The 63,041-nt window shown below is 32.2% G+C and overlaps 2 protein-coding genes across 6 annotated transcripts; both read left to right on the top strand.

Moving 5' to 3' along the window:
* The first annotated feature begins 6,485 nt into the window (after nt 1-6,485).
* G6PD1 (glucose-6-phosphate dehydrogenase 1) lies at nt 6,486-11,096 on the top strand. 5 transcript variants are annotated; one of them, XM_021419015.2, is made up of 11 exons: nt 6,486-6,620; nt 6,748-6,868; nt 7,452-7,639; nt 7,769-7,863; nt 7,956-8,070; nt 8,842-9,047; nt 9,136-9,285; nt 9,377-9,497; nt 9,638-9,867; nt 9,970-10,170; nt 10,596-11,096. In XM_021419015.2, the coding sequence occupies exons 2-11, from the start codon at nt 6,859-6,861 to the stop codon at nt 10,852-10,854; spliced, it is 1,575 nt and encodes a 524-aa protein (XP_021274690.1). In that variant the 5' UTR covers nt 6,486-6,620; nt 6,748-6,858; the 3' UTR covers nt 10,855-11,096. The 5 variants fall into 5 exon arrangements, with proteins under 5 accessions (XP_021274690.1, XP_021274688.1, XP_021274689.1 ...); XM_021419013.2 differs by having other exon boundaries at nt 7,437-7,639; XM_021419011.2 differs by having other exon boundaries at nt 6,517-6,868; nt 7,437-7,639.
* Nucleotides 11,097-15,334: 4,238 nt separating this feature from the next.
* Nucleotides 15,335-18,820, top strand: LOC110429194 (receptor-like protein 6). Its single transcript, XM_089785762.1, is given in 6 exon segments — nt 15,335-15,800; nt 15,868-17,090; nt 17,093-17,369; nt 17,372-18,067; nt 18,168-18,387; nt 18,466-18,820. Coding segments are annotated over 5 exon segments (2,868 nt in total). The 3' UTR covers nt 18,374-18,387; nt 18,466-18,820.
* Nucleotides 18,821-63,041: the final 44,221 nt, after the last annotated feature.

The raw sequence follows: 63,041 nt of genomic DNA, 5'->3' as shown, positions 1-63,041 counted from the left end.
ATTAAAATCCTAAAAAAAAAAAGAAAAACAACAATTCAAACCATCTGTCTAAGAAAGATCTTCCACCATTACAAATCCACATATAACCTTTCCAATCTCTTTTGCATTTGCCCTTATCATAATCTCAAGAGGCAGATTATGTACTTGAACTTAGAATGAGATCTTTGAAAGATCCACCTTTGCCATTGTCATATTTAACTTTCATCTTTATAGCACTTTGTGGTATGGTATATATTTTTTCACTTTATGTTTCCATAAGAGATTTATTTGGAGTTTACCTTAAAAAATAAACCCATTATTGACCCTAGGCCATTTTCCAGAGCTCGCTTCTTTACCTGTTCAAAATTTAAAGAGATACCTAAAAGAGTAAATCCTAATTCTTGAATCATAAGAACAAATTCTTCAAACCACATCTTCCTCAACGCACCCATAATCCCTTTCCTGCTTGAAGGTTGGTTCCAATAATCTTTCCAAACAATATACATTTAGTGGCATGGCCTCTTCCACTACCATTATCACACCATCCGCCTAAAATTCTACCTTTTCACCCATTAGGATCTCCAATTCCACTTTTACTTTTTTTTACAAGAAACCAATAGCAAGATCTAGACTAAAACAATATGGAACCAGAAAAGAAGATAATTAGTCAAGCAGAAAAAAGAAAATATAACAAGAAAAGATAAAGGAAAAAAACCCTATTTGGATTACTCCAATCCATTAACAACACAAATTTATTATAAAAAAATACCTCAAGACATTGTGAAGACACCGATTCTGACAAGATTAAAAGCCTACTAAAGTGAATACCAATCTTAGAGAAGATAAAAAACTCCTATTAAGATGAATAACGGTCAAAATCCCACTTCGGTTGGCCAAACCAAAGCTATTACAACCTTTTACTCTTTTAAAAAGAGCCTAGAGAAAATAAACACTCCTACTTATTAAGAAAATATTCTTTATTAATCTCAACTTGAAAGTGCTTAACAATTAACCCAAGAGGGCTTTACATAACTATTCCTAAGGAAGATAACCTTTTTACTTTTTTATGTGGGATTATTACAATTACTAAATAAAAATAAATAAGGAAGTAACCTAACTTAAACTTCCTTTGAGTACAAGTAAAGTAAAAGATAATTTAACCTAATCTAACTAATATGTAAGTAACCTAATAACGCATTCTTGTATCATTCTCCCCAGATTGGAGAAAAATCACCTTCAAGATCTATGTTTTCTTCATTTTTTCCATAGTAAGGAGAAAGATCAGCTATGTTAAAGGTAGAAGAAATTTTATAATTTCTAAGAAGTTCAATCTTGTAAGCATTCTTATTAATACTTTTTAAGAATCAAAATGGTCCATCAACTTAATGAGGTAATTTGACACGAGACTTAGGAAAGTGTTCTTTCCTTAAGTGAAACCACACTAAGTCTCATTTTTGAAACTAGTTGGCTTTTTATGCTTGTTGGCTTGTTTTTGGTATTTGGCAATTTAACAAATAATCTTCTCTTGGACTTTTGCATGAAGCTTCTTGATTTGCTTAGCACGCTTGTCAACATCGACATTAAATTCATGAGTAATTGCTAAAACAGAAAAGTCTAAAGGACCAAGAAGGCATTTTTCATACATTACTTTGAATAGACATCTTCTAGTGGCTTGGCTCACAAAATTATTATAAGATAATTTTGCTTGTACTAACGCAAGATCTCATTGGCGATTGTATTTACCCACAAAGCTTTACAATAAGTTTTTCAAACTTTTGTTGACCGTTTTTGTTTAACCATCCGTTTAAGGGTGACTTGTTGAACTAAATTGCAAGTGAGTTCTCATTTTCCACCATAGAGTTCATCAGAAATGACTCATGAACTTCACATATTGATTTGAAGTGATGGTTTTGGAAATTCTATGAGGACGTACAATTTTTTTGAAATACAAATTAGCTACATGAAAAGCATCATTTGTATTGTGGCATGACATAAAATGAGCCTTTTTGAAAAATTTGTCAATGACTACTATTACATAATCCTTTTGCCTTTAAGTTATTGGCAAACCCATAACAAAATTCATACTCACATCTACTCAAGGAGCATTAGGAATGTGTAATGGCTTATACGTACTAGTGTTTTGATTTCCAAGCTTGGCAGTGTGGCAAGTATGACACCTTTGAATATGTCAAATGACATCTCGTTCTAGCTTGGGCCAATAAAATTTGTCTTTCACAAGAGCCAATATTTTTTCTTTCTCAAAATGTCTAGCTAATCCTCCATTATGAGTTTCCCAAATAATAGATTAATGTAGAGAACATTGATGGCTGCACAGTTAGTTACCTTTGAAAATATACCGTTCTTGTTGGTGAAATTGTCGATAAGGATATTAAGAATTAGACTTTCATCTATCACCAAATTCAAAATCTTTCTCATACAATTCTTTTGCAACTTCAAACTAATAACCTTTAATTGTAAGGAAGAGGGAAGAGTAAGACAATGACTTAAAGCATCAGTTACCTTGTTTGCACACCTAACTTGTGCTTAAAGAGAATTGGAAAGGCTTGAAGAAACTCACTCTAAGTTGCATGTAGGCAATTAAACTTGTGTTGGGAGTTGAGATGTTTGAAGGCTTTATCGTTAGAATACAAGACGAATTTTTTTGGTAACAAATAGTGGTTCCAATGGTCCAAGGCTTGAATAATGGCATAAAGCACTTTATCATGCGTTAAGTATTTCAACTTTGCATTATTGAGTTTCTCACTAAAGAAGGTAATTGATTGTCTTTCTTGAGATAAAACAGCACCAATACCTACACTGGAGGCATCACTATCAACTTCAAAAACCAAATTAAAATTTAAAAGTGCAAGCATAATAGCCTTAGTATCCTCTCTTTTAATTCCTCAAAGTTATGTTATGCCTTGATACTCCATGTACAACTATCTCACTTGAGGCATTCAATAAGTGTAGTAGCAATAGAACTAAAATTTTGATGAAATGCTAGTAAAAGAGGTCAATCTATGAAAGCTTTGAATGCCATAAAGTGACTTCGTAACTAGTCAATTGATAATAGCATCAACTTTGTTTTGGTTCATTTCAATTCCTTAGCCTGACACAACATATCTTAAGAAGATAACTTTCATTGTCATAAATTCGCACTTCTTTAAGTTAGAAAAAAGCTTTAGCCCTCAAAGTATTTCAAAGATCTACCATGAATGTTCCAAATGCTCATTCTGACTTTTACTATACACCAAAATATCATCAAAATAAACCAAAACAAACTTCCCAATGCAAAGAAAGAATACTTGGTTTATTAAGTGCATAAACATTATGGGTGCATTAAAGAGGCCAAATGGCATAATTGTCCATTCATATAACCTATCAAATGTTTTAAACGCAGTTTTCCATTCATCTCCATGTCGTGTTCGAATTTAGTGATAACCACCACGTAGATCGATCTTGGAGAAAATAATAAAACCATGCAATTGATTTAACAAATCATCAAGTCTAGGAATGGGAAAATAATATATGATTGTGATTTTGTTCATGACATGATTATCAATGCACATATGCCATGTTCCATTTTTTTTAGATCTAATAAAGCAGGAATAACATGGGGGTTAACACTTTTTTTAATAAGCCATTCTCCAAAAGTTATTTGACTTGATGTTGTAACTCCTTATGCTCTTATGGACTCATGCGATGAGCAAGCTTGTTTGAAATCATAAAACCAAGGATGAAATTGATGGCATGTCGAATATCTCGCATTGAGGGTAGTTCGGGGGGTATCTCATTAGGTACAACATCACATAACTCTTTAATTGTGGGCTTGACATCCTTAGGTAAGGATGAATATACTTCGTTTTCCTCACAAACTAATAAGAGGTATAAGAAGCTTGACTCACTATAAGCTTTGTTTAGGCCCAACATAATGATGAGTGCTTTATCTTTCTCTTGTTTCTTATGGCTTTAATGGAGTTAACATAATTTTCACTCCATCCTTGATGAAGGAACAAGTGTTTTTGTGTTCATCATGGTGAGCTCAATGATCATATTGCCATGAGCATCCCAACAATAGATGGCTTGTGTCCATTGGGATAACATCACACCAGACTTCATTTTGATACTTATTTCTACTAGAGAATTGAACATAGCAATGTTTTGTTACCTTAATTTCATTTCTTTTTCTCAGCCATTGTAGCTTATAAGGATAAAGATGTGCTTTAGTTGGAAGTTTCAACTTTTTCACCATGTAGTTGGCAATAACGTTCTTACGACTTCCACTATCAATAATGATATTGCAAACTTTCCCTTGGGATGTGCACCTTGCATAAAAAATGTTGTGGCGAAGCCAACTTTCATCTTCAATCATCATAGTTGTGTTGAGGTTACTACAAATAGTAAGAGCATCTCCATGGTTGGCAAAAACTTGTTCTATCTCATATTCATCGAATATTTTTAGCTCAAATTCTACTTCTTCTATGATAGGTTTTGCCATAACTATTTCTTCTACTAAGGAGATAATTTTTTTATTTGGACAATTAGAAGCAATATGTCCAAATCCTTAGCATTTGAAGCAGTTTTTGTTGACATTAGAAGTACAAGTAGAAGTAGGTTCTTTATCATTATTATTTGTAGTTTTGAAAAGAGTTTTCTTTTGAAGGTGAAATGGTTACTGAACTTTGTCTCCAACAGTTTAAAGTAGAATCTTTTTGTCTAAATGAACTCATTGAGCTTTTCCACGATCATTGTTTCTCAACCTTAACGCTATTCTGATAACATTATTTAAGTTTCAATATGGTTGTAGTTGAACAACATCTTTAATTTCAACATTGAGGCTTCCAAGATAATAAGCTATAGTTTGCTCTTCAAGTTCATGGCATCGCACTTCATGTGAAGTTGTTCAAACTTCAATGTATATTGCTCCACCGATGTTATTTTTTGCTTCAAGTTATGAAATTTAATACAAATTTCTTGTCGATAGTGCTCAGGAAGGAACTTACGTTTGAGTTCTTAACACATCTTATCTCATGTTTTAATCTTATTACGGCCTTCTCTTTCTCGTTACCATTTGAGATTTTCCCACCAAGTAGAGGAGTGCTTTTTTAATTTATTACAACAAGCTTCACATATTTTTCATCATGAACATCTTTGAGCTCGAAAACTCTTTCTATTATGTAGAGCCAGTAAAAAAAATTATTAGGGTGAAGCCTTCTTTTAAATTTAGGAATGTCTACCTTGATTCTCAAATCTTTATTAACAACAGTTCTTAGACGACATATAGGTACTTTTTCATCAAAAAATGATTCTTGATAGAAAAGATTGGTATCATCCTCTTCATCACTAAAACAACTATTGTTGATTTGAGCAGCATCATGTCTTGTGAGTTGCTCTTGTAATTCTTGAACTTAATGGTGTAATTCCTTAATCTATATCTCGTCAATAATTCTTTGATGATTTTGGCGTCTAGGTGGCATTATGGTGATGGCGATGTGGTGATATAGAAAAAAGATGATGATATAATTATAAAACAACAAAAGAAATAGAATTATTTGAATAAGGAGAGTCGAAACCTGATAGTGAACAATGATCTTCTTGTTTTAATACCAAACTAAAGCTTGGGGTTTGTGAAGACACAAATTTTGGCAAGTTTAGAAACCTCACTAAGGTGAACAGTAATTTTGACGAGATTAGAAAATCTCGTTAAGGTGAACAATGACCACAATCTCACATTGGTTATACTAAAACCTCTTACAATTTTAAAAAGAGCTTAGAGAAAATAAACACTCTTGCTTATTAAAAAAATATTTTTTATTAATTCTCAACTTAAATGTATTTAACAATTAACCCAAGAGCATTTTATATAACAATTTCTAAGGAAGAAAGTCTTCTTACTTTTCCTATATAAGATTATTACAATTCCTAAATAAAAAAAAATAAAAAAATAACTTAACTTAAACTTACTTGGAATACAAATAAAGTAAAAGATAACTTAATTTAACTTAATATGTAAGTAACATAATAACGTATTCATGTATCAAAAAACAACTCAAAATTTAATTTTAACGTTTGAATTTTCTTCTTATATATAAAAAACCCAATCAATAAATTGAAAAGTGAAAAATTGAAGTTGAATATAGGATATCTAACTCTGTTGAGTGATGAGGAAGGAATTCTTTTATTTAGTCATTTATTTATCTTGCTACAATGTTGAGGAAGAAATTATAACTTGATACTTGGTCATGGTATATATTTTTCCACTTTATTCTTTCACTGTTTTAGTTAAATTTATGAGTCCTATAAAAACGAAGGATAGGTTTCTAAGTTGTAGGACTTGTACTTTATACTCTTAACCCAACCCAAGGAAGGAATAAATCAACAAGATGTTTAACGGCCATGACGATGAAATCGGCGCTTTTACCGCCATTTACATATGCAAAACAAATATATAATAAAACCTGATAAGTTTATAAAGAAAATTTTAAAAAAACCCTGACCTCACGTAGCAGATTTGTTTTGCATTTGCAAAACTCTCAATTTTGCTCAACTTTTCAACAACTCAAAGGGGCACCCTGCACATATATTTCTAATCCACATATCTGCATATAAGTAAATCCAGTATAAACCTTGTACGATCCAAGGTTAGTCGACATTTCTTTAGCTTTCGCTTGATCATCATTCTAATATTGCATGGCTACACACTTTAGTCCTTGTTCTTCATCTTCCTCTTCTTCACTTACCTTCTCTTCTGAATTCACTGTTTGTAAGCCGAGAAGATATTGTTTCTCCAAATGGGTTTCCCAAGTTCGTCCAAGGATCCATGCGAGAAACCATTTCCGGATCAAATCCTCAAATGGGCATCCACTAAATGCAGTTTCTATGCAGGAAGGTCAGCCTCTTTATTTCATTACTTTTCTTTCTTATTCTGTTTGATTATTGTTGTCTTTGTGAATTAAACTAGCTTTTACTCTAGTTAATTGATTTTCTGTTAGTAATGTGATCTGTTCATTGCCAGCATTCTTTTGGAATAGGGTATTTTGTGGAATGAAATACGCTGCTTTGACTCTCAAGATTGGATATATAGATATACTTGACTTCATCTTTTTAAAATGTTAATGTATGACTTCTTGAAAATCTTAACACTGTGTGCTAACATGTGTTTGGTGAATAATTATTAATTTGTCACATAAAAGGAATTCTAGCATTTGTCCAAAAATTTGGATTGTTTCAAATGGATTACTAGTTTCTTTTACAATGTCTGATACTAATGAGATGCAGTTACGAATATTTGGACATGTAAGTAAAATTGCCATTTCAAAGCACGATACAGATTCTGCAAATCATGTGCTTTGGCCTTCCAACCTGCCTTTTTCCTCATCTAGGAACTCCTTTTAGTTCTGCCATCTTTTGTTCATCAGCTTTTTCTTGTTTAGTTTCTCATTTTTGGAACCCTCAAGGGCTCTTTGGATTAGGTATGGATGGAACCCCTTTGGCCGAGGGAATCAAACCTGAAGAGCAAGAAATTTTCCTTGACTTTTCAGACTCAGAGAAAGTACAGTCTACTCTTAGCATAACTGTTGTTGGAGCTTCGGGGGACCTTGCTAAGAAGAAAATTTTTCCTGCCCTTTTTGCTCTTTACTATGAAGATTGTCTACCTGAGGTAATGCTCTTTCTTTGCTTCAGAGTTTCACTTTCTGAAGATGGTATAGTTTTCTTTAACCAGAGTCAAGATAATGAATATATGTCTAGTTAGTTTGTATCTTTTCTCATGTATTCCCTTGGTATGCAGAACTTTATGGTTTTCGGTTATGCTCGTACTAAACTGACAAATGAAGAGCTCAGGAACATGATTAGTGGAACATTAACTTGTAGAATTGATAAGAGGTACAGTTGATATCATGCTAAAGTAATTTCTATCGTGTCATAATTGAAACTGTTTGCCGATTTGTATATTTATTATGTGGGATGACTTATAGGGCAAATTGTGAAGATAAAATGGAGCAGTTCTTGAAGAGATGCTTTTACCATTCAGGTCAGTATAATTCTGAGGAGCATTTTGCAGAACTAGACAGCAAGCTGAAAGAGAAAGAGGTAACATGTTTATTTGTGTTTTTCCTCAGTTTTCTTGACCGCCATTAGATCTTATTCTATTGTTTTTGTTAAATCTTGCAACTAATTTAAGAATGGTAATGGTAGTTACAAGAGTTGGATAGGTTTTTACAGTGCATACCTCATGGCACTAAGTTTGCTATTGCTTTTGGAATGGGATGAAACAGACTCAAGAATTTGAGAAATATCCTTCAGATTTCTGGAAATTTCTTTTAGAAAAGTTTATTTATTTTGAGCATTCTAATTTTGATGTATTTATCTTATAATGGTCTCTTAAACCTTTTATGTTTGAAAGGAAGTATTAAATTTGAGAGTAAAAACATTTTATCGCAACAAAAACATATTGCATTTTCTAATCTTTTACAATTCACATCCAAATTTTGTGGCCCATGGTTTTCTAACTTTCTAGAAAGGTTTTTCTTGTTCATTCATCTAGGATTTACAAGAAGAATCGGTCTTGGAAAAGATTGATTAAGATCTGATACTTAATAAAGTATAACGCAGAAGGTTAAACTGTTCTTTGAACTTTTGAGTGGTAGAGAAAACCTTATTGAAATAAAGCAAAACATTATCATGGGCTATCACCCATTGGGGAGGTCTTCCTGAACCAAATGATGGATTTCCTTGTTTGCCTACTAAATATGCAATGGATGCAAACTGACATAATCCTTGAACCAGTATCATAAGAAATGGCTAGTTAATTATTCTATCTTTGACTTCTCTGTCTTAACGTTGGAAAATGTTTCTTTACAGGCTGGAAAACTGTCAAATAGGTTATTTTACTTGTCAATACCTCCAAACATATTCGTGGATGTGGTGAGATGTGCCAGCCTCAAAGCTTCTGCAGCAAATGGTTGGACAAGGGTCATCGTTGAAAAGCCATTTGGTCGTGATTCAGAGTCCTCTGCTGAGCTAACAAGATGTCTTAAGCAGTATCTAACTGAGGATCAGATATTCAGGTACATTTTGCTTTATAATTTTGAATAGGAAATCAGTACAAATCAAAAACACTAAAAGAAAAGCTCAATTTTGATTATGCTTTTGTAGGATTGACCATTACTTGGGCAAGGAACTTGTTGAGAATCTCTCAGTGCTTCGCTTCTCAAATCTTGTTTTTGAACCCCTATGGTCAAGGAATTATATCCGGAATGTGCAATTGATATTTTCTGAAGATTTTGGTACTGAAGGACGAGGGGGGTGAGTTGCGTAGTTTTGGTGATGTTTTGTATATAAATACATTATTCTTTTCAAAGACCAAGATCACTTAAGTATTTCTTGTTAATTCCAGTTATTTTGATAATTATGGAATCATACGAGATATAATGCAAAATCATCTCCTGCAAATACTGGCACTGTTTGCAATGGAGACTCCTGTCAGCTTAGAAGCTGAGGACATCAGGAATGAAAAGGTATTGGTCTCCTTTCATATGATTTATATCATTGAGAACGTGCTTTGACTTGTTGTTTGATTGATTTTATATTGTTTTGAACTGTCCTAAAATCTATTTTTAAAATCTGGTATAATATGGTGGGCATGGCCTATTTTCAGGTAAAGGTTCTGAGATCAATGAGACCACTGCAGCTTGAGGATGTCATTGTTGGTCAGTATAAGGGCCACAACAAGGGTGGTAAAATATATCCAGGTTACACTGATGACTCAACTGTACCGAATAACAGTCTTACACCTACATTTGCGGCAGCAGCTCTGTTTATAAATAATGCTAGATGGGATGGTGTCCCTTTTCTCATGAAGGCCGGAAAAGCTCTCCATACAAGGCGGTAGGTGCATTTTGTTTTTTATTGATTGAATCTTGAGGGCCTATGCCTTGTAATCATGCCTATCATTGAATGGACTGAAATGTTGTGGACATGAAAACCCAGGGCAGAGATCAGAGTTCAGTTCAGACATGTTCCAGGTAATTTGTACAAGCAGAATTTTGGAACTGATTTAGACAAGGCAACAAATGAGCTTGTGCTACGTGTGCAACCTGATGAAGCCATTTACCTGAAGGTCAATAATAAAGTTCCTGGTCTTGGAATGAGATTAGATCGCAGTGACCTTAATTTGCTCTATCGAGCAAGGTACAGGGATAATCAACCATTTTATTAACTTTAATATGCTGCTTCAATTCAATGACCTGCAGATAGCAGACATGTGGAGTGTGTCTTCGCTGAGATTGATGTTGAAACTAATATGTTCTGTCTATTAAAATAATCCTTCCTGCCATTTGTGTACCTTTATTAGCATCTTAGACCAGACTCATTAGTAAAAATCATCAAGCTTTTCCTAAAAATCACAGAGATTTTACTACTACCGATTGACAAAACAAAAGATTTCTTGCCAGTAAATGCATTACACCTGATATCTAACAGGCTTCAACTTGAAAAAAAAAGTATACATCATTTTTTTGGATAGCAAGGTCTGAAAACTCATGCAAGTATACGATACCTTGTTTGCTTTAAGGCTTCTTTGATGGCACTGAATTAACTTTGGTTATGATATTAAGGTATCCAAAAGAAATCCCAGATGCATATGAGAGATTGCTCTTAGATGCTATAGCTGGGGAGCGAAGGTTGTTCATTAGAAGTGATGAGCTGGATGCTGCTTGGTCACTGTTTACACCATTGTTGAGGGAACTTGAAGAAAACAAGATTTTTCCAGAGCTCTACCCTTATGGGAGCAGAGGACCAGTTGGAGCACATTATCTTGCTGCTAAGTACAATGTTCGATGGGGTGATCTCAGTGGTGAAGACTCGCAAGAATGAGTAAACAAAAATTTTGACAAATTTTGTTTACTCATAAGCCATAGCAGGGCAGTTGTTTCTTTTCAGTTCATGATGTATTTTTCTGTTCGTTTTACTGATTTGTGAAAGTTCGGTTTAATTAGAATGCATTCAGAAAGTTGAGTGTCGAAGTGTTTCTACATCTGCAGACAAATCATGTACGCGTAACTATTATCAATGAGTAGATTTGTCTTCTGGGACTGATTGACACAATATAAGGCAAACTTCAGCCTTTTTTCTTTGAACAAAAGGACAGAAATTTCATATTACAAACAAAAAGACACAATCAAGTGATATTCAAAAGATTGAAGCCACTTTTATCATTTTGCTCTCTTTTTTCTTCTTTTAGTAACTTTCTTTGTTTTGCTTGTCCCTCACTTTTTTTTTTCTTTTTATCGATGTTTTCCAGTTAGCTTTATTTGTTCTTCACCCTTTATCCTTTTATGGCTTGACTGCGTGTTATGGCAGAACATATTCCTTAGGCAATAGACAAGTTGTCGGCCCATATTTTCAACAAAACTAAATAAATAAATTACATTTATCAGTATGAGCAAGATATGAAGGAATTAACCATTATAAAGCAGAAGTTTAAATGTTAGTTCGATATGATTGATGGGTACTTTTTTTTTTTTTCTTTCTCATGGGTTTTGTCTCACTGAATTTTTCCATGGAAAGGTTTTTAACGAGACTCATCTTCGTGTCATAGGAATGTTACAATGTTATGAGCTATGGTTGTATTTATTTTATATGCCTCATATTGTAACTACTATGATTTTTTATTATGAAATGAAATTCTTGTTTCTCAAAAAAAAAATTCAAAAAATAATTAAAAACCTTAAATTATTCAAAAAATTTAAATATGTTTTTATTCTTTTATTGCATTCAATCGAATCATTATACTTCTATTCTGAGTTAAATAAACTCTTATATTTTTATTTTAAGTTAAATAAACTCTTATAACTAATAATTGACTTAGTCATAAAGTCACTTGCATTATTTGTCACATGATATTAATGTGACATAATAACATATCATAGTAGATTATGATGTAGAATGATAAAATAGTCATATGGCATTTTTCACCTTCCATATTAACACCACATCAATGTCACATGGATATAAAATGATAATTAATTAATCATTAATTATAAAAATTTATTTAATTTAAAAATAAAAATAAAGAGACATGATTAAACGTAATAAAAGAATAAAGTTTATTTAAATTTTTTTAATAATTTAGAGACTTTTTCTAGCATTTAAAATTTTCACTAATAAAGTGAGAGTGTATCTTTATCAAAGTAGTTATTAATATTTGTTATTGGTTAAAGAGTAAGGAGGTTATATGGATTGTGTTTATCGATTAAGAACGTTTATAGGTTGGGTATCTCAACCAATAAGTTTTATACATTATCAAAACCAAGGAAGGAAGTGTTATTTCTACCTATAGTAAGGGTTTGATGAATGTGCAGAGAATTCTTTAGGTAAAGAGTGAAGACGTATTATAATCAGTGAAACGGAATGCATTAGAGATGATAGAAAAGAAAGATAGGAGCAATCCTTGAAGTGCAAGTGCTTTGGTGACAAATGATAAGGAATAAGAAAAGAGAGAGAAAGCAATAAATTATGACAGATGGGAAGGGTTAAGTAAAAAGAATGTTTGGAAGAGTATTGAGAGAGTTTTGAAGATAGTCTCAGCTGAGTTATGATTTTTTCTTATTGCCCTCAATCTCCAAGGTTCTCATATTTATATGGAATAGAATGTTTTCTTAAGAACAATTGGAAGAAGTTCAATTATAAAATAACGTGCTTTTCATGGAAGAGTACATTAAAGAATGGTTTATGAGATATTAAGAGAATGACCATATAGTTGGGTAATGGGTGTAAATTTTTTATGGACTAGTGATGACACTTGATAGTGCAACACGTACACTCTATTGAAAGAAAGAAAAAAAGAGATAAAGCACATGTACTTTAAAAAAATATTAAGAAGAAGTCTTTTTAATTATACTACCAAATCAAGCTTTTTAGAAAATCCTAAATGTGAAGATAACTTATGAATCCTACCACTTGTTTTGAGTTATTTTCATATTTCCATGTGAAATAAAAATTCCACGCTTGTTCTTATTTTGTGGCACAATATTTGAAGAAATAATAGTTAATCAAAGTTGAGCATCTAATATTGATCATAATAAAAAAATAATGATTTATTTAAATTTTCTTAACTAGTTCAAGAACGTTTTCAAACATCATGCTTTCAATTTTTTAATAATAGGTTAACCATTTCACTTTATCAAACCATGTAAATTTTAATGTTTTTCCAATTTGTTTGATTTCTCTAAATTATATTTTTGTTATTTCTTGGATAATTTTCGTAGCTTTATGAGATATATAATAATCCAAAAAATAAATATTTAATAGCATGTTAATATGATATTTCATAGAAGTTGTTGATAGTTGATTTTGGTTACTAACTAACTATTCTCTTTTAAGGATTGTTTTATTATATAATGCTATATAGAGAATAATGAGAACAACTAGGATAAGTGAAACTTTGCTTTATACAGAACAGCTAGAACAAGTTAAGTACTACTTCAAACAAAACAATTAATACTAGTGGAACAACTACTTCACATAAATAATAGTGAAAGTAACTCGGAATAAGTGGTAAGATTCATAGGTTATTTTCATCTTAGGATGTCCTGGAGAGTTTAATTTGTTGGCTCAGATATAGAGGTAATTAAAAAGTCTTCCTCTTAACCTTCTCCTAAAGTATTAATGTTTTTTCATCTCACCTTTTACCTTGTTAATTTTCTTGTACTTGTTTATGTACATCTTTTTATCTTGTCTTGTTTTCTTATACATTTTCATATATATCTTTTTTCTCTTAGGATGTTCTCGTACACTTGTCCACATGTACTTTTTCTTTTTTATCTTTTTCTCGTGTGCTTTTTCATATATATATTTCTTCTCTCTTACCTTTGAATAAGTTCTTACTTTTGATTAGTAGTTATAAAACACTCATTATTTCAACGAACATACTATGAGTTTTCAACGTTACTCAATATATACAATAAAATTACTATTGTAATATCTACATAATGAGTTTAAAAAATTATTATCTATTATGTGCATTAAAACTCTTCTCAATAAATGTTACTTATTATAGGTGCTGTTTCAACTTTCCTCTATATTACATCTCTTTTACTTATTTACAATTTTTCTTCTTTTCACAAAGAACTTTTGTTCAAATTTAATATAATGTTATTTTTTGTTTTAAAGTAAAACAATTTATGATGTATGATAGAAAACAAGATTTGAATTCTCTTTCACGAACAATAAAAACTTTAATAATCCCGTTTTCTGAAAGCACAATTTTACTTTCCGTAAGGAAAAGGTACAAAAATCAAATTATTTCTTTTAAACCGCATTGATAAAATGTGTTCATATACAACAACTAGGTTCATGAAACAAATCAAGAAGTAACACATTTATATCAATACTTAACCTAATAGCTGTTACCCCTCTTCAAGAGAATTGAAATTTAAAGTTCAATTCTATCATATATATATATATATATATATGTATAGGAGCGAGGATACATGTTTACACTCGATAAAATATATTCAAATATAAAACATTAAGGGCATCCTACCAAATTTTGATGTTTAAATGATACAATAAAAATACCTTGAAAATTGACATACGAGAAGAAATTAGGTTAAGATTAAAACCTGTGTAAAAGAGATGAAATATGATCTACTAGTAATTGAACACATGCAGGTTCATGTGAACACTAATATTTAGTATAAAATTAATAAAGTGATATTTTAGAGTATAAAACAAAAAAATTAATATGATGTTTACGGCGAATTTCTTAACAAAATTAGTCTATAATTTTGAAGAAAAAGGTTGGCAACGTGCGATACATGTTTCCCTTATCTCGCCAGTTAGTGGCAAACATAGACGTTTCCTTATTTAGTGGGCCAAAGAGAAAGATGGCCTACAACTCGAGTCTTACCAACACGCCAATCACCGTTCCCCCTTTGTCTTGTCAACGTCTCAGTACCCTACCCCAGTTGATTTAGTGGGAAAACATTTTGCATTTTGCTGCCCAAACAGGAATTAGCACCTCCTTTAACTTTTGCTTTAAGTAGGAATGAGCCGTGGTTAAGTCCTTGAAAACAACCATCACAAGAATAGTTGTCACTTACGTAAAATGAAGTTTGAATTGTGGCTTGTTTCATTTCCACAGCAGCTTTTCTATATATATATATATATATATATATCCAGCATTAACCTAGTGATCTAACAATATTCTATCTTTGCTTTTCTTTGCTCAGAGTAGCGATGAGAAATCTTGGTAATCTGTGGCTTTCATTCCAAATTTCCTTTCTCTTACTGGCCCTTGTCTCTTGTCTCTTCTTCTTTAACACTATTTTCTCTGTTAAAAACCAATACCTGGATGACCAAAGTTCAGCCTTGGTGCAGCTTCGCCGGGATTTTGTTAACCAATCGAATTCTGCCTTTTAACTCCAAAATCGGATCTTGGCATCTGAAAACAGATTGTTGTTCTTCGGCGGGTGTCAAGTGCGATGCTGTTGGTCATGTGGTCAAGCTTGACTTCAGCTACAGCGGGCTTTCAGGTCCTTTCAACTCCATCTTTCGTCTGCGTCATTTACAGCCCCTTAAGCTTGCTGGCAATAACTTTGAAATGATGCCCATCCCACATGATTTTGACAGGCTAGCATATTTGACCCATCTCAACCTTTCACATTCATGCTTCTCTGGTCAACGTGATTATTGTACTGATTCGTATCATCCACTTGAGCTCAAAAGACCAAACTTTGGAACATTTTTCCAAAAATTAAGTTCTCTTTTGGAAGTCTATCTTGATGATGCTGACATCTCTGAACAGGGCATTAGTTGGTGTAAAGCCCTGTCTCGTTCACTTCCTAACCTCCGCATCTTAAGCTTGTCGAAACTGTGACTTATCAGGTCCTGTTTGTTCCTCCTTCTCAGAGCTTCGTTTCCTATCCCACTTGAACCTTGATAACAATAATCTTCATTCTCTACCGCCCAAGTTATTTGCTAATTCCTCTCATTTGGTTTCTCTCAGTCTAGCAAATAGTAGCTTGAGTGCAAGTTTTCCGCATAACATTTTCCAATTGCCAAGACTGCAAAGCCTGGACATTTCTGAAAACCCATTCCTTGCAGGCAGGTTTCTGAAGCTTTCCTCCAACAATACTTTGAATTTCTTCTCGCTGCACCAGACGAACTTTTTCGGGAGGGTACCAGCCTCATTCGGTAACCTTAGGGGCTTGACAATCTTAAGCCTCTATTCTTGCAATTTTCCTAGATCAATCCCATCATCACTTGCAAACCTTACCCTCCTTAGGGAAGTGGATCTTTTCCAAAATAATTTCAGAGGTTCACTCCCTCCATTTCATAGAGGAGTTCCAAATCTCAAAACACTTGGCTTGTCTGCCAGCCAACTCAATGGGGTCGTACCATCCTCTCTATTTACACTTCCGTCACTGCAGTCATGGGATCTCTCGAGAAATCTACTTGTTGGAGAGCTTGAAGAGTTTCACAATTCATCTTCTTCCCCATTGAAGATTTTAATTATTGAAGGCAACAATCTAAAAGGTCCAATTCCAAGATCAATATTTGAACTACCAAGGCTCAACGTTCTTTCACTGGCTTGTAACAATTTCAATGGTTCGTTGAAGCTAGGCATATTCTTGAATCTCAAGAGCTTAAACGTGTTTGACCTTTCCGGGAACAACTTATCTGCTCAAAACGACAAGACAAGCTCGACGTTCCTTCCCCAATTACGGGGGCTACATTTGAGTTACTGCAACATTACTGAGTTCCCAATTTTCCTTGAAACACAAAACAGTTTGGAATTTCAAAGCCTTTACAACAACAGAATTCATGGTGACTTGCCTAGTTGGATATGGAAAGCCAAACTTTCCGTGTTAGAGCTTTCCTATAACATTGTTGATTTCCCAGAGACAACTTTTGTTGGGATCGAAAATAGCAGCACGTCAATCTTCAATGGTGGTAAAAATTCTTCTTTCCCGAAGTTATACGAATTGCATATGCTTTCTTGCTATATAACTAGATTTCCAGATCAGCTCCTAATAAGAAACCAAGAGAACCTGTGGAACCTTGACCTTTCAGACAGCAAGATCAGTGGCCCAATACCTAACTGGATTTGGGGGTAGGATCTATACCACCTGATCTTTCTTACAACCTCCTTGATTCTTTGGAAATACATTCACTGAACCAGTCTCTTTCCATATTTACCCTTGATCTCCAAGCCAACTATTTACAAGTCTTTCCCAAAGCTATATGCAATCTGAGGCATCTCATTCTGCTTGATGTATCCCATAACAACTTTATTGGTCCAATAGCAGACTGTCTTGGCAGTATTATTAATCTCAGCAATTTGAATCTAGAAAGAAATCATTTTGACAGCATGTCACTGAATTTTACTCGAGGGAGCAAACTCACACACTCAAAATCAGCGGCAACAATTTAGAAGGGAAGGTGCCAAGATCATTAGCCAATTGTTCCAGGCTTGAGCTTCTGGACCTTGGCAACAATATGATATGTGATAGGTTCCCGTCCTGGTTGAAGAAATTGCCCACATTGAAAGTTCTTGTATTGAGGAGTAATAAATTCCTTGGTCCAATAATTGATCATTCCGCAGATGGAAAAGCCTTTCCAATGTTGCAGATAGTGGACCTAGCTTCAAAAGAGTTTTCCGGGGAACTATCTACTGAAGTCTTCCTATCTTTGAGGGCAATGATGGTGATTAATGCAAGTGAATCGCAGCCAAAATATATTGGAGATGGCTACTATCAGGATTCGATGGTAATTATTAACAAAGGGACCGAAATGGCAGGAAAAATTCTAAGCATCTTGACTTGTGTTGATCTCTCCAACAACAGCTTCTATGGGGAAATTCCTGAAGGAATCGGAAATCTCAAAGCACTCATAGTGATAAACTTGTCTTAAAACGGATTCACAGGCCGAATCCCATCATCACTTGCAAGCTTGACTGAAGTGGAGTCGCTAGACCTCTCACACAACAAACTGTCTGGCAAGATTCCTACTCAACTGACAAGCCTGAATTGCCTTGAAGCATTGAATCTCTCTTTCAACCAACTTGAGGGAAGCATACCACAAGGTAAACAATTTTAATACATTTTCAGATGATTCTTACAGGGGCAATTTTAGATTCTGCGGGTCACCATTAACTAGAAAATGTAAAATTGTTGACAATGCAGTGCCACCATCGGTGCCCCGTGAAGATGATGATTCTTGGAGAGGCAGTATATATCATTGGAAAGTTGTGATGATAGGATATGGGTTTGGACTGATAATTGGATTTTTAATTGGATATACAACACTGAGCAAGATGGGGGACAACTGGCTAGTGATTTTTAGAAGGAACGGGAGAAGAAAGCTTGGAATAAGACTCATTCAGGGTTGAACGCTTCAAGTCAGGTAATAGCAATGTAGTTTCAGTTTCTTCTTATTTATGGTTGTCGGTCAGAAGATTCACCGGGGTCTTGTTTGTTGTAGGTAATGCTGATGGGTTTGGTTTAAGCATGGTAACGGTTTCAACTGCTATTGACTCTTCAATGTAATGACTCCATAAATCGAAGAGTTTATATTTGATGAAGTAGTTTACAAGTTTATTTACCATTATGGTTGCTCATGCTATTGCTCAGTCTACAAAAGATTCTGTGGTGGACCAATGTCTTTAGAGAGCGGATTCGTTTTTACTTGTAGAAGCTAAGCAGGTGCTGCACAGGGAAAGAATAAATTAGAAAAAACTTAGTAGTATGGTACAAGGGTACTCTTTTTTCTTCTCATAGATTTATCCCTATGGGTATTCTACGAGTAACTTTTTTTAATGAGACTCTTGTCCATACAGTAGGACACGTTCTATACCTTGTTGTTCAAATTGATACTGTCTCTGTTATATCCTTTTTAATATGGAATGAAATTTTTTATTTTCAGTAAAAAATAAATTATAACTCATAGAAATAAAAGATTTTTAAAACCTTTAGAATGAAAGTTAATTCTAATGAGGAAGCAAGATGTGTGATTCTGCATGTTTTTTAAATATTGAAAAAACAAATTGAATAATGTCTCTTTCTTTCGTATATATTTATGTGAAATTTTTTGAAATGTTCGCAATTAAAGGAAGAGTTTTTATAAAAATAAATAAATTTATTTAATTATTTATTTCATAATTTACTTGCAGAAATTCAATAAAATTTCAATTATAAAACAAGAGATATATAACTCATCTTATAAACTCCATTATTTCTTAATAGTTGAATGTAGATTGCATCCGACATTCGTACTTTTTGTGTAATATTTTATTTTCATCCTTGATGTTTAAAATTTAATTTTTGAATCCATGACTTCTTTAATTAATGCATTCTATTAGCCGTCCTTAACTCTAATTGCCAAAATATAAAAGACTTATCAAATATATAAGTTAAAACTTTATAAATTCAAGTACCATTTGAGATAAAAAAAAAAAGGGAATTATTATCTTAGAAGCCCACGTAAAACATGAGAAACAACATCTATATCAAATCAAGGATGAAAGGCTAAGCAAGTAAGAGTTGTACGTAATTCTAGAAACAACTAAAGTACATTCTGAAAAAATAATAGCAAATTAGAAGAGCACCTGCACTAAGTAGCTGGTGTTCAAAATTTTATAGACAATGGTATAAAAAATTAAATCGAAAAATTGAAATTATTGATATTTTTGTAGATTGTTTAAAGAAATTAAAATGAAGTTATTTATTTACAAGGAAGTTAATATTCAATCTACAAAAATGAAATTATTTACAATAATTTAGATTCAATAATAAATTCCTATTGATTTGAAGGAAAAGATTTCATCACCCTTACTTGAATCAAGACAAAACTATCTCCAGTGGCCAAACGAACAAAATAAAAGCAATTAATGCAAATTTCGTATCATTGAAATTTAAGAGAAAGAAGCCTCCAAAGTATAATTTGAAATTTGTGGGAATGTACCAGCTCCATAAGTCATTTTGGTCACAAAAGCAAAACCAATAACTGAAAAAGATGACAATATTTGAAAAATCAAATTGGAAAATTAAAAAAAAAAAACTATGAAGAAGTGTGAACTCATCTTGTAAGTCTGGGTTGATTTCGACCCCTTCGTTTCAAATAGCTAAATAATAAGTTGGGAACATAAAAAATCTTATTCACAAAAGTTAAACCGAAACCTACCTCCTTCAAATAATGAACAAAACATTTAAATGAAAGTATATATATAGGTAAAATGCGACAAGTACTAACTCTCTCCACCTTCATTTACTTTCTCATATCTTATTCTAAATGACAAAAATTAAAAGAAATCAAATATGAACGTAACATTTAAATGAAATTACATAAAGGTTGTTGCCCCATTGTGCATTTTATAAGTTGTACCCTCCTTTTTTTTAGGTTTTCAGTAATAATCTGTTACAAATAACATGGGAAAACTCAACAATTTCATTATATCAATTAAAATATGAATATTTCATCCGCATACAAACACACACATATATAAACCAAATTTATATTTTGCAAAAATATAAAAAATTGAAATTCTTTTAAATTATGAAAAGACAAATTGTAATTACTTGAAAACTTAATCTCTTTTTTATCTGACTTTTTCAATTATGAAGAGTCTACATTCACAAAAAGCGAATAATAAACATAAATAGCTAAGATTACTACTTTTAACTCTAGAAGATAATAACAAAGAAAATTTTAAAGAAAATATGATAATACAAATAAATAATATAGGGAAACCTTATACTGAAAACCAAAGAATAATTAAATGAAAGAATGCTTTCCTAACTACAATTCACAATGTATATTACAATAGTTCAGTGTAATGAAAGAAGAAATACAACACCTAAAAACTAAAAATTTGCAAGCTGTACTACTTGGAGAATCGTTACCCTGTGACAAGGAAGAACATCTCTTTTGGTGAATTGGAATTGAAGTAGAGATTTCCCTACTAGCTTTCTCAATTTGCAAAATGAAAAGAAGAATAAATTATAAGAAACCCAAAGTTATTAGTATTATGATGAGGAATCTATTCTACAATATTTCAATGTAATGGAAGAGCAATATAACACCTATCCCTCAATCTCTAGACCCCTTATACAAAAATTCGGCCCCATCCTTCAACTTAAATTTTGGTGTAAAGTTGACATCGCCCATCTACCTGCATTGCAAAACTCTGCCTGCCAAATTGATTCAAAACCAAAGCAATTGAAACGCAAATTTAAAATATATAAGAATTAAAGAAAAAATAAAAAGAAGACAGAAAGTTAAATTGATAACCTTCGAGTCTCGATGATAGGAAGATGGACAACAATAAGTTTGTGATTTCCTTCCCTAATTTGAGCAAAAACACAGAAAGAGCTTTCTACGCTTGGTCCAGAGGAATAGCTTTATACAAAAAGATTGCTAAGACTAAACAAAAAATAAACAAAACTCCCCAGATACAACAAAAAGCCTGAAAATAGCATTCATAAACAGAACACCGCATTACTAAGTACGAAACACAGGCCAAAAAAACATTAAAGCAAACACAGGCCACCTCTTCACATTGCTTCAACTCCCCCCACCTTCCCAATGAAAATAAAAAGCATCACCCTTTGTATCAACAAGTTCACAATGCAGCCGCTAACATAACAATCACAAGGAGAAAAACACCGTAAAAACCATTAATCCTCCCCATCTCTCTACCTTCCCAATAAGAGGAACTAACATCCTAGCACTTGTCTTTCTCGCTTCAGTTCCCTTATCCTCCATTGACAATAGAGCAACCTAAACAAACCTGACCAAGAATAAGAAGTGACTCAAAAAGAATTAAGTAGTCCCAAAGACAGGCCTACCATGTTGTCTCATGACCAAGAAGCAGTAAAACTAAAATCACAGAGTGCTTTTCAACTCTTTATTTTTTTTCTCTTTTCTTTTTTCTTTTAACTTTTTATCCTTTTTCTATTTTTATATACCTTCTCCTCTTTTTCTTTTTTTTACATTTTCTTTTCTTTTAAAATTTTTTTTTCAATACTAAATCCAATCAAAAGTAGAAACAAAACCTCCACAAAACGAGTCACTAAAGCTAAATACAGAAGACGAGCGTTATACAGAATCTCTACCCATAGACAAAAACATAAAAGATCAAACTCGTAAGGACTCCTTTCACCAAGACCTATTTCATTATCCTTGCACACTCCTTCCCTTAAGATCAAAGGAGGGCCTGAACCCCTAACACAATCCCCCTTTTTAGACTTACCTTTCCCATAGAACCAAAATCGCATACCTTAAGCCCCACAACTTGAAACAATGCACCAAAACCAAACCACCCAAAGTCTCCCTTCTCCCCTTATGCCATTCAATACAAGTCACCAAACTTGCCTCCCTCATCTTTCCCAATTACCTCACCTAGCAACTACAACACATAACAATCAAGAGAAACCCTTGGTTCAATTTCATCATCTTTTTTATCATCATCACTTTTTTTTTCATGTTTTTCTTCCCTTTTTCTTTTCTTTTTTTATTTTTTATTTTTTATTGATGAAAATCACTACCACATACCTTTGTTGACCATTGCGTTAATCATCCCTTAGAAACAACTCAACCCTGTACATCAAACAAAAGAAAAACTTTTTTTTTTTGAAAGTTAGAGTTCATTCATAAATAAAGGAAGTTCATATACAAACAGATGAAGGTCAAAAATTGAAAAAAGCACTTATCTTAACCCTCCGATGACAAACTGGTAAACAGAAATATCAGACAAAGAAACCTTGCACTTTAAACCATTCATCTTAGCATTTACATGTAACCCTTTAGCCAACACATCCCACCAGCCCAAAATATAAAACCAAAGAAAAAGTCGGTAAGACGAGGAAACGTAACTAGCATGCCTGTTTCCTTTTCTTGCTGCACCAAGCAAAAATCAAGAATAACAAAATTCAAAACTCCCAATATCACCATGGGCAAGGCTGAACTAAGACCACATTAAACCCCTGTACACACAAATCATGAATCTTGAAGCATAAAGGAGTCATCAAACCCCGTGAGGAAGTCGAGCAAGCAGACAAAGCATAGCATGACAATTAAGGAAGAACTTGCAACAGGTCTGTGGCTCTTTCCACCCCCAATTTGGCAAGGCTGTTTGCCAATTTATTCCCAAATCTTGGGATATGAATAATCTGCCATTTAGGAATCTTACCCAGCAGAGCTTTGATTTTTAACACCAGATTTCTAAGGCGCCAAGGAGAGGAAAGTGGTTTTGATACCTAATTAACAGCATTTAAAGAATCAATTTCAATAATTAATCTAAACTGATGACATCAATCTGCTGCCATAAAAAGAATTAAAACCTCTTGAATAGCTAACATTTTTGCAAGATTAGCATCACCCCAACTCCCTGTTTTCAAAAAAAGAATTTTCACCATACCTTTATCATTCCTTAGCACACCCCCAATGCCAAGAGGACCGGGGCACCCCTTAGTAGCCCCATCAGTGTTAAATTTTAGCCACCCATTTGAGGAATCTTCCATTGAACTTGGACTTTAACCTTTTCTCTTTTTGTTGAAATAGCAACAAGGTGCGAAAATCTCACCATATCAAGAGTGTCCAAATTATCCTGTGGCCATTAAGAGTTAACCCACCACGCCATTCTGATTTTGATAATCTCCAGCACCTTACAAACATCCCAGGTTAATCCATTAAAAACCATCTCATTCCTATAAAGCCAAATAGACCATACAATGGTGAAAAAGGACATCTTCCATAAAACTACTTCACAAAAAAAAGTCAAATTGTATGTGAAAACAAACCAAACATAAAAAAAATAATAAGTATTACACAAGCATAAACATTCAACACTCCTAAACCTTACCCTTTAGCAACCACCCAACACAGCTCTACAACTCTCTCTACCCCTGCCTTGGCTAACTCATTAGTCATTTCGTCAGCTAACCTATTCACCTTCTGAATGCCCCATTCCCCCAATTGGCTCTTGAGATTTTCAATACCTAAGATGTCTCCATGTGGCCTTATCTAGATTTTCGATCCAATGAACATCATTTGAGAAATCACTTTCAACCTTTAACCTCACCCAATCCATCCATTTTAAGGCAACAAATAACATAAAGGCCACTTTGATCAGGAGTAATTTTGATGTGTTCGCATCTATGATCCCAATCACCTTAAAGAACATTATTCTCACAGCTCTCTCCTTATCCCTAAGGAACCCCAAATTTCAAAAAAAAGGACCCCCAAATCCCTACTTGACCTAGTGAACCACAATCAGCACCATCCACATTGAACTTTAAGGTTTGATTCACAGATATAATCCAACCCGTGATCTCTTTCATTCTCCTAATCCTTTTCTTAAACTATATCTAGTTAGGATTCTTAATAACTTCCTCCATTCTTTCACATTCCTCTGGTCATTTCGCTTTAGCCCATTAAGCCAACCTAAATTTTGCCAAATCTAAACATTGGCTACCGTGCCCAAGGTCCACTTTTATATCACCTTATCCTCTAGATTTTCTGTAACTGGACTATCTTCAATTACCTGAAGCAACTGTTCCCACTGTTCCTTCTCCCATCCAAATAAAATTTTCCTCAAATCGATTTCCCATTTCCACTATTGTCCACTAACTCTCTCATATTCACTCACCGTACCCTTTTTATTCACCTAATTATTCACCGTACCCTTCATATCAACTTAATTATCTTGGTATTTCTTTTTGTGTTTTGGTAGCATTAATATAGTTACTAATTATAATACACTATCAAATTCAATTAACAATACTAAGTTAATGCGCACTTTAATACATGTTGCTTCATAATTCTTGCTTTGAAAACAAGAAGTTACTGGGTTTAAATTATATGTGGAAATGTTGACTTTTTTTTATGAGAATTTATATCATGTGACATTAAAGTTGTGTATTTACTGATTTTAATAGAGATTGACGAAATGAATGAATTTAAAATATTTTAAAAAATTACAAAAATAAAAATTGTTTTAAAGTTTATATATAAAAATGAAATATTACATAATTGTCATGGATGATTAGTGCATTTTACTGCTCATATTGGACATGACCGCCTTCTATGATGACTAATGTGATAATGAAATCTTTATTGTTAACACAAGTAAGGTGCTGGTTAGATCTAATTATTATCTTCTCACATTTTTCCCTTTTAGCTTGTTTTGGAAATTCTTTCTCTCTCTACTTTTAAGAAATTCTTTAAGTTTTAATTTTTTTTACTTTTCTTTATCGATCGTGCTAGATTATTTATTTTCTTTTAATATATACAAGGATATAAGAATATCAAAAAGTTAAATTTTAGACTTCTATCCTTTTAAAAGAGAGATAACATTAATTCGTTAAGTCAAATCAATAAGAAATTAAACCACCAAAAATGAAAAGACAAGTATATAATTAAACCAATATAAAATTTGCAAGATATTGTTAAACTTGATTGAATTAAACCAACGAAGATGAAAGAATAAGTATCAAAGCTGACAAAACAATGGGGAACGTATCTTATGGATTAAAAAGAAACCTAAAATGTATAAATACTATTACAATCCATATGTGTTTAGGGTTTAACTTTTATTCGTTACTTTTTTATTGATATTTTTTTATACATCTATGTTCATTCCTTATCTTTTTGGTCGTTATTTATTATTCTTGTTCACATTTTTAAGATTTAATTATGCTATAAATGATGATTAAAATGTACTAAAAAATAATGAAAGATAGCCATATCCTAATTCCTATGGCATATACTTATATTAAAACATATGCATTCATCACATACACAGCCTTCTTTCCCAATAAAATGGCGCCATTAAGTTAATAATTAATTATTAATAGAATAAATTTGGAAGATGAGGAAACGAAGAACTAACCAAGGATCACAAGGGCTCAAGTATTATACTAATTCATTGTTTTTTAATTTCAAACCTCCTTTATTTAACACTACAAAAAACAGTGATTTTTCTAGAAAAATTTTCCTTAAAAAGAGTTCAAATTCTATCAAAATTATTATTTTTTGATGAAATTTTAATGGAAATTTTCATCAAAAATTTCATTTCAAATAACTAAGTCAATAGTGCCTTCCATCAAAAATGAAAAATTTTGTCATTAATGGTTGAGCCTTTATCAACCAAATTTTCCAATGAAAAAAGAGATCAATTCTATTGATATTGAGTTTAATATTTCAAATATTATCAAATTATGGATATTATTAGATGTCAAAAATCCATTGGAGATCCGTAAGAGATTCATCAAAAATCAATCATAGTTCCACCAAAACTCAATACAAAAAAGCTGTCTAAAATTTGTCAAAAATCCATCAAAATGTATTTAAATCTCATTGGTAATTTGTTGAAAAATCAACTACTTCAGAATTTCCTATATATGACACCGGGTTTGATATAAGGAAACCCACTTTCCTTTTTTCTACATATTTTAGCAGTTAATTAAGGCTTTTCATCTTTTGCTTGCTCAAGCTGAGAATATTCAACTTTTCCAAGTTATTTTGGTTTCTGAATCATGTAGGATAATATCTCATTTGCAATTCGTTGATGATACGATTTTCTTTTTGGAAAAAGGTGAGCAAGAAGCAAGAAACAGTAGGAGAACATTGAGATGTTTTCAGTTGTGTTGAGGCTAAAAAATAAACTTAAATAAATCTTGTGTATATCCAATGGAAATATGTTTAGAAAAAGGAGGGAGATGGTGAATTACACAAATGCAAGGTGGGTTCATTATCTTTCATGTATTTACCAATCTCTTCGGGAACTAATCCAAGAAGTTTTCAAACATGGGATTCTATGACTAATAAATGGTCAAAGTAGCGGAAAAGTCCATGTATTCATGTATTTTCTTCAATTTAGTCTCTATTCTTAAAATCGAAATAATTTAGTCTTTCGATTTTAGGAATTGAAGCAATTTAGTCGCTTTCCTTAACATTGTTCAATTTTGCAGTTGAAGAAGATGATGTCAAAGCAGACATTGTGTTGACGAGGAAATGACATTACTTTGACATGTTGACGTGGCAGTGCCACATCATTTTAACATACTAATGTGGCATTGTCATGTCACTCGAACATGTTGATGTGGCACTACTATGTGATAGATAAAAAACTTCCCCTTCCCAAAAAAATTTAGGCAATGTCAAAGGAATTAAATTGAATAAAAATTTAAAGTACACTAAATTGAATAAAATTTAAGAACTAAATTGAACAACAAAATAATTTTTTTTAAACTTAAGGAAAAAAATATATTTAGGTCACTTTTCAAATTCTCAAGTGTCTTTTCTTGTTGGTATCATTTTAGTAATACGTATATTGGACTAAAAATAAAACTAAACAAAGCCATGTATTAGCCTATTAATTTTGGACAAACAATATCGGTATTCTTACTATTAATACATTTCCATAGTGATTGGAGGATTGGGATATCTTCTCTGGAGAATTTCAACCTAAACAAAAAAAGAAAAAATCTTATGATTAATTATTGTTTACTAGTTTGGAATCTCTTCTGACATTAGTTTCTTAATTAATAGATTAAAATATCCACTAATCACATTTTAAAGAGAGCAACCTTTACTTTATTATTTTATAAACAAAAGAAGAGAAAGTGATAGCTATAGGGATAGGGATAGGAAAAATGAAAGTATGAAGTGGGACCTTATTATTGTGTTAAGAAGCGAAGGTAAAGGCCACTCTATACATTATTTTCTTCCTTATTCTATTATCTATAACTATAGTACAAGGAAGCCCTAAAAGGGTGATAATTACATTATATAGAGTTATTTGAGTTTAATTTTGATAGTTATTTAACTTAGTTCTTGTAGTAATGCATAAAAGTTAGTAAGTTTTATTTAATTATTTTAAATTAGTTAATTTAGGTAAGTCAATCTAATCTTAGTTAATTTGATGCTTAATTTGATGTTAATGTGGTTAAGATAGGTTGTTATTGATTTATTTATGCTTTTGTAGGTGTTTGATAAAAGAAAAATTTTAGTGGAAGAAGAAGAGCAATTTTAAGGTGTAGACCTTCACTGCATATGTTTCGGTATTTTAGCTGTAACTCTTTTTGCAAAGCTCCAAATAAGATGATTCTTAGACCATTGGAAAGATAAGAGAAAAATATACAACTTTTATGTTTACTACTTTGCCTAGTTAGGCCTAGAATGAGGTTAAATATTTTATCGAATTTGAAGTATTGTAGCAGACCTAAAACAATTACGATTTCTATTAATTAATTGGGTAAAGCTGTGACTCATATTGTCTGATGAGGAAATTCCAGTTGAAATTCACTTTTTTCTTTACCCAACTTGACTTAACTTTAAAATATTATAAAAAACAACCGTTCGGAGGACTTTTAGAGGAGAAAACGAAACACCAGATTGATAACTAAGAGTCAAGTCATAACATTATTAAAGTTGAGAAGAATTTAAAGGATTCAAGAACATTTGGAGATCAATAATACAATTCTTAAGTTTTTTTATTTCTTTTTATTCTCTTATTTTCTTAATTTTACTTTTGATGATTAACTTTAATTTGATGATGATGTGTAGCTTGATGGGGAACTAATTCATTAATCTAAGATTCTGATTGAACTTAATATGTTATCTCTCTTTTGCTTATATTTGATGGGTTTAAGTTATTTATTTTGTTCTATTTTTAATGCTTTTAATTGTCTAATTATCAATTAGATTAAATTAAAAATCTATGTTAAACATTGACAAAGAGATTTAGGTAGACTTTGAATAAAATAGCGTATGATTTGATACATTTAGTTGATTAGGTAGTTTGATTTGCATATAAGATAAATATATACTTATAAGTCACACGTAGCCTAAATTAACGTACAAACTTAATGAATTTTTTTTACTTTAATTTATATAGACTTATAGTAAATTAATTGAGAGAGGTTTTTTTATGAGAAACTTGATAGAAACTTGTAAATAAATTAAGACTCTAAATTAATAACTTAATCCATTAAACTAAGTTAAGAGAGAGATAATAATCAAATCAAGTATTGAGGAACATCGTAATCTTAAATTTGATAATTAAATGAGTTTTACAAAATAAATATACTATTTAATTTTAATTTTAGTTTATTAGTTTTATTTTTTTTTAATAATTTTAAATTTAATTGTTTAGATAAGATTAAGGTGTTATAATTTTAGTAGTTAATAGTAAAAATTAATTTAATTTTTTGTGAGATTGATATTTTATTTATCATTATATTATCTTTGTAATAGGTATATTTATGTGTGTGAAAAATTGAACAACAAAAGGCATTGCCCGGACATCGTGTGGAGCGTTATTTTTTGGCTGCGTGGATGATTTTGGCTCTTCACACGTTAGGTGGGCTTGGGATGTTTTTCAGTTGTGGCCTTTTGAATTTACCGAGTTTTGCTTCCCAATTGTCGTGTTGAGGTTTGGTTTGGTTTTTTCCAACTGAGGTTTTTCATTCTTCAGTTCTTGTGGATTCATAAGTCTTTTGATCTACCCCCTAAGGTTTACTTCCCAACTGCCGTGTCAAGGTTTGGTTTGGTCTTTTCCAACTGAAGTTTTTCATTCCCGTGCCGAATGATTCATTGAGGGTCTCGACTTGCTTGCCTTGGCTTCATGGGGATGACGGATGCCTGGCATTTGTAGCTCTACTTTGGCCTCTATTTTCTTGACTCGACTCGCTGTAGATGATCGATACTTGATGGTTGCTTGTTGCGCCGGCTACGCCTATTGTACTCCAGATGGCGCGCTCCTTTGGTTTTGTGGTGGGCTGCCATGCCAGATATTTGTCCGGATTTCATGGACTTTTTCAGAGTTTTAAGCCCTATTCTTGTCTTTTGAAATAATTTCTTTTCTTTCGGCTAGGGTGCTTTTCGGATTTACAAATAAAATTCATGCATTATAGTATTTTTACTTCTTTTAATCTGTTTCCAAAAGCTTCTTGTCTGTCATTTTCTCTTTACTTTGTTGGCCTTTTTCTTGCTTTTGTTACGAGTGTTGTGCTTATGATTTGTTGCTGTGCTTTGTTGGTTCCTGCATATTTTAGCCTTTTTGTTTTGATTTTGTCATCGCGTCCATCTTCTCTACAGATTTTCCTCTTCGTTTGTTGGTGTCATTTTCCCTTTTTTAATGAAATGCGATGCACCATTGTTTGATTTTTGCTTTATAATTGACTTTTATGTTAATATATTCAGAAAAATAATGTTTGGGGGAGGAAAAATAAACCTTATCTTTTTTAGCTTCAAATGTAGATGGGCAGGACATGTTTACGCTATCTGTTTGTTGGGTTGAAATGTTAGATTAAATTGGTTCTGGCTAATTATTGTTTAAACATATTTTTTGGGTTTTGATTGTCTACAATGGGAACACATTTTATGGAAATTTGTTGATGGATTGTACAAATCAAATCAAGTTTTGTTGTGTGTTTTCTAATGTCTTTCAAGGGAAAAACTAAGAAATAATGAAGCTCAAGAATACCAAAGCTGATTAACCTGAATGTGATTCTGTATTTGTTTCTATATTGGACATTTATTCAAAAAAAAGAGTTTGAAAGAGTTGGGCTTTCGGCATTGATTTGGTTAGTGAAATAAAAGTTTGAAAGGCCTCGACTTTGGGGGATCTGGATTATAGTTTCTTGGGATTGAACTTAACACGGGTCGGGTAGTTAGGCAAAGAGATAAGTGATTTTAGCTAGTTGTGAGATTTATACAGCATTGAAGTTTGAAAAGTTTCTTTCAAATTGTTGGATGAACCCTATTAACTTTTCTGAACATTTGATATTATTTGGTCTAGCTTATATTTTACATAGTCTTTCTGTTCATTGACATCTTGCTCTCATAATTTCCACTTTCCTGCTTACTGGGGTAGATGGTGTTTGAGCACACTTAATTTGGAAGAGAGACCCATCAAATCATTTGGGAGATCCTTATTAAAGATTGTTTTCCAAGTTTTGTTCTATGTAAGCGTTGCAAGATCTAATGATTAAGATATGAAAGACACCTTTAAGTAAATATCTGTTTTATTTATGATTGGAGAATTCAGGACCTTGGGCTTTTGGGATTCTCTGCGTAAAGGACTTTCCACTTTTGTCATAATGCTAAACTGATTAACGGTTCCAACTTGGGAGCTGCTGTTCAACTATTTTCCTTAATTTATTTCTTTTACTGACTGCTGCTCTGTGTAACGCTTTTTAACTAATTCTCAGATTGGTTGCATCTTTCTCATATGTTTAGGTTATATGTATGTCTTACTGAAGTCTACTGAGTTTTGATTAACTCAAGCGTTGTTACTTCGTTTCTGTAAGGCAATCATTCGAAAGTCATGTGCCCTTATAGGTTTCCAATCACTGTCATTTATGCCTTGCTACTGAACTACAATCATGCAGTTCCAACCATCGTCCTTTTCAATAGTTAAAAATTTGCTTTCCTGGTGTTATCTAAACTACTTCTTACCTTAGATTAAATATTAGAAAACTTAGAATTGGTTCTCTTTTTTATGAATAATTTCTGTTGGCTTTGGTGAATTGGTTGAAGCATACGTACTTAGCCAAGTTTGTTTTTGTGTTTGGAACTTTTTATGTCCTGACATTGTTTTACAAAGTTATGTTTTGCTTCTTTCTTTACAACTCTGTGCCTGTTTGGTTGGTTTTTTTTTTTTTTTGGATTATTTTCTTTTGCTTTCTTCATGTCCTCAACTTGTTTCAATAAATAGGGTAGCAAGTAGGCATGTCTATATATTGGTGTGCAATCTGTACAAATTGGTGATTATACTTTACACAAATACTTATCCAAACTGTGTGCTTTTTATTTATCCATGTTTGCTTTGATATTACTTCCAACTGCTTATCTAGAATCTGTCTTTCTTATTTATCCATGCATGTTTTGAGATTGTTTATGTCATCATTATTTTAGATGCCATTTTATCTGTTATCTGCTAATTTTTTGTTCAAAATTGTAACATTTCAGCTTGAACTTTTTATTTGTTGCGTCTTCATTGAAGCAGGAAGTAAAAATAGCAAGTGTATATTACACAACAATTTCAGTTGCTTTAAATATATCAAACTGATTATCTGTCAGATATGTTGCAAATTATGGAATAGGTGTTGGAACGGTTAGATAACTAAAGTTGGTTGCAATTGTGGTAGTACCTAACTTTTAAAGGTGGCAGTATTTGAAGGTGAACTGGGATAGGATGCTTTGGTTGATAACATTAGAAGGGAAATAGGAGTCTTAAGATAAGTTGAACTCTTTCTTTTAAAAATTTTTAAATCAACTTAGGATTCATATCCCATGCCAGCAAGTACTATTCGGACATCTCTTTCATTATTATTGCAATTCTCTATTGAACTGCTTTTTTACCTTGGATTAAATGACAAAATACTTAGGCTAGGTTCTTCTTTTTATGAATAATTTCTGTTGGCTTTGTTGAATTGGCTGAAGCATATGTATTATGCCAAGTCTGTCTTTGTGTTTGGAACTTTTTATGACATGACATTATTTTACATGGCTATGCTTTTGTTTTTGCTTCCACAATTGTGTGTCTCTGTGTTTTTTTTTTCTTTTGGAATTTTTTCTTCTCTTTTCTCATGTCCTCAACTTATTTCGATAGACAAAGAAACAAGCAAGCATGCCTAGATATTGGTGTGTGATCTATTGCTCTTGATTCCGCATTCAATCAAATTGCTTCAGAATTAAATTCATTTACTTTTTTGAAAAAAAATAAAGTTTCCATCATTGATATAAAGTTTCATTATTGCAATTCTCTACTGCCATGCATGCTTGACTTATGATTGTTGATTCAATTAAGCTCATTTATTATTCCCTGATGCTGTGCTATTCTTTGCAACAGCTGCACACTTTGCTCTCTATTTGATGGCACAACAGTTGCTTGTAATCGACTCTAAAGTGACCATTTATTGTTTCTTAACTATTTTCTCTAGCCTGAAGATATGTTCCTTTTTTTTTAATTGTATAGAAGTTAACTTAAATTGTCCATATAACCATGAGGAATTATAAATACACCGCAAAACTTGAAATTTTATTTGTTTTCAAGTAAACATTGTTCATGCTGAGTGTTAAGTTTCTTGAACCAAAATCTAGAGTGATTTTTAAAAGTAATATTTAAATGTACTTTAATTCCAAAATGCAAGCTACTCCAAATCCCAGTCAACACAAATTAAATAATATCCATTTGACATAGAGTTCAGGAATTTGAATGGTATGCTGCCCTTCATTTAGCATCCAATTAAACTACTTTTGGATTTAAACTCATTCACCTTTTTTAGTAGAAGATAAACTTTCAATCATTTAGTCAATCGAATCACTGAAACTAATAAAATTCATTATAAATTTTGATATTCTAACAAAACATATTTTAGTTCTAACCAAATAATTCTTTGAAACTCTCTTAATGATCAGATATATTTTGTATGAGGTTTTAATGTACTTTGAATTGTTTAACAGTTATTGTTTGAATTTATCAATGAGTTTTTATTTTATTTTATTAGTTTTGTTCTAAAACAACATACTTATATTTTTCTTTGCATTTTGTTGGTAGTTTATTGTTTGATTCGTTAAAAGATCTCAAAGGCAACAGTCATTGCATATTGTCAACTATGTTTATTTTAACTTTATTACCAATGCTGTTTACACTTTTCCTGCATCTTTTAGAAGTCCAATGCTTTCTTTAAACTATTAAGTTCATCTAATTTTTTCTTGATTGTATTTGGTATGCCTACGATTTATGCTTTTAGGAAAGTATTGGTTTTTGTCTCATATTTCATTTATAGTTAATTTTACTTTACTATCTCTTTCAACTTTTTTTTTTTTTACTATTTATCTGTTTCATATTCAAATGGATGAAAAAAACGATGCGAGACAAAATAGACTTAAGAGAATGAAACATTGAAAATTAAGAGAATTTCTAAACATAGCAAGTCTACTAAACATTGTCCAATTACATCAAACAACGGAAAAACATAATCCAAACATACAAATGATAATCAATGTCAACAAAGAAAAAGAAACATGCTGCCAAACAATTGCTCGAACTCAAACATCAGTATTCAGCTACATATATGTGCATCTAATATTATTACACTATCGGAAGGCATGTGACGGTTCACTCTGTTGTTACTACTAAAGGAGAATTGGAAACAATTCTTATCGAGCCTGTTACTACTCCCTCCATACATGGTGCAACAAATGTTGTTTGTAGAAAATCAAAATCCACTATTACATCTTTTCCTCTAGCAAGCTCTAGCCACAATTTAGACGATGCTTTTACAAGCCACCGTGCAAACTTGACTCAGAACCATCTCAACTATGTTTCTCCACATCATATTGCTACATCAGTAATGCACGGCAACACAGACATTAATGGTAAATCTATTCTTTCTTATACATTATGAATTCTATGTTTTGATAGTATTTTCTTTATCCTAAATTGATGATTCAGAAAAAAAAAATCATCCTTCTTGACTTTTGACTATCATGAATAAATGAAGGATGTAATTCAAATGTTAACCTTGAATCCAATAATCAACAATCCACAAATAAAGTTTCAACACAAATAAGGAGCGGTCTATATCTAAGTGAATCTATAATAAATAAAGTATAAGATATTTTCTTTGACATATCACATAACAATTATTGTAGCAACCGTTCCTCAATCGCTACAGATGTCCGAGTCTCGCTAGCGAATCCTGTGAAGTTCCGAACAAGTCTTACTTAAATCATTAGATTATAACTTCATATTCACACCATCAATCTACAATATTAGTTTGATCCAAAAAAGTCTTTGTGATAAAAATTGAACAATGATCTTTATAAATTGAATAAACCTTTATTCCACATAATTGTAATAATAATACATCAAGACTTATAATCTCCAAATGTACATTTGTATTGACACAATTGTCTAATTTCATAACAATTTATACTATGACAACTTGACCTCTGACAGTGAAGTGACTCGGAATAAAGTGCTATGAGATGCCTTTACCTATCCGCGGTAGACTGAAATTGCCGATGAATGCATGCTAGGCTGATCACTATCTACAAAAGGGAAATAAGAAGGTGATTCTCACAAACTCAGTGATCATTGGCTTTGTGAGCAAGGCATAGATGGGAAACAAGCATAAGATAGATAAGTTGAATAACAAAACTAGAATACCAAATCATAATTTTAAGAAACCAAATCATAAGATATTTGTGCTTTGCAAAAGTAATGACGTAAATCATAATGCAATATTTCACCTAGCAAAGCGATGCCGAAAACAAGTGTAGCAAACAGAGTTCAATAATTGAAAACATCACTTGCCATCAAAATATAAACAACTGTATAAAAGTATGCACGCTCTCGAAATGTGTGGCATGTAAAGAAATCAAAGTATACGGCCACATAAAACATTTCATGATCATCAAGTAAGCACTGAAAGCTTTTATTCAAACAAAGGGAGCTGCAAAGAAATCTTAACTCTCCACCATGCACAAGAGTATGTGTTGAAAACTCAAGAGGGTCTCAAGTAGATAAATATCATAATCATCCATGGATCCACTTTCACGTAATAACATCCGAAAACTCTACTCCACCAGATCCCCACAACCATGGCATTCTCAATGATGTTGGCCAACATCAGAGAATCAAGCGGTCACAACTGCGAATATCACTTGTCACCTGGCCACATATAACAACTCGTGACCTTGCCACGTATATCACAGACTATGACCCCAACCATGTCTAACAGCCCGTCGACGACCCAAAAGTTCTCTAGCTAGAGCTCACTTGTGCACAAGAGTCACACTTAATTGAAAGTAATATATAATTGTTGTAAATTCATTTTAAAATTGCCTAATAAGGCTAACAGCTCGTGCTATCCACAATTGCATTTAAGAAAACCATCAATGTTTACTAACGTAAATCAATATATATACCACGGAGATTTTTAAAATAAGCACCCTTACTCACCTTATAATAGCGAGACACTACATCGCTATCAATTCGGGTGTGTATCTAGCTAATTCCACTCGTCGATTACCCGTTACCTCTTCCGACACACCACCACAGCACACTTCCTTTACTTTTACACTTCCTAATAATCATACAAACCCATCACACTTAATTATTCACATGGATGGCAGCACATCAATCAATAATCCGTAGCCTAATTTCTTAGTTTTCATCAATCTTACTCACAATCATTTAACACACAATCCACACATTATCAAATAACTAAAGCCAACACAACACCATGCAATCACATAGCATGCTTACCTTTCGGTTTCAGCTTGAGTTCCACACATAATCCACCATTCCTCACATTCTCAGTCACCATTGTTGCTGCAAGCATAAACAATTAACACACATCTCATTTCTCTTGTCTATTTGTGATTTCGAAACTAAAATACTCACCCATTGCTTATCTAGCTCCAAAATCAACATGCATTCCAAGATTAATTCACATGCATGCATCCATTTCTTTCAAATCTTGGAGAACCTTTGCTGCCACAAACATACTCACACCATTACCAGCTCATTTCCTTAAGAAATCATAACCAAAATCAAAGTTCTACTTACCTTCCTTAGCTTGGAATCACTAGGCCGGACCTCCCATGCCTTCCTAAAGCTCCAACAATGGCATGCAAGAGAAAACCTTTCAGTTTTTCTTCAAATTTCCACAAAATCGAGCCTCCTCCAAGCCCTTTTCACTCAACTCTTTCTCTCCTCTTGGGTGGAAGCCTCACAAGGCTATTTTCCTTCCATCTTTCTTCTAAATGGGTGGATCTCCCATGGATCTCACTTGTTTTCTTTACATTTCTCTTCTTAAAATCGAGCCTTTCCTTGCATGTTGCTTTTCTTCTCTTTTCTCTCTTCCTCTCGGGTGGTGGACAAAACAAAGGCAAAATGAGCCTTCATCCCATTTCTCTTTGTTATGGGTGGATTGCCCAAGGAAATGGCAACATTTCCTTTCATTTCTTCCCTCATGGGCAGATTGCCCAAATTTTGATCATTTTATCCTTTTGCTTTTACTTCCATGTGGTTAAAATCACAAGGTAAAAAGGCTTTTGAAACCTTTTCACCTGCCACCATCATAGTTCATTTTTTTCCCCACTATTTTCTTTTCTTTTCTCTTTACAAGTCATGCGAATCAATTCTTGTCTTTGTTATTATCACCACCTCCCATTGGTGGCTTGTTCAGGCTATGTTTCCTTATCCATTCCTTTATCCTTTAGTTAGAATGCCATGTCCATTCATTGGTCTACATGGCATTCTCTTTGATTTATTTCATTTGCATTTCATTCCACATGTGTTTTATTGCATTTCATTGTCATTTCCTTTTTAATGCTACCTTATTCCTCCAATCACACTCCATGTGTAAGCTTCACTTTACATTTTATTTGGCCATATTTTTAACTAACCAAGTCTCATGCAACCCACATTTCACTTTCCCCATTTGACCACCAAATGTACCAATCACATTACATGCAAATAATCTTTAACTTTATCCTTCTTTTTTCTTTACATGGTGGGAGCCCATATGTTCCCCACTAACTTTTCCTTTTTGCATGCAATGATTTGCATGTAATACGGAATGCACATATATATTTCACATTTCACATAATTTAACCTTCCTTGGTTAGTAAACTCCCATTTAACTTCAAATATTAGAATTTACAAATGAGTCCTCAAACTTTTCTTTATTTCCCTTGTGACCTTCCGAACTTTTCAGCCTTTACAATTTAGCCCTTCCAACATGTTTTAAACTCCAATTTTCTTCTATTTTCCTTTTTTTACATGTGTACAAATATAATATAAGATTTACACCTCATCAAGGTGTCACCGTAACATTTAAATATATATTTACCCGCGCTAGCTTTATTTAATAAAGGCACGCGAGCCCCATTTATGTTGTTTTTCTTCGAAATTCATTCTTCCTTCTTCTCCTCCACTTAGATTAATCATATACTCCTTCTTCATTACCAATCTGAACCACAGATAAAATATTAATATTTTAATATTATTTTATTAATAAAATATTATTTTATTCTAAAATCCTTCACTTGACTCCTCGGATTCCAAAATATCTCCCTTGTACCAATTCACTTCCGAATTGCCTTTTTATCTCTCTAATTCATCTTTGATAAAATATTATTATTTAATTATAATGTCCTCGCGTACAAAATATTTTATTCTAAAATATTTCTTTCGCCTATCACCACTCTTTCACACTTAAATTTACATCCATCAACCCTTCGTCTCATCGATGAGATCATATTGGCTTTTATACAAGGGTACAGGGTGTTATAATTATTTATAATGCATATTAATTTTCGTTGGTCATGTATCTGGTAGGAACCTGCTACTTGCCTTTTTGTTTTGATAGACCTGATTGTGTATTTCCTTATTGTGGTACTTTCATGTGGTATGAAAAACAAGCCAACATATCAAGGAAAAGCAAAAATCCACCTTCTAGTATTTGTTGTCAAGAAGGCATAGTCAAGATACCACCTTTTAAACCAACACCTTCCTTCTTAAACCATTTACTCAATGATAATACAAGTTGTGGAGCAATAAAGTTTAAAAATAACATTAAACTCTATAATAGTACATTCCAATTTACATCTTTAGGAGGTAAAATTGCTAATTGTATTAACAACGGTGCAGGACTTTATGTGTTCAAAATTAATGGTCAAATTCATCATAAGATTAGATCTTTACTTCTGACAATAAACAATAAACCAAGATTTGCTCAATTATAAGTATACTACACAGATAATAAAATCTCGAATAGAATAGAAAATTTTGCACTAACCAAAATGACATTTTTCCTGATTGATTAATTATAAAGGTTTGATGGACACGCTTAATGAGGATCATCAAATTTTAAAAATTTTTACATTAATTAGAGATACATTTAGATCAACAATTTTGCCTCCTTTCGCACTTCACTAACATCCTCTGAAATCACTAGCCGAATAATGGGAGATATAGGAGAAAATGATAGCCATGGAGACATAATAGTTGACCATGTTACTGAATGTCTAAAACAAATAAACAAGCTTCATCTTTCTTTTATTGCCATGCAATATCCTTTTCTTTTCCCTTATAGTGAGGATGGATATACACTTGAGACAAATTATGTTTGCTCACCAGTAAAAACAAAAAAAAAAAGAAAAGAAAATAAGTAACAATGCAAGAATATTATGCTTACATAATCCAACAACAAACGGTTTTACAAAACACATTATTAAGGAGGTCCAGACTTTTCCAAGAACTTGTTGTTGATGTATTTGCAACTATAGAAGAAAAGAGATTACTATTTATAAGAAACAATAAAAAAAATTTAGGATTTGAATTGTGTAAAGGTCTAAAAGATGCTTTCAGAACGGATGATAATGACGCAAACAATGTTTGCAAGTGAATAGTACTACCTTCAAGCTTTGCTGGTAGCCCTAGATACTTACTACAAAACTATCAAGATGCCATGGCTATTTGTAGATATTATGGTTGTCCAGACCTTTTATCCATTTACATGCAATGCTTATTAGAAATAAATTGAAGCAACATTGAGCTTGATACCACATCAAAAACTAGAAGACAAGCTGGATATTAGTTCAAGAATTTTCAAACTTAAGCTCTAATACTTAATGGAAAACTTAATAAAAATAATCATTTTGGGCATGCTACAACTAGTGAGCCAATTAAATAAACCAAACAACTATGTTTTCATATAGAACAAACGTTCTTTTAATTATTAAATGCTTCAATCTTTTAATGCACTAATGTACTTTTCTTTCCTTTGCAATACTCAATCACTTGTACCATTCAATTCCAAAATGAGGGTTGCCACATGTACACATCCTCCTTTGGTTAGATGTCTATCCTAAATACTTATCCTTTAAAGATATTGAGAGAATTGTATCAACTGAGCTGCCAGACAAACATGTAGATCCAATAGGATACCAAGCAGTGGCAGATTTTATAATCCATGGACCATGTGGCTCATTACGACCAAAATCTCCATCCGTGAGTAAAAGACATTGTTCCAAATATTACCCAAAAGAATTTCAAGCCAAAACTAAAATAAACGAAGATGGATACCCAATATACAAAAAAAGAAATACATTATATAATACAGTAATAAAAAATAAAATTGAATTAGACAATAGATATGTTGTTTCACACAATGTTGATCTGGTTGTCAAATATCAAGCACAGATAAATGTTGAAATTTATAGTTGATCTAAAGCCCATCAAATACATATTCAAGTACATAAATAAAGGGCTAGACAGGGCAATGATTGTTTTGGAGAACATTAACTCAAACCCCAATCAAAGTTAAGAAGATCGATTTATCACTATCAAAAAAGGGTATTGTAGACAAAAATTTCTATCGATAATAATTACGATTCATTGTAAAAGGAATTACTAACCAAAAATTCTATTGGTTGTCAGTTAGAAATCCTATTGTTAGAAAGGCAAACTCATTGCTAATAAAATATTTTATTGGTAACAAAATATTTCATTAGTAACTTATCAATCGATAATAATACTGACAAATTTAGACCTGTCGATGGTTACCAACAAAACTATTTAGTCAGCAATTCCGTTAGAAAATACTGACAGAATTATCGATGTACCTTGCTTGGAAGCTTACAAGCATAATCCATTGGCAATGGCAATAATTCTATAGGTATTTCATTAGTTACATAAATAGTTCCTCATTATTCTTAATAATTTGTTTTGCATGATTCACCATCATTCTTATAAATTCCATTATGTGTATTTGACAAGTGATCAATCATTTTATGCCGATAAATTGATGTTATGATCATTATATGTACCATAAACTATATTAATACCCATTAACTCTTTGAGATTTGCACTTTTTTTACTATGTATGTTATGCTCATTACCTATTTAAACTAACCCATTGTAATGTTCACTTTGTTTTATGTGTCTTGCCTCTTCTACATTTAGTGTTCATTTTGACCAAACATTAGCAACTTTAACATTAGTAACCTTTTGCATCATTTTTTTTGGGTGTTAGACTTACAATTTGTTATTGATCAATATTGCACATAGATTAACAATGGCTAAGCAATACTTGCATGATCTCCACCTTTTCCAATCATACACCTCAGTGAAAGTCAAAATAGTACCATTATGGGAATCGATTGACCCATGTTGACCAGATACAGTACTGAGTCTAGATTTCTTTGCCACAAAGGCACAGGCAAACAATTTTGTATTGCAAAAACATCACTCACACATACTTTCCATAATTTGACTATGCGTAATTAGTATAAGTTTGTTTGCCACTCTTTTTAAATCATGATTTCTTCACCATTGACTAATCTTAACTTCCTTTGATTATGCAGAAAAATGCTATGCACTATATGATTGAAAGCTCAGATGTGCATCTATTTATATTTAAACTTAAACAATGCTGCCTCTATCAAATGAAAAGGTTTCAAGTTAGCAACAAAAAAACTCTTTCAACCCAATTCCTTTAGAGTTGATGATAATGTTTACAAGAAATACTCAGATTAAAGAAATTCAAGATGATTTGGCCCCTTACCCAACACACTACTTTGTCTTCACCACATTGAACAGTTAGGTAGCAAGATTTGTCATGATGCTATCTTAACAGGTCTTATGATCTTACCTTTCTTCTAAACTATCGCACAAACAATTTACATTGACCATACTTCTACCACACCAAATTATGCATGTTGTTGTACTCAATTCAAATTTGTTTTAACCTTAAAATTTATTCATCATGCCTACTCTCCATGATGATGCGAATCTAACAATATTCATGCTAATCTTAATTACTTTTTCCCCACAAGATATCAACAGGGCTTTGAAATCCATAGCTACTATAAAAAAGGTTCAATTTCCTAATAGAATAAATGACGTTTAGAAACAGCACATTTTCATTGAAAATCTCAAGTAAAACAATAAATCAATATGTTTGTATTCATATTTACTTTTCATAAACATTAAACAAAATCAACATTGACCTTTCTCATTGACAGTGGGAACAACTATTTTATACGGGGATAAAGCCCATAAGGTAGATGAAGATGAGCTCTTAAATCAAAGCATAAACCCCATTATCAACTTGGTTGCAACAACAGTCAAAAAATACAAAAGTAAGTCCACTGTAAAATGTAGATTACTTTTACTTTATTAAGAGATTGCTATAGCTCTACAAGATAGTCAATATGTTCAAATAAAATGATATTAAATAAGTAAATATGGTACAATTATTTCAGTGCATTTCGAAATAGGAAATACAGAAGCTAAATGTTAAATTGATATTTGGACTAATAACACAAAAATCTTGACCACTTTATCATAACGTGGCATCAATATGGTGGTTTCATAAATATACATCTCACCTCGAACTTTTGTCTTTCACGTAGCAAATTCTTATATTTTCAGCATTTTAATCTATATATATTTATTAAATCTAAAGTTTTAGTTCCTTCATTAATAAGTACCACTAAATCAATGTCCTCATTAGTTTTTCAATGGCATGGCAAATACATGGCATTTAATAATTCCACACTACTCACTCACCTCGAGATAGCCTTTGGTTTTTTTCACTCATCACTGCATTATGTAAACAAGTTATCATTAAATGGCATAGCAGTGAGGAATTATTGCATCCAAAGGTTCCTCTAGATGCTGGGATAATTAGCTGGTTTTATGCCCATGAACACTTTGTCGTCGGTGTGTGTTTATCATCTACACCACATCCTCGGCCTCAACCTCAAGCTCTAACTTTGCCATGAAAGATGGAACATCTTGATCTCCGGATGGCATATCAAGTGAAGTGCAATTGAGCAATGGATGTTGCGCATGTGCGCACTACACGAGAATGGATATGGCTAATTTTTCTTCTTTGTCAAATAATCCCAACCTTTGAGACAACAACGAGGATAAGGAAGAAGAGTAAAGTCCTTCACCAATTCCAGGGGAGTATTCTCTTTCCTTTCTTTATCTATTTTAATAACATTAAGGAAAATGTTAGTTTTGAGTTTTGGGGGATTTTTAAGTTTGTAAGCTTAGGTTTAATTTTTTTACATTTATAATTTTAAATTTTAAGTTTTATGAATTTGTTTATCATTTAATTTTTTGCATGATTTGAGAACTTCAACTAGAGTTAGTTGTGCTAATTTGAGGATATGTATTGGGCTAAAAGTTGAAAAGGTAGAAAAGGTGGACTTGTTGAAAAGTTCAAGAATTGTGTTAGTATTCACCCTACTACCTTCAAAAAGAAAAAAGTTTGGGGGTGTTAAATTTGTGATGAAAAAAAAATAAAGAAAAGTTAGAAGAAAAGAAAAAGGTATATTTAGAATGAAGTTAAAGCTCCATATAGGTCTTAAAATGATTATGTGCTCAGGGTAATTTGAACCACATTATATTCCATATCCTACCTTGATCTTAGCCATACATTACATGCTCATTAACGTCCTAAGAATCTTTGGCAAGGCTACAACTTTCATGTTTACAACTTTACTGAGTTCAGATTAGATCAAGGAAAAAATCACACTGAAAAAGAAAAGGATGCAGCAAAATTTGTACAAGGCAGCACATAGGAGCCAAGGTCGCAACCTTGAATGGTCCAAGGCATCAACACCAAGATGCAGGAGGGCAGCATATATGGACCAGAGAGGAGACCGCCACAGCCGTGGGGAAAGAAGGTTGTAACACCCGACAGAGGAAAGGCCACCACACTTCAACTCGTGAGTAGCGCAACTCGGTGTCCAAGGAGTTAGGCCGCGATGCTGTGCTATCCGTCTAAAAATCTACTATTGTAGAAATTTTAAAAATATAATTTTTGGGAGGTGTCTAAAGAGACTTTTTTAGAGGATTCAAAAGAGGCATATAAAGCAGTTTTTTAAAGAAAAAAGAACCACCAACAAAAGAAGAAAGCAAAGGAAGACAAAGAAAATTAAAGATTCAAAATCTTTAGATCTTAGTTTCGCTCTCTATTTTTATTCTTAGTTTACTTTTACTTGGATTTATGGTTGATTTTACTTGGATGATGTTTTCAATAAATATTATGAACTAATTTACTTTTTCTAGGTTATGTTTTCAATAAATATGATGTAATTTGAATGTTTTATCTCTCTTTTGCTTATTATTAATGGAATATGAGTTGTTTATTCTAATTCTATGTTTAATACTTCTAATTGTCTGATCGCCAATTAGATTGACTTGGATATCTATATACAACTAGAAAAAGAGAGTTTAGATTAGGCCATGACTGGAATAACACGTGTTCAAATTTACTTAGTTGATTAGGTGATTTGATTTGCATATATGATAGATATATACCTATACCTTGCATGTAGCTAAGATTAGAGCACAAACTTAATGAATTTTTCTTCAGTTGAATTTACATAAACATATAAATGTAATTGAGGGAGATATTTTTATAAGAACCTTGATAGTGACTTATAAATAAATTGAGACCCTAGGTTAGCAATTCAATCCATTAAAGTAAGTTTAGAGAGAGAAAGAAGATTTAGATAAAGTGTTGAGGGATATTATAATCTTAGGTTTTTTATTAATTGAACCTATTCTAGTAAAGTTTTGCCCATTAACTTTTAGATTTAATTTAGTTATTGTTTAGTTTTAGTTTTGCTTTTAATTAATCACTTTAATTTGGTCGTTTGAATAAGATTAAATTATGTTAATTTAGTATTTAGCAAAAGTTAGGACTATTCCCTATGGATTTGACACTCCACTTCTTACAGTATATACACTTGTGTTGTAAAATCAACAAGTTTTAATAGGGACGATGAGTTCTTGAATGTGTGAATTTTTTGGATGCTCCATCATGCGTCATGAAGACACAATTTGAGTCTTCAAATCTTTCATCTACCTCATCTTCACTAGCTAAGCCATCCATTAAAGAACCTTTTACCGTGGATATTAAACTGTTGCCAACGCATTTGACGTATGCTATTCTTAGTAACTCAGCTACGTTTCTTGTTATAATTTTGTTTGCTTTTACAAATGTATAAGAAGATAAGCTTTTGCAAGTGTTAAATGAGCATAAAAAAGCTTTAGGATGGACCATTGCCAACATCAAGGGAAATAGTCCTTGCATATGCATGCACAAGATCCTTTAGGAGGATAACCATAGAGCCACCATTAAGTATTAAAAGAGACCTAATCTTATCATGAAAGGGGTTGCCAAAAATAAGATCGTTAAATGGTTGGATGTTGGTATTATTTATCCAATTTCAAATAGTTCATGGGTAAATTAAATCCAATGTGCGCCAAAGAAAGAAAGAATGATTGTGGTTGCGAATTCCAACAATGACCTTATTCCTACTAGAATAGTGACAAGATGGAAAATGTGCATGGACTACCGGAAGCTCAGCAAAGCCACAAGGAAAGATCATTTTCCTTTGCCATTTATTAATCAAATGCTTGATAGACTGCTGGTAAAAAGTTTTATTATTTCTTGGATGGTTATTCTAGTTATAATCAAATAGCAATAGCTTCTGAAGATCAAGAGAAAACTATTTTCACATGCTTGTATGGCACTTTTTCCTTTCGGATGATGTTATTTGGACTTTGCAATACCCCTGCTACTTTTTAGAGATGTATGTTGGCAATTTTTTAGATGTGGTGAAATAATGTCTAGAAGTTTTAATGGATGATTTTTTGTGTTTACAGATAATTTTGATGATTGTCTTTTTAATCTTAATAGCCTTGAAAGATACCAAGAAACGAATTTAGTGTTCAATTGGGAAAAATGTCATTTAATGGTGCAAGAAGGTATTGTTTTTTGTCATAAAGTCTCCAGCAAAGGTTTAAAAGTGGATAAAGCAAAGATTGAGACAACTAAAATGCTTCCACTGCCAACATCAGTGAAAGGCATTAAAAGTTTCCTTAAACATGCTTGGTTCTATAGGCGATTCATTAAGGACTTTTCCAAAATTTCCAAGCCACTGTGCAATCTTTTGAAGAAATATGTTCTTTTCAAATTTGATGATGTTTGTCTTACTGCATTTTTAGAATTAAACAAATAGTTGGTTTTTCCACCTATCATTATAGCCCCTAATTAGAATCTCCCCTTGGAACTCATGTGTGATGCAAGTGACTATGTAATAGGTGCAATGTTAGGCGAAAGAAAAGATTTTTCATTTTATTTACTGTGATAGCAAAACATTGACCAAAACCCAAATGAATTACACTACCTTAAGAAGGAATTACTTGTTGTTGTGTTTACATTTAATCAGTTTTGTTCTTATCTTGTTGGCACTAAGGTAATGTTATATATTGATCACTCAATGATCAAGTATTTAATTGCTAAAAAAGATGTCAAACCATGTTTGATAAGATTGATACTCTTACAGCAAGATATCAATTTAGAGATTAAAGATAGAAAAGGCACAAAAAAATCAAATGGCTGACCATCCATCAAGGTTGGAGAATGGAACACAAGGTGATGATTCAACTTTGATAAATGAAACTTTCCTAGATGAACAATTGCTACGAGTTGATCAAAAGAGATTACCACAGTATGCTGATTATGTGAATTATATTGTAAGTAACCTTGTACCTCTTGATTTGAATTTCCATCAAAGAAAGAAATTTCTTCACAACATTAAATATTATGTGTGGGATGAGCCTTTCTTGTTTAAGTAATATGCAAATAGAATTCTTAAAAGGTGCATTCTAAGTGAAGAAATTGGACACATACTTAAGCATTGCCATTCTTTAGACTATGGTGGACATTATGGAGGACATAGAACTGCAACAAAAGTGCTTCAATTAGGTTTAAATTGGCCAACTTTATTCAAGGATGCTCATCATGTTATGTTAAATTGCGACAGGTGTCAACAAGTGGGCAACATCTCAAGAAAACGTGAGATGCTTCTCAATAACATCCGTGAAGTGGAGATCTTTGATGTGTTGGGTATAAACATCATGGGCCCATTTATTTCTTCTTTCAACAATCGTTATATTTTGGTAGCTGTTGACTATGCATCAAAATGGGTGGATGCTGCAGCATTCCCTTGAAATTCTTGAAAAAGAACATCTTCACTCAATTTGGCACACCAAGAGCGATTGTGAGTGATGAAGGTAATCACTTTTGCAATAACTTCTGCAATAAGTGCTTTGAAGCACTAATTGCTAAGTATGGAGTCAAAAACAAGATTGAACCTGCCTATCATCCACAAACAAGTGGACAAGTAGAAGTTTCCAATAGACAAATCAAGCAAATATTTAGAAAGACTATTTCTCCATCAAGAAAAGATTGGGCTAAAACATTAGATGATACACTATAGGCATATAAGACTACATGCAAAACCCTAATAGTTATGTCTCCATATAGATTGGTGTTTGGAAAAGCATGTCTCATTCTAATAGAGTTGGAACACAATGCTCACTACGCCATTAAAAAGTTAAATTTTGATCTTTAAGCTACTGGTGAGAAATGCCTTCAACAATTGAATGAGATAGATGAGTTTCGACTTAATGCCTATAAGAATGCTAAGATCTACAAAAAAAACAAACTAAAAGATGGCATGACAAGAAGATTATTGAACGTCATTTTGAACTAAGGTAGCATGTGCTTTTGTTTAACACTCATTTGAAACTATTTCCAACTGAGCTTAAATCGAGATGGTCATCAACTTTTACTGTAAAGAAAGTGTTCCCTCATGGCATAATGGAAATTGTTGATAAAAAGACAAATAAAAAGTTCAAGGTAATAAGAAGCATCTCAAACAGTATTAAAGAGGTGACATTGATCACCAACAATCCTCAATCACTCTAAGTGACCCTAAATGAACCAGAAAAAAGTTAGGGCAATGACTATAAAGCAAGTGCTTCTTGGGAGGCAATCTAAGTTTTATAAACGTAGTTAATTTTTATTAGTAGTTACCATTATTTTTACTATTATTTTTATTTTCAATTTTAAATTTTATTTGTTAATTTGTTTTCTTTTTTTTACAAGTCTTATTTAATATTCTTTATTCTCAATTAAAAAAAGAAGAAGATTAAAACGGCACTGTGACACTCACCACCCATGACCACAATGCCCCCATTATACTTATGTTTTCCCAATAGTGGGGCACCATGATGCCCCCACAATGCTCCCTCCCATACAAGGGCTCGAGACCACGGCACGTTGGTGCCTAGTTGCTCACCCCCCCTCGAATTTAAAAACACCTTTCCTTGAATTTTTTTCAACCTTTTTCTTCAATTTAAGTTTCCCCTCTCTCTCTCTCTCTCTCTAAAGTGCATATTTTCTCTCTCTAAAAGTACCCACCCCATCTACTCACAAATCTTCAAGATTCTTGCATCAAACCTCACAAAAGGAGGATCAAATCTTCATCACTTCATTCAACAACCATTACGTGCAAATAATTTCAAGTAAGTTCTAAATCTTCTTTAAGATTTCTTACCTTTTATGGATTTTACTCTTAAAGAAAAACTTTATGGTTAAGAATACTTGGTTTGGTGATAAAAGTGTGAATTTGGTGAATGTGATTGAGGATTAGCTTGGTTACTTTTATTTTCTTAGAGAATTAAACATTGGTATTCCAAATTTTGGTTGGGTTAAGTTGCTGCACTTATTTGAGAATTGTGAAGCTTGTGAAAATTACATTTGTGATATTGTTTTAATGTGAAAGTTGAATTAGTTGTTGCATAAACTTACTTGGAAGTTGGGTTGGCTTATGGCAAATTTATTAAGCATAGTCTTAGGGCACCAAAAAAAGCTTGAGGTAGTAGCAATAGTAGTGGTTTTGATAAAAGTAGATTTGTGTAAGCTGAAGCTTCATTGTGCCATACTCAATCTCTTTTGCAAAAATTTTCGATACCGGAAAGGTGTTGATGTGTGTCTTGCCCTTTATAGTAATATTTATCATGTTCGAGGGTGTCAAGTAGCTTTTTATAGCCAAACTATTAATCAGTTCTACAATACTCCATACATTGACAATGATGAGTACGGGCAATATTTGAATGGGAATATTTATTTGGATGAAGTCATTTATCTACTCTGCAATCTTGGTATTAAGTGGAAAGTGTTTAAAGGAATGTCAGTCTCATTTAAAGCCAATGCTATGGACAATGACTATAAAGTATGGTATCACTTTTTGGCAACCAAGATGCTCCTAGTCAAGCATTTCTGCGATGCCACCAAGGATAGAGCAATGTTACTTTATGCTATTGTCTCCGACAAGTCCATTAATGTTGGTCAGTTGCTTTTAATAATATTGTCCGCATAGCTCCCTTACCTCAAGATGGCCTTTGGTTTCCTTCACTCATCACTGCATTGTGTAAATAAGCTCGCGTTCAATGGGATAGCAATGAGAAATTATTGCATCCGAAGGTTCCTCTAGATGCTGGGATAATTAGTCCATTTTATGCCTATGAACACTCTACCGCCAGTGGGAGTTCATCATCTGCACAACGTCCTCAACCTTGACCACAGCGTCTAACTTTGCACACAGAGGATGGAACATCTTGACTTCCGAATGGCACATCAAGTAGGGTGCAATTGGGCAATGGAGCAAATGTTGCAAGCATGTGCATACCACATGGGAATGGATATGGCTAACTTTCGTTTTTTTGCTTGATGATCCCCACCTTGGAGACGGCGATAAGGATAAGGAGGAAGAGTAGAGTCCTTCTGCAATCTTAGGGTAGTATTCTCTTTCCTTTCTTTATCTATTTCAGTAACATTGAGGACAATGTTAATTTTAAGTTTGGAGGGGATTTTTAAGTTTGTAAGCTTGGGTTTAATCTTTTTCCCTTTATATTTTTAGATTTTAAGTTTAGTGAGTTAGTTTATCATTAATTTTTTCCATGTTTTAAGAACTCCAACTAAAGTTAGTTATGCTAATTTCTTAAATTTACATATCCAGTGACGAAACCTAGTTATTTTGTTATCTTTTGTTCTTAGTAAATATGAATGTTATTTGAGTATTATGTTAAATTCTTATGTTAAGCATCATTGTTAAGATGAGATTTTTCACAATTTGAGCACCATATCTTTTACTTTAAATTATTGTGCACATCTAGAGAAGGTTTAAAAACTAAAAAAATATATGAAAAGTATGGTTACTCTAATTATTAATATGATGACATTAATATATTTAAATTAAAAATTATTAGATTGTTAATTATGTTTAAATAATCTGAATATTATATCATATTATAAAAGAATATAATTACTATTATATATATACTTTTAATATAAATATATTTACTTTCTATTTTGTATTAACATTACAAAAATTAGGACTTATAAAATTATTAATTATAATATATATATACCATTGTTTATATAATCTTATAATATATATACTTAAAGAAAGCTTTTGAGATTAGAATAGTTTTGAAACCTAAATGTTTTTTTTGATTTCATGAAATTAAGAACAAATCCTTATAATTAATTAAATTAATTCATGAAACTATTATTATTAATTAACTTGTATTGTCTTTTAATATATATAGTTTATATATTGTGTTATTTTATAAGAAATATAATTATTTTTATATATATACTAAAATATTTTTAGTATATATATACTTTAAATATAAACATATTTACTTTCTATTTTGTGTTAACATTATAAAATTATGACTTATAAAATTATTAATTGTAATATATATAACTTTGTTTATATAAACTTATATAAACCTAAAGAAAAGTTGTGAGATTAGAATAGTTCTAAAACCTAGCTTTTTTTTAATTTTTTGTAATTAAGGACAAACTCATATAGTTAATTAAATTAATTAATGAAACTATAATTATTAACTAACTTGTAATGTCTTTTAATATATATACTTTATATATATATATATATATTAGATTCATTTATAAAGAATATAATTACTATTTTATATATATTAAAATATTTTTTATATATGCGTGTGTGTATATACATATATGTACTTTAAATATAAAATATTTACTTTCTATTTTGTGTTAACATTACAAAAATTATAACTCATAAAATTATTAATTACAATATATATACCTTTGTTTATATAAACTTATAATATATAAATCTAAAGGGTAGTTATGAGATTAAAATAGTTAATTGAGTAATTGATGCCCATGAAGAAGATTTTAATAATTTTTTATCTAATCGAGTATTTAAACGGGTAAGGTAATTATATGGTAGTGGGAATGTATTAGGGTTACGAGTAAGATAGTAATTTTTAAAATTATTCAAGTAATTAATAGAGTTAAGGTATTTGATTTTTAATAGAATTAAGGGTTACGTATCTTGAAATTAACTGTTATCTTATCCGTTGACATCCCTATTTATAATTGCACTTACACTACATATATATTTTGTAACAAAATGCTCTATATAACTGAAACTTTCACTAACAGTTCTATATGATAACACATTTAAAATTACATATCTATTCTGCTGACTTAGAGAAAAATATTAAATGTTCCGAGCGCAACGCATGAGCATCACTCTAGTAGACATAAGGGGGAGACCATATTGCATGGTGCAGAGGGCCATAGTGATTAAATCGCAATGAGACCATGGCCACAAAAAGTCCAATTGTTCCTTAGTATGGGGGCCTTTTTTTGAGTCACAGTCACAGGAATTATTGCCAACAAATAGCCTGCGAGTAGTCGACAATTGGAATAATTTGTAGTCCAACTTATTTGCGTTATGGAAACCCAGTTCCTTTTTTGGCTGCTCCAGCCACCTGCTGATTCATACCATAGCACACATAGATCCATTCTATGACAAATCAACTCCAACTTTACTTCTTTGTGCATTTTTGCGTGCGATCTCCTTCTTGTTTTCGTAGATAGTAACCGTTGAAAGATACTTTTGTGTTATAAGTTTTAGGTCGATAACTAAGACTTCAAATGAAGTTCATGTTAATGTTTAAATTATTGTGTCTAAATCAAAACAAAAGTTTATTCAACTTAAAGATGACATTGAGTTAAAAAGAGAAAGAAAGTTTACATATATATTGAATTCTATTCTACATTGCTGAACTGAATGTATGATATCAATAATACCATTTAATTTTTTGATGTCAATCTTAAGGAAGCTAAATTCAAGCGCCATAGTGAATTAATTAGCGATTAAAATCACATAGAAAATAATTTAGGATGTAGCCGCCTAATCACCTTCGGGATATATATTTTATGTTTAAAAAGTTACATCTTTTTTATCCACTTTGCTCTACAGTCCCAAAAGTTGATAACTTCGTACATTATGCACATGTATTATTGCCTTTTGGTTGAACAGTAAATTATTGCAACCTAATAATTTTTCTTATGTCGATGATACCAAGGTTAACCATCTTACCAAACACATTAACCGCAGGCTGTCTTTCATTGTACTACTAAACATGAATAACCTATCCAAATGATCCAATGATATGTCAGAGTACTTCTCATTTAGACAGCAAAATAATAAGCAAACTCCATCCAGCTTTAGAGTCTTAGTAATGACAGACTCCTTTCAAAATAAAACTCTTTGAAATTTAAATTTCATGCTGGATTTCACGTACATGATCTTGAAAATTTTAACCACCTAGTATCATCCAACCTCCACTTGGCTTTGGAGTCTTAATCATGATGGCCTCCTTTCAAATTCAATCTCTTTGAAAATTTGAATTTGCATGCTGGATTCCTTGTGCATAATCCACATATTAATCCACATGTGACCCGTCCTTTAAAATTGTGAAGACTCTTCTCGGATATTAACAAATCTCCATGAACATTATCTTCCAATTCTATTTATTGATGGCATCAAGACTTGTATGAATTGCTCCCTTGCACCAATTCCATTCTTAGCAAGTCGATCAACCTCACCATTAGCTTTTCTAAACACATGTGTTACTCTACATTGCTTGAATTTCTTTTGCAAGGTTTCCATACAAACAATCCGTTCTTTAAGTCTCCATGGCACCTCCTCCGAATTATTCATCCAATAAACTGCATTCATTGAGTGACTTTCTGTCCATAATTTGTAATCATTATTATACAAACTATTCTTAAGAATGTAGAAAGCTTCTCTAATTGCCATTAATTCTGCCTTGTTTGAATCCACAACCCTTATTGATTTAGAAAACCTTGCCTTGACTGTGCCATCACTAGCTCTTAAAATGCCACCAATTCCAACCTCGCCTAAACCACATGAGGAAGCCCCATCCGTGTTAAATTTCATCCAACCATTTGAATTATGACTTTGAACACTTTTTACATTATTTGGACTTCGAAAGATCTCTTCTGTTGAATATGGCAATTTAGGACAATTGGATTTAACCCACACTGCAACTCTTAATTTAATGATCTAATATAATTGAATCACATCCCATACTTTACCATTGAAGATTATATCATCTCGGAATTCTCACAATGACCAAGTAATAGCATGGAATGCAATTAACCAAATATTAAATTGATCACAATTAGGAGTTAGAGATCACCATACCATGAAAGATGTTTGAGAATATGATGAAATAATCCAATTCATATTCCATTCGACACACCACATGCTCCATACCTTCCATGTTTCCTCACATGTAAAAAAGAGATGGCTAACAGTTTCAAGGTTTTTCTTGCACATCATCACCTAGGAGTCTTCTTTTTGCGAGTTCATCCTTAACGGCTATTTGCTTCCACATCAATTGCCATACAAATACCTCCACTCTGTATGAACCAAGCCCATCCTTATCCTTTTCCACAAATCATTATGCTCGCCATAAGACTTGAGAATTCTTTGTAAAAAGATTTGGATGTATATGTTTCGCTTGTGGTAGCCTTCCATATCACCTTATCTTACAAACTAGCACTTAAAGTACGTTGTCTTAGATAACTCTATAGCCTCATCCTACTCTGAAATTCGCCTCTAAATAATTATCGCTGTAATTCAATTTTCCAGCACCACTTGAGATTAATTCATTTGCCAAATTCACATACTTTTCCTTTCTTGTTCACGGCCAGTGCAAAAGGACATGGACAATCATTCTGTAATATCATTCCATCTAACCACTGGTCTTGCCAAAAGTTAAATGAATTTTCCATCATCGACGACAATGGCAAAATTAACTGAGACCCGCAAGGAAAACTTATTAGTAGGCACAAGAGGAGAAGTAATATTTTTTCAAAATATTAGAGCAATTACGAGTAACTTTAGCATTGGGTAACAGGGCACATGGATCATAATCATTCTTCACTATAACGACTTCTCTCCATAAGCTGTCCTGTTCATGGCAATACCTCCACAACTATTTATTAAGTAATGCTCTATTTTTTATCACCAAATCAACTCCGCCAAGGCCACCACATTCTTTATAACTGCAAACTGTATCCCACTTCACATAATTAATCGCCCCATTTTGTTTACCACCAGCCCATAAAATCCTTCTTTCAATTTTTGTCAATTCATTTTGTATACCTTTGGGGATTAGGAATAATGACATAAAATAAGTGGGCAAACTACTTGGACTGATTTAATTATGGATCATAGACTGATTGGAGACCAAAAATGACATACTAACATGGCACTATCATGTGGTAAAATTGGACAACGTTAAAGGGAGGGATTAAATTATTCCAATTTTCAAAATTAAAGGACTAAATTACTTTGATTTTGAATGCATGGACTAAATTGAAAAAATGCATGGGTATAGGGACTATTTGGGTACTTTGGCCATTAATCAATTCAAGTGAAGGTTAGCTTTATGGCGACATAAGTATCTCTTTTTGGGTGGGAAAATTGCTCTGATTAATTCAATGCTTAATTTATTATCAATGTTTTATTTTTGGATATTTAAAGCACCAAAAAGAGTTCTTAATAAGCTTGAGCAGTTACATAGAAATTTTCTTTGGGGAGGAATTGTGGAAAAAAGGAAAATGGTAAAAGTGAGATGGGATGTAGTGTGTAAACTCAAATTCTTCAGAGGTTTAGGCATTTGCAATTTAATGCACAAGAATTTGGTGTTGCTTAGCAAATGATGATGGAGGTATGGAATAGGAGAGAATTCATTATTGAAAAAATTGCTTGTCGAGAAATATGGTGTCGATAAATTAAACTGGTTGCCTTTAATAGAGCTTACTTTAAAGATGTTGATGGTATAAAATCAAATTATAAAATTGCCATCTCATAATGAAGTTTATAAGATGGTGGGTTTTAAGGGTTGTCAAGGGATGAAGTTTTCTTTTGACTTAATAAGTGGCTTTTAAACAAACCACTTAGTTTGGTGTATTCAAGACTTTTTTTCATTAGCTATGGAAATAGAGAGTAAAGTAGGGGAACTTCGTCAATAAGGATGATGGAATATTCATTTTTGTCGCAATCTTTTTATTTGGGAGGAACAACAGTACAAGGAGCTGCTTAGTCATTTACAAAGTGTTATCCTAGATGATGATGAGGATATCAAACAAATATGAAAATATGATGCAAAGGGTAAATTCTCAATTAAGAAATTTTCTGCAACTTTGGATTCTATAGTAGTGTCTAATGAACACAAGGTTTGGTTTTCTTCAATTTGGAAGTTGTCAATGCCACCTAAGTTACAAGGTTTTCTTTGTCTTGCAATTTTACATTCTATTCTAACTAGGGGTGGAGCTAGAGCAGTTTTAAGGGGCCAAACAGAAAAAGACACTTAATAATCAACAAGAACTTTCTATATCATCAAATTCTCATTCATCAAAAAGATTAAATAAAATTCACAAGATATTGGACATACAAAAAAATGCACATTAATAGTAATAGCAGTGCCATGTATATATGTAAACGAACAAACCTCAACAATTTCAAGTAGATTCCAAATAAACACTAAAGCAATCATAATTTCTAAACATTATCAAAACTTTTCCTACATGATTACATTACACCATATCAGATAATGTATCCTTATGAATAATTAGTTACACACAACAAATGCATGTTCACTTATACAAGCTAAAAGAATAAATACCACAACACAAAGTACCAAAACATAGTTGACTTTCATAAAATAAACACCACTTATAATTGTCTTTCAAGAGAGTTGTGCTCGATGCTTTTTCATAAAGTCAAATTCATTTATTATTGAATATGTAATAAAAGTAACAGTTATTTTTTTTTCAATATAAATAATTAAATCATCTATATGAAACTCATCATCCATTTTACTTAGTCTTATTTTGACAATTTTCGTTACTAAAAAAGTTCTCTTTATTGTTGCTGGAAAAAATTGATAAGCTTAACATATTGGGTTAGAATTTATATGTTGGGCTTACCTAGTAAATATAAGTTTTACATATTTTGGAGACGAAGTTAAGAAAATTAAAAAAAATTAATTGCATGAAAAACTAAAATATTTGGGAGGGGCCATGGCTCTCTTTTGTTATCAAGAGAAGGAACGTTGTTTTGTGTCTTTTGGTCTAAGATATTCCAACTTACCAAAATCTTGCTTTAAGATTGAACTTCGAGAATACCTTAGCATTGGACAAGTTAGCAAATAGTGTTTTCCTGTTGAAGAGCGAGAACTTGCCCATTGTGAGAAACAAGTTGAGCGGCTTGTAGTTGATAACCAATCACAACTTGCTACATACTTGTTCTAAACGTTTATTGACATAAAAGGCTTCGCAAGCCCATGATGAGGTTGTCCACTTAATTAAACCTTGGGCTTGGAGTTACAAACCCTCTTCAATGTCTAGCTTTAAGTGATCTAGATTCATTCTTGAAAGGTTGGCCTTTGTTGGGTTCACTAATTCATCCTTCTTGAATAGGTGTGTGATGAAGAATTCTGGATTCTTCCATAGTAGATTTGGAAATTTAAGGAGAAAGTTCGAGTGATTGTCTGCATATGAAGTTAAAATTAACTTCTATATGATATCACAATCCTCTAGCCTTTGCAAATCCTAAAAAAAGAGCCACTTCAGAAGACATCTTACTTGAACTAGCTCATGAGAACTAAGAAGTTTCCAAGAAAAAAAAAATTCAAAAGATTCAAGTATAGAAAAAAGAAAGAGCAACTAGGAAAAAAGTCATCCAAATACTTCATCTGTGGAAAATTAGGTCGTTATGCAAAGCAATGCCCAAAGTCAAATAGAAAATCCAACTAAATGCTTTTTAAATATGAAATAGATGAAATTTGATAATGGGGGTTTAGCATGTAGCTGGTGTGGATTATTTGATGAAATCTGCAAACACATACTGTTTTGAAATGGTGAGAATTTCAATCGTGTATTTAACAAGCAGTGCAGTCTCTTTACAAGCATGGGAAGGTTGTTGGTGGAACAATGTCACAAAAACAAGGTGGTTAATGGTGTGGGGTTATATCTGGATTGTTGTTTGATTTTCTACCCATGCAAGTAGACATATCGAAAAGATAATATAATGATCAGTAGAGTATAGTTTCCATAAAGAATTATTTTAATTCTTATTGTTAAGTATTAAAATTGACACACCTTAATCTTATCCAAATAATTAAAATTATAATTAAAACTAATAAACTAAAAATAGAACTAATCTAAAATCTATTAACAAATTTACTTTATTAAATTCAAGTGACTACCAAATCTAAGATTATGATGTCCCTCAATACTTCATCTGATTATTGTCTCTCTCTTAACTCAGTTTAATGGATTAAGTTGTTAAGCTAGAGTCCTAAATTATTTACAAGTCTTTGTCAAGTTTCTCATAAAAATAACTTTTTCAACTAATTTACTATATGTTTATGCAAATTAAATTGAAAAAAAAGGTTAATTAAGTTTATGCTCTAATCTTAGCTACATATGGCTTATATGTATATGTCTACCCTATATGCAAATCAAATCACCTAATCAACTAAGTGCATCGATGATATGCTATTCCATTCAAGATCAAACTAAATCTCCTTCGTCAAGGTTGAGCCTAAGTTTGTAATTTAATCTAATTGGTGGCCAATCAACTAGAAGCATTAAGAACAAAATAGAATAAACAACTAAAATTCATCAAACATAAGCAAAAGAGAGATAAATAAATCAAACTACATATTGAGTTCAATTATAATATTAGATAAATAATTTAGTTCTTCATCAAGTCACACATTATCATCAAAATAAGTTTAAACATTGAAACTAAACCAAGAAAAATAAAGAATAAAGAAACTCCAAGAGTGAAACTCTTGATCTCCAAATCTTCTTAAATCCTTCAATTTCTTTTCAACTCCAATGAGACTTTTTTTTCAACGATTTTGTGACTTGAATCTCAGTTGTCAATCTAGTTACTTATTTTTTCCTCTCTTAAAAGTCCTCCGAAAGGTTGTTTTTATAAGGCTTTGAAGTTAGGTTAAGTTGGGTGAAGAAAAAAATTCAATTTCAATTAGGATTTCCTCATCAGTCTATATGAGTTATGACCTTGACCAATTAATTTACAGAAATCGCAATTGTTCTAAGACTGCTATAGTGCTTCAAATTTGACATGATTTTTGACATAATTTTTGACAAAATTTTAAGCCGAACTGGGCAAAGTGGTAAACATGAAAGTTGTAGAGTTTTCTCTTAGATTTCCAATGGTCTAAGAATCATCTCATTTGAAGTTTTGTAGAGAAAGTTATGATCAAAATACCAAAATATATATAGTGGAAGTTTACACCTTAAAATTACTCTTTTTCTTCTAGTAAAAGTCTTCCTTCATTAAGCACCTTCAAAGGCACAACTAAATCAATAATAACCTTTCTTAATCACATTAACGGCAAATTAAATATAAAATTACCTAAGATTAGATTGACTCACCTAAATTAACTAATTTAAAATAATTTAAATAAAACTTACTAAATTCTATGTATTACTAGAAGAACTAAGCTAAATTACTATCAAAATTAAGTCCAAATAACTCTTTATCATAGAGTTATCATCGATCAATTTGGTTAGTTACAAATGATACCATCTTTGTATCAAAATTTTTCAAAGTGATAGTGGTGGTGAATTTACATCTTTTGAATTTGAAAGTCATTTGATAAATTGTGGAATTCATCATCAATTTTCTTGCCAAAACACACTATAGCAAAAATGTATGACGGAGAGGAAACTTTGTCATATTGTAGAAATAGATCTTACTTTGTTATCCCAAGCTCATTTACCGGTTAAATACTAGGTAGACTCATTCTTTACATCTGTATATCTCATATAAATCAAATGTCATCATAGACACTTGATATGGAAATTCCTTTTTCAAAATTGTTTAAAAAAAAGCTTGACTATGGTGGTTTAAGGATTTTTGCTTGCAAGTGTTTTCCTTATCCAAGGGATTATGGAAAGAACAAGTTCTCAAAAAAGATGAATCCCTAGATCTTTTTGGAATATAGTCCCATGCGCAAAGGATATCGATGTTTAAATCCCACCACAAATCCGGTCTACTTGTCGAGGCATATTGTTTTCAACGAACATATGTTTCCCTATGCCCCTAAAAGCACTTCATTACAAGTAGATCTAGGTGTCACCTCCTTTCTTGACATCGATGCTTGAATACAAAAAGGGAAAACTAGCCTTCCCACACCAACAAACAACCAAGGCAATAATGAATCTCAAATGCAAGAAAAGATCAACACTATCGTAAGCTCTATCTTTGATGACTTTGGCAAACTAGAGGCACAAAGTCAAATACCTGCTGAAATTCAACCTGCACCTAACTCACATGATCATGACTGAGAATGAACAGCAAGTCAATCCACCAGAAACAATTCGAATCTTTAGGGTCAAAAATGAATAGCAGGCTAATCTGCAACAAACAATTATATGAAAGATCTCAAAATCTCATTGATGTGCCTAACATAAGTGATAATCTAACTCCTATCTTCTTCTACAAGTTCAGAAACGAACAAGGAGTAAACAAACATACATCTAATGGTGACTCACCAAAAACTTGATGCCCAACCTGACCTTGATCCAACTCTAGCTAAAAGCATCAAGCAGCTTTAAGGCAAGCAAGCAAATGAGGCACACAACACTACCATAGTCTCAATAGATCCAAAAAATGCCAAAGTAGCTCTCTCCACTCCCCAATGGCATGCTACAATGCTTGAAGAACTTCAAGACCTTGGTTCTGAGACCTCCAGATACGAACATCATCAGATCCAAGTGGAGGTTTTGAATCAAACATAAGGATGATGGTTCCATCAAAAGATATAAGGCATGACTCGTGGCATAAAGATATACTCAAGTTGAAGGCTTAGACTACAAAAAAACATATAACCCTGTCATCATAACCACCACAATAAGATTAGTTCTGCCTATAGTCATATCTTCGAAATGGAAAATACGACAATTAGACATGAAGATTGCATTCTTACACGGCTACCTCAAAGAAACCATCTATATGGAATAGCCTCTTAAATTCAAGAATCTTGAAATGCCAAATCATGTGTGCAAGCAGTACAAATTTCTCTATGGCCTCAAACAAGCACGAGAATGGTTTGATTGGTTGTTTGACTTTTTAATCCACACTAGCTTATTATGCAACCAAGCTAACCTTTCTATTTTTACATTATGTAAGAACAATATAATTGTGCTTATGCTTATTTACATCGATGATATTGTTCTCATAGGTAACTATGACACATTTATTGAGAACTTGATAAACAGACTCCATATGGAATTTGCTCTTAGAGACCTTGGAAAACTACGTTACTTCCTTCAACCTTGAAGTATAATATTTCTCAAGAGGAATCATAATCTCACAAAGCAAGTACACCAAGGTCCTATTGCACCAAGCCAAGCTCATCGATTGCTCTCATTTCAACACCACGATGGCTCTCAAGTCGAAGTCTTCACCATAAGACTCCTAAAGCATTGATCCAAAAAAATACAAAAGTCTAGTAGGTACTTTCTAATACCTCACCTACTCATAACTCGACATTATTCAAGATGTCAACACTTCCAATCTCCAACTGAAGGAAATATGAAAGCAATCAAATGTATTCTTAGATATCTCAAAGGAATGATTCACTGTGACCTCACATTCTGAGCTCAAAGTCCATTTAAGCTTTATGGATATTGTGATGTAGACTAAGCCGATTACTCAGATACAAGGCATAGTACAACTGGACATTCTATTTATTTGAGTGCCAATTGTATCTCCTGGTCCTCTAAGAAACAACCCATGATCTCTATATCAAGCACAGAAGCAAAATATCGAGCCATGACTTCCACAATTGTTGAATTAGTCTTTACCTTCCTTCTTCGAAACATTGGCATTCAACTTCCACATGCTCCAAAACTATTCTATGATAACAAAAGTGCGTTATAGATGATAATCAATCCAATGTTTCATGCTCCAACCAAGCATATTAAGATTGACTACCATTTGGTTAGTGAAAAGGCTAGTCTTAGAGCATTCACTACACGATATATCCTGTCGACCTTTCAAATTGTAGATTTTTTCACAAAAGCACTACCAAAACTTCCTTTTCAATTTTTTCGAGGCAAGCTAGAGTACATTCAATCATTACCTCTAACTTGAAAAAGGGTGAAAAGGAAGATTAACCATAAAAACTCTTGGTTGAAATCTCTCCCTTAACAGAATCTTATCAAACGGCTATAGTTCCTCAATTCTCTCCAATGACTCTTTCCATCTTAAAGGAAAGTCCAAATCAGCTTTGCATACATTCAACCAAATGCATGGCCCTCTCACAACGGACTGCACAATTACATTAAAGCCGTTAGATAAAATCCTTCCTTAATAAACTTTTCTACTTAAATAACCTCTCATGTAAATAGCACATATAGATATATATATATATATAGAGAGAGAGAGAGAGGTGACTGTGTCTCCATGAATAAAGTGGAATGAGAACTATTTTTTGTTCAATCTATTACAATTGTTTAACATTCTTTACACGCTAAGACCATGACATCTTCCCTCACTTCAAGAAGGGCTAATTGTCCTTAATGGCACGTTTCTAGTACCCAAAGTCTGTTATAATACCAACTATCATGATCCACACACTTCTTAAAAACAGGACGTTACCGATGAAATTTATCATCGATAATAGTTATCATTTCGTCGGTATGTTACATTATCAACGGAAACAACGATGGAAATTTTCGTTAGTATTCGATAGCAGATACAGTCATCGGTAAAAGCAAATCCATTGATAATGAAAAATTTTGTCGGTAATTTATCGACCAAAATTTTCATTGGTAATTCCACTGGCAAAGGGTCTATTTCGTCAGTCAATTTTGTAGTCGATAATTGGAGAATTTCGTCGTTAATTTTCATCGATATTTTTTGACAAAAAATTTTGTCAGTAATTTCATGGGTAAATTATTTTTATTTTCAAATTAAAACTTAGATTAACAATATAAGCTACAGCTTTAATATTTAACAAGTGGTCTACAAAAGCTAAAGCTATGACTTCATATAGTGGCTAGAGATATGATCATGACAGCCTCAACTTTATGTCCAAAAAACCTTATTCCTTGAAAGTAATTCTCAAAAATGTTGTTGATCATGGAAAATTGGTGAGTAACCTTTTCTCAATTAATTATAACATATAATTTTGAATGTGATTTAAAGTCTATTGCATGCTAGAAATATCTTTCATATGGTAGACTTTAGAATCACATTCAAAATTATGTTTTATAATTGAGAAAAAATTACTCACCAATTTTCTATGCTAAATAGCATTTCTGACAATTATCTTTTGAACAAATGAGGTTTTTTAGACCAAAAGTTGAGGCTGCTATGAGTATTTGATCTCTGCCCACAGTAGGAAACCATAACTTTAGCTTTTGCAGACCACGTACTTCTCCAATATTAAAACCAAAACTTAGATTCTTAATCTAAGTTTTAATTTAAGAAAAAAAAAAGAAGTTTTAACTCATATGTACCACAAAACTTTCAATTGCAAACCAATTCATCTGACCACCTTTCATCCTACAAAAATTTAATCTGTTAAAAGTCGGAGGAATACATCAAATAAATTTAAAATTATATAATATTACTTATTTAATTAATGATTTAATTACTAATTATAACATATTACATTAAACCCTAATCCTTAAATAAATTATTAAATTAACTCATTAAACATCCTAATT

The sequence above is a fragment of the Theobroma umbraticum genome, unplaced genomic scaffold, assembly GCF_002168275.2.
Source record: "Theobroma umbraticum cultivar Fairchild unplaced genomic scaffold, ASM216827v3 scaffold_44.0, whole genome shotgun sequence".
In the NCBI taxonomy this organism is placed as follows: Eukaryota; Viridiplantae; Streptophyta; class Magnoliopsida; order Malvales; family Malvaceae; genus Theobroma; species Theobroma umbraticum.
Note: the sequence above shows the minus strand (reverse complement) of the source record. Positions and strands in the feature narration are given on the sequence as shown.

Bases quoted from the DNA above. Each gene is read 5' to 3' on its own strand.
- G6PD1 (XM_021419011.2), top strand. From the start codon at position 6,670: ATGGCTACACACTTTAGTCCTTGTTCTTCATCTTCCTCTTCTTCACTT. The intron at 9,048-9,135 runs GTACATTTTGCT...ATGCTTTTGTAG, and splicing joins ACTGAGGATCAGATATTCAG to GATTGACCATTACTTGGGCA. The intron at 9,286-9,376 runs GTGAGTTGCGTA...TGTTAATTCCAG, and splicing joins GGTACTGAAGGACGAGGGGG to TTATTTTGATAATTATGGAA.